Source organism: Homalodisca vitripennis, chromosome 3 (assembly GCF_021130785.1).
Source record: "Homalodisca vitripennis isolate AUS2020 chromosome 3, UT_GWSS_2.1, whole genome shotgun sequence".
Taxonomy (NCBI): Eukaryota; Metazoa; Arthropoda; class Insecta; order Hemiptera; family Cicadellidae; genus Homalodisca; species Homalodisca vitripennis.
The window spans coordinates 155,833,281-155,905,369 of NC_060209.1; the positions used below are offsets into that span (position 1 = coordinate 155,833,281).

At 30.6% G+C, this 72,089-nt stretch overlaps 1 protein-coding gene across 1 annotated transcript; it reads left to right on the forward strand.

The window, feature by feature from the left end:
- Positions 1-17,678: 17,678 nt before the first annotated feature.
- On the forward strand, positions 17,679-41,405 carry LOC124358416 (zinc finger FYVE domain-containing protein 1-like). Its single transcript, XM_046810713.1, has 12 exons — positions 17,679-18,252; positions 19,504-19,788; positions 20,609-20,831; positions 27,794-28,002; positions 29,272-29,438; positions 32,065-32,202; positions 33,074-33,191; positions 33,373-33,543; positions 37,404-37,460; positions 37,663-37,813; positions 39,401-39,538; positions 40,616-41,405. The coding sequence occupies exons 1-12, from the start codon at positions 17,986-17,988 to the stop codon at positions 40,840-40,842; spliced, it is 2,151 nt and encodes a 716-aa protein (XP_046666669.1). The 5' UTR covers positions 17,679-17,985; the 3' UTR covers positions 40,843-41,405.
- Positions 41,406-72,089: the final 30,684 nt, after the last annotated feature.

Consider the following 72,089-nt stretch of genomic DNA (forward strand, 5'->3'; position numbering starts at 1 on the left):
GACAAGGCTGACAGAGGTCACTCCACCGCAAGTGTGACACATGGGATGCAGCAGAAAAATTTGCTTTTATCACTTATTTTTTCCTCCTGGGTTATGTAAAGTAGTAACAAATGTTTGTTTGTTTCTTTCAATATAGACATTTATACACAAATCTCCCCACCCAAGAAAACCATAGAGTTTAAAAGATAACAGAACAAATATTTTAAAAATGTACATAAAATTTAAGAAATAAATCATTAACTCTAAACTAGTTTATCCCACATTTAACAATACTTTAAAAATGTATGATTACCAAGGGGGTTCTACCATATGGGCTACTTTACTCCTTTGCAACAAAAAAGATAAATAACTAACACAATAACTATCACATACTCCCGGCTTCACCTGCAATATTTGTGAAACATGCTATTTATTTTATTGGATAGGTACTACGTGTTTATTAAGACTTGAGCTATTTTTTATCCGTGTGGAGGAGCTCCAAATTCAACGTCCGTGGCTTTTTTAGTCAAAGCACTTATTTTGTAGTACGATGGAGTCCTGTGGTATTTATAAAACGGTCAGCATTATAACATGTACCAGGTAACATTTTTCATTGTTCATATGTTAAAAAAATTAAGAATATTTTTTTAAATTAAGGTGTTGAGCTTGAAGGAGCACTTCTGGTCCGAGTTAATTAGATTTCCTATGCAAAATTTGAGATTAATCTTTTGTCCCAATAAAAAATATATGTCTATTTGAGGTTAGTTTCAAAACAGTGCAGTTTTCTAAATGTTATGGATAAAGATATTTTATTGTTAATAAAAGAAATCTAAACAAAATCAACAAAAAGAATACTAGCATAATGCAAGTTGTCATAAATCCCATAACACGATTGAGTTTTCTTAAATAAAATATTTCAGTATTCATGGTTATGATGAAACAATAACAATAAATAAATACACATCATAAACAAAAAATGTTTCATTACCTGGTGTGTAAAATATTTTAAGTCTTGATAGGGAAATAAAATATATAAAGGAGAAATAGTGGTTCATATTTTATTTAGATCATCTGGTGGCCTATATTTTAAAATAAGATGGTGCACGATTTTAACATTCATAAAATTTATTATATTTACATTTGGTTATTGATGAAATATTCCTTTTAAGTTAAAATAAGTTCAAAATTATTTTGGTTGCATTACATTGCATCTGCAGATAATGATATCTGGAATTTAGGTGAACAATATAAATCAGTTATTGGTCATACTTACTCTCTGAAGAGTAATTGTTTCTCCATATTGTTTTGCGCCAAATTATAAATCTTACAGGCATTACCTCGAAAGCATGACAAACAGTGAAGATATTTAGCAGCAGTATATGTCTATTGAAGTCTAAGGCAGAGCCGTAAGTTAAGATTTTTCATCTACAAGATTTTTCTTTCTGAGTTCAACAATCACACGTAACCTAGAAGACAGAGTTGGATGAAATTGTGTATGTAATTTACTTAGAGGTAGAAATTAAACATAGGATATGTTTTCGAAATACCGCTCATTATTACTTTAAAAAAATTAAAATAACATTTATTTACTGTAAAGTTAGGCAATATTTTTGACAGCTGATAGAGTCACAGTCAAGCAATGTTACAATACTTGGTATTTGCACAAATAAATATCAGCTGTCTGGAGGAATATACAGTGTGAAATCTCATTTACTGTAGAGGATGGAAAACAACACATGCACAAAGGATATAAATACGAATTCCAGGAAGAAATCTTTCGTTGACATCAATTCCATGATAAACGCATTTGTCGCAAGGGATTGCTTTTCTTTTCTTAGTGAAATATCTTCTAACAACGAGCAATTTGCTACATTTAAACTACAGTTAGCCTGTTAAATTTTGGTTTTAAACATAGTTTAATTAGTGTTCTTTGTTAACAAATATCTTTTTTGTGATATCTGTCTTAAGACACTTTCCGAAGATAGTAACTGTGTCTGCTTTATCTAATACCTAATATTTGCTAAAAATGTACAATTAAAAGTATATTTTTTCCAAATTCTATTTTTTCATACTATTTCCTCAGTTTTGTTTTTTTAAGCCTAGGGGTAGGCTTTCTTACTATAAATGGAAACATATTGAAAATAGTATTTCAATTAATAAAATATTTGGATGTCTTGTCATAAAACAATGTTTAAACTTAACAGTTGATTTCATTTCACAGGCCCTTTCAATTTATATTTTGCAACTTATTTTGCAATTGGGCGGGCATACCCGTAAACCAACAGTAATAGTTCGTATAGTACAAAATAAATTTAACTTCATGTAATTTCAGCAATAAAATAGACCAAATTAGGACTAAAGAGTGTTTTCCAAATTTAGTTGCATTTAGAATTTTAAATTTATTAATATCATGATTTTATTTTTACTTCTAAATGTATTATCACTTCAAAATTTGTTTAAAAATGTTGTTCTATTATATTGCCCCTAAAAATTTGGTTTTTATCAAAGAAAGCGTATGAAGAGAACGTTCAATTTAACTTCTGTAGATGAAAGATACCATCGTAAAATAAAGCCTTCGTTTAATTAACAAGTGGACACATTTATTTATAAAGGGTGATTCATAAAAGGTGTGCAATATTTCAGGACTTGATGCAGGTCATCAAAACAAGGAAAAAACTCCATTGCACATGGGTCCGGAAAACGTACAGTTTACTGTCTGTCTGTTTGTGTTTTTGTTACAACAAAACTTGTAAAAACAGCAGATTGCTAAAACAGCTGATTGCTAAAACAGCTGATTACTGAAACAGCAGACCTCTAATTGGCAGCTGATTAAAAACCTAATATTTCTGATCCAGTGTTACAAGAATTTTACAAATATACAGTAAAGTTGTTTTTTATTTGTTATGTTTGTTCAAAACACATTTTTGATTTGTATTCTGAATTTTAGAATGCACTGGCCACTCATAATTACTGCCCAGTCTAGACTCAGCAGCCTTTTTGCAAAAAGACTTGTAATAGGTTTGCAAAAAAAATTCAGTTTTGTTAATAATATGAATATCGGTGCAAAAAAGATATTGTCGTTTTTATAAGACATTAGCGCACATTTTCTTCATTTAAAAGTTTTATTTTAAATAAAAGCCCTACAAGCTATGATTATTTAAAGAATTTATCTGTCCACCATTTTCTAACAAAATGAGCAAAATTAAGCTTATTTTGTTCCATTTTAGAAAAAGATACCTAAAGTAAGTGTACCAAATTTCAACTTTATTGCACCCAAGCAATGTTAACTGAAGAGTTATGGACTTAGACTCGAGTCTTCTTTTAGACTTAGTATTTCTCCACACTGTCGTAAATAGTTTAACAGTTACAGAAATCGTAGGAGGTCTTAAATAAAAGTTTATGAAATAGTGAAGAGTAATTCGAGAAATTTCAGAGGTACTTATAAAAAAACAGGCTCATTCTCCAAACTCAAGGCTCCATCCTTACATTTACATCTATAATTACTTAAGAGATTTTAAAAACTTTCTGTAACTGTCACTTATGTCAGGATAGTTTAGAATGTAATTTAAAAAGAGTATGGTCTTGGTGTCTCTGTTAAAAAAACAAATTGTGTGGAAAACGCGGGTAGTTGGTTCATCGGTGTAATTTATAGCACAGCCATAACTATATTATGTATATTTTGATTTGTTAACTACTTAACCACTTCTTCCTTTGCTTGAGAATTATAAAAACCAAGCATACTTAGTTAAAATAAAATCGTTATATCGATTCCTTTATCTGTGGTACTATTATATTAAATCAAGCGTTATACCTCTATTTTGACAGTTTTCAAACTGCTATTCTTTTGAATATTCTGCCAACTTTAAAGTAATCATTGGACTAAAATTAAAATTTTTGAGTTCTTCTGAATGTTAGATGATACTATTATATAATTTTACGAAAGTAAACATGTACTGAAAGGGAAATAAATTTGAAATAATCAATTTGAATTATAAAATTAAAAAATATCACCGATATAACATTAATGTAAGTAAACAAGTGTTGTATTACAGTAGAATATTTATACGTAAACAAATTTGTACCCTGTAAATGTTTTTAACTTATATATAAAAAACAAGGCCTTTGACTAGTGGACTGCGTGTTCTGCTTTTCACGTATTTGCTGCATGTTTTGATGGAACATTCATTTCAATAAACATGTTAATCCCATAATATATAACGGGTGAAACATTCATGATTACATACTTCAAAGGAAATGCCCGTTGTTTAAAAATAATTTAACCTTAATAGTTCACACAGCAAACAAAATATATTAAGTATCTTTCTAGTTGATCTTACGGGTATTTATGATGACAACGAGACAATATCAGAATAAACTGATTGCAAACAATAATCTTAAACAATTGACATGAATACGTGATTTTACCAATAACAGTTTATAGTGACTTGATGTATTGACTTTAAATATTTAAGCATGTAACATTTAACTTAAACTTAAACTGGTCTAGATAACTTATCTGCTATAAGTTCAGATTTGAACCCTGCAGGTTGATGCAGTGAAAATTCATGTTTTCATAGGAGATACTCTTATGTACCTGTACTTTTAAAGCGCATACACAAAGAATGTTTGTTGTATGTATTAACAGCCTGCATAAAATGGTCAAAGTGACACCCAGTAAAATTTCTAAGTTACTGCCTTGTCGTTGCCTGAACTCTGTGTCGGAAACTTGTACTATAAAAGCAACAAAGTTCTCAGGAAAACCACAGTAGCTACCACAGTAAGACATAGACTTTCATTGTTGTGTGTTGCAGGTCAGAGTTATGTTGAGTTGTTTATAACAAAAATGATTACTCTGTAGTGAAATTACTTTATTTAAAACGGTTGTGCCTATTTTTTTTATTGAACGTAAGATTATTTTACACAATAGTCCTTTGCTAGAATCATAGGTGGTTATCATGTCTTGTTTTTTTTTTTTTTTTTTTTTTTTTTTGGAAATGATTCATCACTAAAACCTTATATAAGTTTGTAGTTTCTTTGAACACAAATTCTATTTCTCCTGCAATAGTACGAAATAAGGAAAATGTTTTATACAAACCAATTTAATAAACAAAAATGTGAATTTATCACGTAGCGTAAAAGATTTCAAACGATTTTAAATTTCGAATGCAATTTCAGCGAAGCCTGTTTTTTGATACTTGGTGTTGTGTTTCTACGTATTTTTGTTATTATCTACCTAAAAATGTCTAACCTGATCTAGTCTATGCGGTTTCTAGTCATTCTTTAATATACGTTAGAATTGTAAATTTGTTGCTTCGAATCCCTTGTTTAAATTTTTTTTAATTGCACTAATGAAAATATAGTGAAACAATTTTGCTAAACATTTAAACCCGATTCTAGAGCAATTGAAGTTGAACATTATAATACATCCAAATTTAATACAAAACTTAATAAAAAAGCAATAAATGTACTGTAGGGATTACAGTCTACTAATCCCTATTTCCTGCTAAAGTATCAAAAATAAAACAAAAAAATAGAGTGTCGACAGAAGTGAACAGCGAAATCTGTTTTAGATGTTTTGATTAAGAGATACGTTGTTAAATGCATGAAATAACTTCAGAATCCATCACACTTCGTAAGTAGGTGACAAGATTGAATAAAACATGGCACTTTGCCTGCAGCCACGAATATTCAACTCTGTTTCTGCAACTCGGATAGTGGAACCGATGGCTCACGTACACTTTACAGTCTTAGTGTATAATTGTATTGTATTTAGAGAAAAAGTCAATTATAAGTTTTACGATTTAGATTTGCAAACAGTGATCTCACAGAAATTTATTAAAAATTACAACAAAAACTATGTGTAATATACTAAAACACCATCATTAACTTTCCCAATACGTCTACTACATTTTTATTTTGCGTGTTTCTCCATGTTAAAATGGTAAGGCATGATACTGGTACCAATGTAACCACAGTTACTTTTAAAGAGACTTTACTATGGATAGGGTTTTACCATTTTCAATAGCGAATTAAAAGTAATACAGGTTACGCACGAAATTTAAACCGTCTAAAGATCTAATATTTATTTCGACTGGCGGGGAAGATTTTGCTAAACTCTTAGCTAAAAAATAACAATAGTAGAATTAAATGGATTAAATTGCATAATTTGGTTACTTTAACAAACATTTACCATTTAATACTGAACTCGTGTGTAAAATGTTAACTTCTATAGCTCCACCTGTTACCAAGAGTCACAAATTACAAAATGATAGATGATATAAATGAAAACTTTAATTTTAAAAATGTATTTTTAAGGCTACCATATCATGAACTCGGATTGAATCCCACTTTGTGTCTTTTAGGTCTAATGAATATATGAATGGCTGTTCTATGAACTAAATATTCTTTATTTTATATATACATTTTTTAAGAATTATATTTTTCTAATGAAGTGTTAAAACACGTAATACACATATGAACTGTGTGAATAGTCCCGTTACAGGGTTCGGTCGTCAATTGTTAAATTTATTTATTTTAATGAACCGTTGAATATTTAGAGACATTGAATAAGTACACCAGCCCAGATATATTATCTCAGTCTGGAGTATTAGGCCTTAAATAAAATCTCACATGAAGTACACGTAAGTGAATGCCCGTTTATTGTTCCTAAGTCGCCCAACTCTTGGAACAAAACCACAGAACGCTCTTGCTCAGAGTTTTGAAACTTTGGAGCTCATAATTTTTCCAAACTTTTCCCTCCTTGGCCATTTACTTGATTGGTTCGCTTGTTCACTAAGAACAGAACCCCCAGATCTCTTCTAAAGAGACGATTTATTTTATGTCTTCAAATTATAAATTGGCTTATTGAAACAAATAACTATAAGTATAGGTATACTCATACTTCTCTTAAAATATGAGCAAACAACTCTAAACACACTCCCAATGGAATTCATGTAACATATAAATTATCTAACTTTAAACGTCTAATTATTTTAGTACCTAATGAATCACTTCCTAATAAGTGCAGGCTGAATACCCGTTTTTTATTTTTAAGGGTATGAAACCAAATACCCTGGGGGAAATATCTTGAAGTTGTGAATAAATAATGTGTATTTTTTGTCACTTAGTTAATAATAGTGTAAAAATAGCTCGAGCGCTCGTTTTTGGGATCGAGGATGCAGTGTTTTATGAGATGACAGTCTATGGATTTGGGCATAAAGATTTTATCACGAACACAACTTAATTCATTTACACGAACATGTTACTTAAAGGCTTATTTATCGGTTAATTAATACTTATGATTTGGAGCTTTTATGTAATAAATATTACAAAAGGAAGTAATTGATTATATATTACTTGCATAAAAGGTATAATTCATTTTAAACGAACAGTAATAGAAGGAAATGAACGTCGTCGCTAAGAAGTAATAATACAGCTGAATTGTCGTTAAATATAATATTTAAAATTAAGCAATTATTTCATTGCCTTTGATAAAAAAAAATATTTAGATTGAAATGTATAGTGGTCTCGTTCGAAAAGTATGTAAGCTGATTCCCAGATTGTCGCAGTTTTACGCAAGTGTCAATACCCAACCAGGCATTACACTAATTACTTAACTATTTAATCAATTATTAATTAATAAGACCAAATATTCTGCGTGTGTCTAGTCCTTATCACGACAAGGCCTCTGTCACCATGAACTGAGTGCACGGTCCCGTCTTATCCTGACAAGCAGGCCATCTCGCGGTAAATAAAATAAAAATTTTAAAATGTGTTGTAATTAGTTAGTGGTATAAACTGAGAACTGGTTATAGTCAAGATTTTAATCTTGACTAGTAAGAGTTTCGCTATGTTCTGTGGATTTATTTTTATATATGTGATTTAAAGTACGATGAAGTTGTAGTCAATGCAAGGGATTTGGCTGAGTGCTATTAAATTTTATAACTCAGTGTAATATCTCGAGAATAATCTGATCTATAAACTTTTAATTTAATATTATTTACTTAACTCACTAAGAGTTATAGAAATTTTCCACGAAGTTTACAAAATAACATCACTATACTATATGTGTTTTAATAAACGTATAGCTTAAGTCATTCATATTTGTTGCCTTGTACGGAATAACGTTTAAAGCCTCTCAACATTGAAGTACACGGAGGCGGTTACGTTGTGTGGTCGGCAAAAGTGAGAGCGGTTCGAACGTGACTTTGTGCGTTTCCCAGTCGCTATGAGAAAACGCTCATGTTAAACCATAGAAGCTGTCACATTGAGCGTTCTTGTCGCTACTAGTCGTTCCCTGAACTCCCCCCCCTCCTCATTCGACAAGGTAGTCAATCTCAATAAGCGGCTGATCTTTTGTTCATCTTTTTCTTTGTGCTGGTTTTCATTTTTGTTGTTGTACTATCCAGATTGTTTGTGCAATGTGAAGTACTCCATTCACGTTATAAAAAATATTTTATGAAAGTAATTCAAATTCGTAAATTCATTCGTTAATAAGGTAATAAACCTTTGTGACATCACCATTAACTCTGTTGTTAAATGTTATGGAATTCATGAATTTATTTTTTAAAGTTTGTATATAGTACAATTCATAGCTGTTTTATTTGTGTATAATACAGATAGTTCAGCCTACTCTCGGATATGAGTTTTCAAGAATACCGTTCCACAAGTGCTGCTAGTATTTTCATTTGAGCATATCCTGGTGATGTAGAAAGTCTAGAAAGACCGCTTTTAAACTTAGTCGTAAACGTTACGCCGCAAGTTGAAGTGAATGTTTCGCAACTCTGTTAACAACTTCTGTTCAGAACACTTTACAAATTTTAGTTTGCTTGCATGGTATTCAATTTCCACATTCAATTTGAGTGCAGTATAATCTGAGTTTCATGAAAGCTGTTTTTAAGTTGTTACTTTGCTGCAAGCTCACTTCAACAATTTATACAAATTAAAAAGCAACAAATATCAACGATTTTTTCAATTTAAAATTAAACTAAATTGAAATGTTTTAAGCAATTCAACGCGTTCAAACTGCCCGAATGGCGGTCGTTAAGTAAAAATCACATCAAATAGCTTAAGAAGAAAAGAAAAAGGTCATATAAATAAGACTTGTTTTAAAATAACTGTTAGAATTAAGACAGCAACAATTTGAATTATAATTAGAATTGCAGTTGCACTTTTAAGATCTTTACATATTTAAAACCCGACAGCTTTCTCTTATATCTGTCTACGCGTCTGTGCATTAACTGTTACATGGAAATTTTTAGAGGTTTTGGGGGTCAATAGGCCAAAAAAAAGTCCGTTCCGTTTTGTCAGTTTGCCAGTCTGCCGTCTATGAGATTACTCTTGATAGAAATATTAAAGAGATTTGTTAATAAAATCAATTATACAAATTAAGTATTGTTAATTTAATTTATACAGAAGGTTTTAATCAGCAAAAACAATAAAACTGTTAATTATGCTATTATTGCAGTTTTCAAATAGACATGTGATATACACTTAAATGAATTTTTTGCATCAATAATTCGAGCTCAGGCGACCGGAATATCTGTAATAACAGTAAACCGATCTGTTACGCTACGGAATGTGTAGGCAGCTATACGGCAACAGTACGTCACGTTACGTCACGTCACGTTCCCTTACAGTAACGTTTGAGAGCTTCTCCCCGTTTCCTTTGACGTGAAAGATTGTGTAGTGACGTGACTTTGACACATAACCACCCCCTTAAAGAAGCATTCTGACCTCAATATTAATTCTGAAGGGGAAGTTAACTTTTGTCGTCCATCAGCCAACAGTAGAGTAGAGCTCGCTAAGAATTATGTCTATGGGCCTTTAGTTATAAAATACTGAAAATTAGAGATGGATTGTTTCTGGTGATCACTAAGTTTCCCATAGCGATGTAAGTAGTAAATTTAGTCAAATAATATGCCGAAATAAGTTAAATAAGCAAGCACAGTGGTGCAGCGTTACTGACATCTTTCAATTCGCAATTCTCTCATACCATATAATATTTTACAACTAATTAAAGGTGTGTTTAATATAAAGTGTTAGGAATTGAACCTGTTTTTAGTAAATAAATAATTTAACCACCACAATAATAGAACTGTCAAATTCAAATTTACAGGAGTATGTAGATGATAATGAATGAAATTTTCTGATGAAGTGTACTGATTGACAGTAGAGTATTTTTTATAGATTCGACTTTGATTTCTTAAATTCTAGAAACGGGTTTTGTAAGGGCCTAAACTGTGACATTCAATGAAAAGTATGTACAGGAGCATTATATTGTTTTTAATCTATTACGTGGATCATGAATTAAAAGTAAATTTGCTGAAATTGACGCCACCAAAATCAATCTTATTTTATTATTACTAAAAATATCTTAATAATATATTATTAATAATTTATTTTATTTTTTAAACAGCCTATGGTTAATCTTTCAATTGTTATAAAATATAAGCTTAATTTTATGGTATAAAACACGCCCTCAACAGATAATTTGCATGCTAATTTTACATTATTTTTTGTAATGTTGGCACTTTTGCTACATCTCAGCCTTCCTCAGTATCAAGTGTGTATGAACATAAACCTTTAGAGGAACAAGTTTATATATCTGACGTAATGGAATACAAGAGTGACTCCGAGGAACCGTTTAAGGTCTACTGTATTTTTTTATTTTGCTGTATTCCCCAGACCAGTTTTGTTTTTTTAAGTATACTAATAGCATGTGAGGATAGGATGAACTGATGATTGAAACTTTTTCATACCACCTAAATGTTCTGTAGTAAGAGTTAAATACATAGAACACAATATAATGATTGTATTATTATTTGTTAATGGTAATGAAACAAATCATTAGATAAAAAATACAATGTTTTGTAATGGTGTAAAAAATAGTTATTGGAAACTCATATGAATAATTCTATAAGGTTATAAAGGTCATGTTTTCCTTAGTCAGCAACTAGCAAGAAAAGTAGTGATTGATAGGCACTTGAAAATAGGGTCAATAAGTTATAAATATAACATTTTTGCTGCTAGTAACGTTAAAAGTTTTTATTATATATATATATATAATATTAAATAGGGTTTTTTGTTTCCTAACTGACATATATTGCTGCAACACTGGGTAACAAAAAGGGAACAATAAATAGAAATATGGTTGGTATTTACATGTAATATACATTCAAGATTAGTATTAAACTAAAAGTAAGGTCGATAATTCAATGATATATATATAAAAGTACTTGTTAGTATAACTTAAGTATTAAATGCATATACTCTTTGTCCTTTCTTCTACGTATTATAGGAGATGGAAAAGCTGCAGTCCTGTTTGTCCCTAGGTTAATGGTATCGGAAAACCTTGTCTACTAAGAACTACCAACATTTTACGCCGTTCTTTATTTTAACGAGAAGGTTTATTCCATGATAATTCAAATTAATCTTAAACAAATCAAGGCTCAAGAATGGGTTATTGGCTTATTTGGCAAAATTCCACTCAGTAAATAATAAGTTGGTGAGAAAACCTCAATTTGAGAAGTTAGCGCTAGGGAAATGAGTATGTTTGACACTATATACATAAGTCTTTTATATATATACATGAGTTATGAATATATTTACATACATACATATATATATATATATATATATATATATATATATATATATATATATAGAGCATACTCAAATGGGCAAAATCATATCTACAAAAGAAAAAAGCTTACAAGAACAGGCGTATGAAAACACATTTTACCAGACCCTAGGCTTATTCTCATATTGATTGGCCATATATACGTTCAGGAGTATTTTAGTCATGTCCTACTGCAGAATAAAGGATTTTTGTTTGATTAAAGAAGTGATTACTAAATCTAAAATATTGCTGTAATATCTGCACTCCCATATTTTGTTATATCACATTTGAACTAAATACATCACACACCAAATATTAATGATAAAGCACGGGGTCTAAACGGCACGGTGGATTACATTTTGAGTAATGATGCCTTACTGAGGTTGGCAACACTGACATGGTAGTCCATATATTGGAGATCGGTATATCACTGATCGTTCAAATAATGTGTTATTATATACTGTTTCTATAACTTGAAGAAATAAAGCCTATTTCTAAACGGTCTGACTAACCAAATTTGTCACTCAAACATTTAATGACACAAAGTATAGAGCACTCTCATTGAGCTAGAAACATAACATTAAATTGTTAGTAGTTTAACATAAAAGGTCACTTTTAATACCTGATTGAAAATTGGACGCAAGGTACCCAAGAAATTGTAACTTTATCATTTGTTCATTTTAACTTCATTTATGTGGACAAAGTGAACATTTGTGTTTCTTACAGGGGACCAACGAATAAAGTATAATTTTAATCCCATTTCATAAAAACGTGGAGACTGAAATAATTGCATGTCGCATACACTATATAGACGGAATCGGGAATTTGGGTTTTTTGTTTCCTAACTGACATATATTGCTGCAACTGGGTAACAAAAAGGGAACAATAAATAGAAATGGTTGGTATTTACATGTAATATACATTCAAGATTAGTATTAAACTAACAGTAAGGTCGAAAAATTCATGATAACAAAGTCTTTCGGCCAGTAGAAAAATTCAAAATGTATTTATTTGAAAAAGTTGAACTTGTAATACAGATATTTCAGGTGTATCTCTAGATTTGTCCTTTCTGAATCTTAAAATGTACCAAAATTTTGAGATGTTTTTGTAATCAAGGAAAATATCTACTAAAGTGTATTTATTTCTTTTAAGTCTACACGTGCTAAACATTCTTTATTATGATATCTATTGGAAAAGTTTTCTTTGGCTTTGTAAATGCATATTTCAAATAAATTTTTTAAGTCCTTCCAATTTCATTTTAAACCAAAAGGTTTTTATTACATTAAAAGTATCGAATTTAACAATAGTGTATCAAAGAGTAATAAAATACCAGTATTTTGAAATAACTGAAATATTTTATAACAATTTTATTTATAACAAGATTTATTGTATTGATAGTTGTTATGTGCATGTGAAAAAAGTTAAATTCTAGTCTAAAAAATAAAACAATTGAAATATTTGAAAATGATAAAACTATAAATCAATAAAATGAGTTTTGGGTGAATATTGTTTTAGCACAAATTTACGCTGGTGCTTTTTTTGTAATCTTTATTTATAATTTAAAATTTTTTTGTTAGTTCTGCATGTGAGCATTCTTATAATGTAAATTAATTTACAACAGTTTATAATTCATAAGCCTTTATTTCATTGAGATTATAAATGTATTTCATGTTGACACTAAGATATTTATAATGAGATTGTATCAATTTGAAATGGAAAACATGTAATTTCACAACATCAAACATTATTTCTCATTACTTATTAGAATTTTGCTGACACAATTAAATAATAAAACAAATGTAATTCAAACTAAAGTAAGATTACAGAAATCGGCGCCTTATGAATTTGCCGTGAAAGTTTCAAACTCATAAATATTTCCTAACCCTCCTCTCCTGTTAACCATTTACCTGATTGCTTCACTTGTTCCCCACGATATTTGCTCATGCACTCCAGATACGCTTGCTGTATGCATTTACAACTCAAATAGTTGGTAATAAGTTGCTCAAAGGTATTTTGAGACATCCTGGTTTGGAGCAATAATATCTCGCTACTAGTATATCTTGAAAATGTTATTTGTTTCATGGTCATAAGATATTACAGAATTGTAAATTGTTGTTTTGAACAGGATTACATTATTTCTCATACTGAAATACATTTTCGAGTTTATTTTCGTAATAATTCAATATCATTGTTCGTAAAAAGGAGTGTATATTATAGTTTGTATAAGATTTATAATAAAAATAAATTACGTAACATTTACTTGCACACTGACAGGAAACACCCCTTTGTGGTTTTGTTTATTCTAAAACAGAAAAGATAGTGGTCAAAAACCTCCTCTCAACGACTTATTATGTTTACAAATTCTATTAAAATGTTTTTTTTATATAATTACAAGATAACATTCTTTAAATTGGTGAGCCTTATAAAAAACTAATTAGGAATAAATATGTTTTTATTCAAAACTAATTTATTGATCAATATAATGTAAATATATTGCAATTTTTAACTACTATGTTTCTGATATATGTGCGTCCGATAAAAAAATTAAAAATTGATTTGTAGATACATGTTTTTAAATGTAAACATTGCATATGTAAAAAAATCCTTTACGAGTCAATAAGGTTTTTTAACTCATCATTAATTGATTTTGTATAATTTTTCGATTCAAATAAAGGCTGAATTTAAATAAAGATATTTACATTTGCACACACACAAAATCATAAGGTCATACAAAAATAATGAGTAATACTCCGGACTGTGTCTTAATTATTTGTATAGGGACAAACATTTCGGTTTCTCTTGGTCAAAAATATAATCCTTGATATCTCCTACACGTTCGACGTTCTGTAAAAGTGATGCTGTGCGTTGATTATGGGTAAGCAGATAGGGGTTAGAATATGAACGATTTCAATAGAATAAAAACACTATAAGGAATATATTTAGGTTATTCCTAATGACATTCTCACGATAACTGAAATGAGGAAGCCCAAAAAAAAAAAATACTATAATATGCGATTAAGGTAGAATATATAAAATGTACGATAATTGAATTTGATTTGCCTGATTCAGTCTATAATTCAACCCATATGGTTTTTAAAATACTTACCTAATTAAAAGAAAAACATAAGTTTTTCTATGATAAAGTCTGAGAGATTATGGAAACAAAAAACAATAATAATAACAAATAGAAATCTATATATTTATTGAATTATTATTTACTATGTTTTTAATGGGATTTCTGGAAGGAGGCCTTTAAGAATAGAAGCCACTCTACCGATAAATGTCACTTTATAAAATAGAAATCAACTTCCTTATTAAAATATGTGGTTCACTTTGAAATTGACAGTTAGGTGAGAGATTTACGTGTGTAATACGTCAGCGACGTACCTGAAGGAAGTATAAACAAGTCAACTTTTTAGAAATTCAAGTCTAAAGCTTATTGTCATTAAAAATATAGAGTTTGATTAAATGTCAGTACGCTGGTACTAAAGCTATACGGCACATCATGTATGTTTATGAACCTACTCCTCAACCATCAAATATATAAACAATGAAAACTTATATTCATCATAATAACTAATGTTGCCGAATCATCGTTCTTTCATACATTTCTATGTAAAGCAAGACAAAAAGGTGTCGCTTAACTCCTTGAAAATTTTACTGAAGTGGAAATTTAAACGAGCAGAAACGGCTTGTTTAAAACTCTCCTGAGCAGCGATCGAGGACCGATAACTACTCTTTCCTCGCTCCAACACTATCGTAAATTCACAGTTTGTAGGTACGTAGATGAATTGAAAGACAAATGGTTAATTTTCTGGAACAGACTACAAATGTTAAAGCAAAGTATTTGTAGGTCACTACATAAACCTAATTAAACTAATAAAAATTATTTTCAGACAGTCTTTTGTTAACATTTTCACCATGTTCATCTTAATATATGCTTATTTTTAGAAAGTAAACATTATACGGTGAAAAAATAAAATGGTGTTGATAAAATGTATACTTTTTAAGTTATTTTAAGTTATTAAATTCAATACTACTTTTTCTTTTATTTACTTAATATTTTTATATTATTTTAGAATATTACAATTTGCAAATATACACCAATATGTCGTTAACCGACTTGCCCAGTGTAGTTTCTGTAGGTAGTGAGATAAACAAAGCGCGTAACAGAATAACATAAATGTTTCTAATTTCCCCCACCCCCCCCCCCCCCCACCCCCCCCCCCCCCCACCCCCCCCCCCCCCCACCCCCCCCCCCCCCCACCCCCCCCCCCCCCCACCCCCCCCCCCCCAAGACCATAATAAGCGGCCTACACTCGTTATTCGATTGCTATTATCAAAACAATTCTATATACCTACTATCTAACTTTTAAATGTAAAAATCATATACAATAAGAGTTATATATAAGCGTAACAAGAAAAATCTCGTACACTGCATTTTTTAAAACATGTTAAATACACGTCAAATACAATAACATTACAAAACAACACAGTAAACCGCTTTTTTGAAATGGAGGAATGAATTATCCGGGAACAAATTCACATGTTGAAGCCACTTAAACAGTCACTTGTGAGAAATATCTCACATATTTTCTTCATATTCATCGCTATTTTTCCAAAGTTTAGAAATATTAGTTACTTCTTGCTGTAATATTGAATTATTCCTTAGGACATAAACAATCAAACCATTTCGATAATAGCAATCGAATAATGAGTGTAGGCCACTTATTAAAGTCTACCCGTTAATGTTTTAGCAAAAACTACTTTATAACAATATTTTGTTGAGACATAATTTTGGCTTATTTATTAAATTGATTTAATAAAATACCATACCTACTTAAAAATAAATATAGATAGTTAAATTCCCTTCATAAAACATTCTTAAATGTTCTGTTTAGTACTGAGCCTTTTGGGACTAACCTAATTCCAATGAGAAGTTTCTTACCTTTAAAGTTAACAAAAAGAAAGGATGAAATATTTTTTTATCTGAATGTTAGAATTGCAACAAAAAGGTTTTACTTAAGTTTTGACTGGCCTTTAACTATGTCAATGTGTAGTCAAATATAAATTTGACAAGCTAGCCTAGAACAGTAAATAGGTTGAGCTAAAAATGTATATTTTCAAATAGACTTACATTATTATTAATTGCCAGTCTACAGTTTAACAGGTCATTGTAGGCCTAATTTTACTTACTTCCAATATAATTGTACTTAAATATTAAATAGGTTGATTATTCGTTAGGACTTCTACTATCCCATAACTAAGGCTTTATAGTAGGATAACTTAATATTATTTAAAGGAATTATTAAGATTAACATAACAGAATTTTGTTACTTAGCTATACTAAAATTTAAAACCAATGATAAAATCACACATCATTATTTTATATTACATTTATTATGAAGTAAACTCAACTCACCATCTTTCTTTACTATCGCAACAAATTGAAAAAAGGAAAGCTCTATTTAGAGAAATGTCACTATTACTAATACACACTATTTCACTTCAAAAATATTCCTCAAGTACTACACTAAATGAACAAGTTTGATATTATTCACTAAAATTAGTACTTTATTAAACTCTATTACACTCACAGTCACTTTATGTCCAAAAATAAACTTTAATATTTGTGTAAAGAACCACAGCCATTACGCTTTGTTACATCCATGTTGTTTAGGGTTATAACGGGACGTGACGACAATCGCTGCCATTTTAAATCTACTGTGTTATACAGAAAGCAGTGATCAAATCAGATGTTTGGGATTCTTACTGCGAAAAACAAAACATATGTTTCAGTGATGTCGGCTGATGGACAGAGATTATAAAATTCTTTGTTTTGGTTTGGTAAAAAAATCGTAAAAATAAATACATTATTCACGTTCAGTCATAATTGGAACGTGCGTTGTGGTGTAGTTATTTACTAAAGAATAGTGTAACTCACTCGTGATTTGGTGTTAGTGTGGTTTAGTTATCCTATTTTGTACATTATTTTGTAGTTTAAATAAGTTTTCAAGTGTCTGTAAAACTACTTTAATTTAATGTACATTGTTAGATACCGTGTAATAAGTTAAAATTGTGAATGACTCATACGAAATTTCAGATAGTTGCTTTTTAGGCCTATAGTATCTGAATGTATTGTGCAAGAAAGCAAGGAACTCACTCTGAAATCAAGTGTTAACAAAATTTTTAAACTTTCTATTATTTCTTAGATATGTAGAATCAGTCAAGTGGTTTAGACTAAGTATTATATTATTTCTCTAATTTAAAAACATTAATATAAAATCACCATAGTAAGAAATTTAAAAATTCCCTCGGTTTTTTAAAAATATAAAAATAAAAGTCTAATAATTTATTATGATTTAAGTTATTATTCAGTAGCATTAATGGATCAGACATCAAGAAAGAAGCCTAGTTCCCCTTGGTCACATCAATCAAAAACAACACCAGCAATAATGCAATCTATTGACAATCCATCATTAATCCTAACAAGTAGAGATGCCCGCCGCAATTCAAACGCATTTAATATTGTTCCTCCAGATGTTACATTGAGTAGTGGTTGTGAGTTCCAATCACTTAAATTAGTACCAAGTCTGGATGAAAACATGATGCTCAATAGTTTCCTGTTACTTGATAAAGATGAGAAATTGCAGGTAAGAATATAGCCTACATTTTGTGTAGTGAAATCTTGGGTAGACTTTAATAAGTAGCCTACACTCGTTATTCAGAAGTTTTTATCAAATGTATTGATTGTTTCTATTAAATTAAGGGTACAGTATAATAAGCGGCCACCAACACAATCGGATTATGACTATTGATTTTAAATATTGATATTATAGAATACAACATTTGACCTATATAGATATTCATAAATAATCATTGCCAGCTTTCTTTATTTAGACTAGTGATGTCATTACCAGCTGTTGTTATTTTGTTTATCTAGGAGAAGACTAGTGACAATGACAAGAACAATGATGATGAATATGCAGATATTGGCCCGTAACATTTTTTAACACTGAGTAATGTTCTAAATGGTTACAAGATAATGACCTTGCTCCTTTAAAGCGGAATTGTCCAGATTTTTATTGATGAGATGAAAACTAGAATTAAAGATAGAAATCAAATAATGTTTCGCTGCAAGAAAAAGTGTTCAGTACTGAAAAATAAATTATTTTCTTCATTTTTACAATAGTTTTTTCCAGATTGCTTATCTTTGCTGTATATTGTGCTAGCAGTTTAATTTGAGACTGATCATGGTCCTCAAAAATATTTTGTAGCTCTACCTGGTGTTGTTTACTTTTCTCTAGCTGTAGAAGTGTGTCTTGTAGTTTATTTTGAAGCGCTTCAATTTTAGTTATATATTTTTCCTCACTTGTTAAAAGTTCTTCCATTTTGGCTTCCATGCTGGCTAAATTGGCTTCTAGGGTTGTCTTATAATTATGTAGTACTAATGGTATTTTGAAGCTGATGAGAAAAAAGGGTCAACTGGATAAGCTTGATTTAATTTGTTCAAGCTTCAATGGCCAAAAATCATTTATTCATTTAAGTGTTATAATAATACTTATTATTAATTTTATATCTGCTGAAACAACAATACTGATATTTATAAATCTGGTTCAATTTCCACATATATATGATCAGTTTTGGTTACACATTAATAATAATTATAATGAATGAGTGAAAGCTCTATTTATTTTAGAGGTGAAATAAAGAATTATAAAGTATTTGCTTCAACTCAATCTCTTTAAAAATAACAGCAATTTTACAAAATTAAAATTAATTTAACTAAGTATTAAAATAATTTATAGTAAAAACATTTGTAACTTAATTTATATTTATAACTATTATTATAGTAAATCTGTTTAATGTATAGCATTGAAACGTGTCATCATGTGTATTCCCAGGTATCATCTGTTGAAGAGTTTTTGAGAGCCTTGCGCTGTCAAGATCCCCTAACACGTGTTAAGGTTGTCTCTATCTTTGGAAACACAGGCGATGGCAAATCCTACACTCTGAATCATACCCTCTTCAATGGTGAAAATGTCTTTCCTACTTCTAATTCACAAGACTCTTGTACCCTGGGGGTGTGGGCTGCTTTTGACCCACAACTTAAAATTATTTGCTTGGACACTGAAGGACTTTTGGGATCAACAAAGCACAGAAACCAGAGGACACGACTCTTACTAAAGGTTTGTAAATAATATTTAAAAATAAAAAACTTCTGGTTATTTTTGGATTATAACAACCCTGGAACTGATATGAATCGTGTATTAAATTTTTGAGTTATAAAGTTTTAAACAAATTGTGAAAATTGCAAGGATTTTTCAGGAAATAAGGAACGTTTTCACCTGATGCTAACACGTGCCAATTGCATTTATATATATATATATATATATATATATATATATATATATGTATGTATGATAAGTCTATACAAACCCTAAGAGTGATAGAACTGATGGGAATGGTAAAACATTGTTTAGGAACTGACACTATATTGGATTATCATTCTGTTTTCTACTTTGGTTTGGAAAAGAGCCTAAAAATAGACATTTTTTCTTCAATTTTGTCAATGTTGGAACAAAATTTCCTTCTGGACACACTATCCAGGTAATCTGACAGAATGAAATCTTGAGAGGAAAGTAGAAGGTTTGGGTAGTGTTGGAGATCTGTTCCTTTGAATTTTGGAGCCATAATGTGGAATGTCTTTTTTTATGAAAAGAAAAACTTTTTCAACCAGTTTTGGTATGGTACCATTAATATGGTACTAACAGAAAATAATCTGAATACGTAATAAGGATCAGGTATGCCAGTCTGATTTGTAGTTTCTAAGGTTATTGAGTAAAAATCTAATTTAATTTTGTACTAACTGGCTGATTGATATGAAATATTTTTATGTGTAGCACAATCTGAGGATGTACTGGCATTTGTATCCAAAACTATTGCATCGTTATATTTCTCTATAAAATATACCATACAAAATACTTTTAAAAAGAGATTAAATTTCAGGTGCTGGCGGTATCAGACATAGTGATCTACAGAACACGGGCAGAGAGATTGCATGAAGACATGTTCACATTCTTAGGATCAGCCTCACGTGCCTACACCCATCACTTCCAGCAAGCCTTACAGGCTGTTGGCAAGAGAGGGGAGTTCGCTGTCCCTCTGTCTGCACTGGGACCGGCCGTCATCATATTCCACGAGACTCGTAACACTTGCACATTGAATACAGGTCATTTTTTACACTATTCTACATGTTTTATCATAGCATAAATGGATTACTTGGTTTTTCATATTTTATGGAAAATTTTATAATTATTTGTATTCTCTACACATTAGGCTTATGGCAGTGAAACTGTACACGTGGCAATAGTGTAAACTGTAAGTGTGGTATTTCTATTGTATATTTCATATAAGTATAAAATTTATGATTTTAAATTTATGACTTCTACTATAACTAAATATTGATTTGATTTAATGCACATAAAATTTTGTTGCTAAAGTAGGAATGACAATTTATTTGACAACTTCCACTCACTTAACAAAGATAATACAAACCAATTAAATAAATTAAATCGATTCAGTTAAACATTACTAGTAAAGCTTGGTAAAACTTAAAAGTGTATTAAAAATGTGTTTAATTAATTTAAAAATTTCTAGAACTCTTATTTTTTAGATGTTTCCAAAATATATAATGAATATGTCAGCCATACTTTAAATCTTTTTATTATAAATAAGATTCACACAAATCACTGACATTTATTCATGTGGCAAAAAAATCTTGTCGCAAATTGAACCATAAAATATAATAAAACTCAAAAGAATATACGTTATGTAATTTTTTATATTTTCAACAGTTATAATTGTGATTCATGTAAATAATTATTGTCTTTAACTTTATTATATATACCATAGTACATTTTTTTAAACAATTATATTATAAGGAATTTTTAAAAAGGCTAAATTTTAAATTTTTGTTTAATAATTCTGTTTTTGTTCTATTTAAAAAAAGTTTATTAAATTAACTCTCTTAAAAAAGCTTTGAAAAGTTTGCATAATGATTTAATATGAAGTTTTTATTATTGGTGAAGATAATAAAATTGTAAGCTACATGATGCTATAAACATTGGCAACATTGGAACATTTTATAAGAATTTAAAATTGGCATCAGATAAAGAAAAGCAGCTTGCCAAGCTTAAAAATTGCCTTGACAATATACCACTGCCTGTTTTATGGTCATCAGTACTGAACTGTTGAGGCTTGTTAGTTCAAATATTGACTAAACACATCCCGTATGACTTATTCCATTGTTTTGTTGTTCTTCATTGAACGTTCAAACATCATTATCAAGGTTGACTATGTTATCATTTAGGCAAGACCAAGACCTCTTTACACTCAAGTTCAAACTTAATAAATTTAATACATTTTCTTGTAGTCTTTGATACATTTGAGTTTCAAAATGTTTATTCCATTTTAAGCATTTCCCATGCTTTTATATATTAAAAATATGATCTGCCTAGAAGTTATTATTACAATTAAATTAAATGTTTTGTCATATAATTTATATTTTAGTTATGTTATGGAAAATAATATTTCATAGGCCCTATTTATTGCATAGGAGAATGACAACATAAAATTGTCGAAAATTATCGTTCTTCTTAGTAAATATATTTTTTTATTTAATTTCATTTTTTTAATTATTCAGCAAATGGAAGAACATTGTGCTTTTCAAATGTATAGCATTGCTTAAAGTAAACTGTATGAAACTGAACAAATATTAAGTAGCACAGGTTTGTTTGTTACTAAAAATAAGGAAATGAAAATACAATTGTATACAGAATGAAATGTTTTTATATTGTAGAAAACATTGTTTATACTAAAAAACATTACAGTGCTGTTAATATTTTTATCCCTAATCGTAAGGGTTGTAAAACTATATGTACAATAAAATTAAATATTACAAATTATCTAAAAATAACAAAATAAAAAAAGAGGATCCAGACTAAATGGAAAAATATGAGATTTGCTTTTAAAATGAAATGTATATTTTTTGTATAAAAGTAGATAATTCAAGTTTATAATTCTTATTTGTAGTTTATAGAATGAAGAGTCATCATTTGAAGGAGTATTTCATGCAAATAGATATACAAAATGTCAATGAAGAAATAAATTTTTTTAATGTAATACAACATTTCATGTATTTCATTAAACAAACAGGTTGTATTTCATACACACACAACAGGTTGTCTTAAACTATGCCCATATCTATGCAGCAGTAAAGTTATTTAATAATTTTTGTACTAAAATATTAATTCAATATTATTACGTAAGGGAGTTTGGAATTAATTTCCCTCAAAATAATAATTCAAGAGGTCATGAATGTAAATTTTTAAAACCAAACAGCAAAAATCTATTTACAACACACTAAATTTAAATACAAACAATAATATTGCAGTGGTAAACTCAGATCCACTCAACAAAGGAGATGAGTGCTCACAATTGCATCAGCAAGTACATGATAACTGTTGTGACGTTTGTTTTGTTGTGAGTGGTTATGATTATTCCGCAGAGTTATTGATATCACAATTAGCTTGGTTTATTATGTAATTCTTATCCTGAACATGATTGTTATTATCTGGCCAGTAGACGAGTTGTTGTATAGTGCTTGAATTTAAAGAATGTTAGATTTGTTAAGAATAAAAGCTCAATGTCAGTTGGTTTTACTCGTCCTTGGTATCTGTAATTAGCCTGCCAAACATCACTCGATAATATTTTAGGTTGAAATAAATAATAAATGTCTTATAATACTCTAGAATTTTAATTGTATAAACACACAACTTTGATTTTTATGAAATCGATACATGAATTTTCTGTAATAAGAAATTTATCATCAGCCATACTAGTTTTGGTGGATGTCAAAATGGAGGTTATATAAAAGGTAAACTACGGAAACAAAGTTAATATTTTCTCAGATCATCTTCTTTTAAGTTGACATACTTTAAACCTACCATCAGTTAAAGAGATTGAAAGGCACCACTTTCAGTCAAATAGTCGGTCTTCATATGGTTCATTGACAATTGATGTCACTTTTATTGACATTTCTGAGGTCAGTGTTAAGTGTATCAAGCTACAACATAAGTTTTAAGAAAACTTTATTGTTTGATTTATTTGTTTTTTCGTACCCTCCCATTTCGTCCTCTACCAAAACTAACAACACTGATGGTCAATATCCTTTTGAGAGAAAATGTCGACTGATTTTGTGAAAAACTATGTAGGTATCTTATATAATACGATTTGGCTCTATGTTCCTGGATTACAAAATATTTTTTCTCGAAAATTGTAGTGTACTTAAAGTGTAAAACTTTTATTGTAAAAATAAAAAAAAAATATTACTGGTTTCACATATGACAACATTTAAAAAAGTCGTGCCAAATTTCACAAAAGATTAAATGTTATACTTAACTTTTTGTGATTGGATTTAATTAAATAACAGGCAAAATGCAATTTCAGAACAATCACTAAATAAACAGAAGTATGCTGATTCCTTCAAAGTAAAAATACACATGAGAAGTAAAAATTTAGAGCCGTTTTTAATAAATTATATTTCAAATCAACCGTGATTGTTTTTATAAAAGTTATAATAATTTTGTTTGGTAACTTACCTTTTGAATACAAATTTTTCAAGAGACACAGTTTGTGTTAGTGCACAAGCATTTTATCCGCTAAAAATATTGAAAGTTTGATCTCTTCATATGGTTACAATTAATAATTATATACAAATTTAATGTATTTTTTTTACTTGTGTACCAAAATTCTATTTTTTTTACCATATCTACTTTCTTGTACACAATGTGTACAATAGGAAGTGAAAAAGAAACCGGTTAACAGTATAAATGAGTCAACATTGCAATCAATTCTATCCATTAACATATTGATTGTGTGGAACCATTAGAAAAAAGTAATTAAATAATGTAGTATTCTGTAATTAATCACATATAATAGCTTGTTGGTGTGTTTAGTTACTTTTCTTGCAAGTTTTAAGAATAATGTTTGAAGGTTAAGATTACAGCTTTATTTATCATTAGTGAAGTTGAAAGGGGCTTGTCTGATAATACTATCAATAAAACAACTTTGAACCTTGGGTCACGTTTTGACCAATTGTGATAACTTTTAAAGATTGCTTATCTGTAAGTTAAAGTTCAACAGTGGCATGCATGACTAATAAGGATGTCAATAGAATGAAGTGACAAAATCTTGTTGTGTTAGTTTTTCACCAAAATCAATTTAAGATCTTAATCTACATGATAACATAATATACAGTGAACTGTTCATTATTTAGAGCCAGATTTAATTAAGTCAATTAAAGTGCTCATATTACTTCAAACAAGCACTGATTTCATCCCTATTTTAGAGTACCTAGCCATTTCTGTTTTGAGAATCTTACAGTAATGTTTGACCCTCCTGGCATCCATTGTATAGATTGTTTCAACAAAATAAATTATGGTCAAAGAAGCTTGCCATTAAAAATAATTTAACATGTACTATTACTGACATGATGGTGTATATATTATATAGATCGAACAATATATACACCCCATTTGTCTGTGGGTTGTTGTTATCCATATTTAGTGAGGTTTGGATTTCTTATTGACTGTTCCAGAGGCAACATTGTTACATTGTTTTCATCAGGTGTTATTTTTTTAGAAGCGTATGTTTTGAAGTGGTTTGCTTAGTGTATAAATATTTTCAATATGTACACACACATTCATCTGGCAAGTGAGATCGGGGTTCGAGTTCCGGCGGAGCAAGTACTTTTTGTGATTCAATGTTTATTGAAATTATAAATATATATATATATATTTATATATATATATATATTTATATATATATATATATATATATATATATATATATATATTTATATATATAAAAGATTAACAAAAGTTGAATGACCTATGAGACATTTCTTAATCAAATCTGTGTTTCTAATTTTGTGATTTTCTATAAAAAGCAATTTTTAAGCAAGCTCCGGATAATGTTTCTAATATTTTTTTTATTATCTTTGATTTTAACCAATGGCACAGTGTAGTGGGTACGGCGGTTATCGCAAGATAACCAGATCAAGCAACGTCGAGCGTGGCTGCTACTTGGATAGGTGACCGCTGAGCGATCCTGTCCTTGCAAGCGGCCCGCCTGCCCGGCCATTGGTGGTGGTTTGGAAGTCACCTTATAAGCCGTTGGTCCCCAGGTTAAGTGTTAGAGAGGGCTTCTTAGCCCTAACTTCGCCTGGTAAAATAAGACATTCTTCACTTTTTTTTTTAAATTTTATTATATACTTATGTGTCTGACTCTTCAATCAGTTATTAGGCCTGTTCATCATTTTCTCATCAATAGGCTTGTGTATAGATGATATCCTCCATTTAAACCATTCAACATTTTAAACGTTATCATGTATTATTCACTATTTTATCACTTTATTCTTTTTTTTTCCTTGTATTTATTTGAACGTATTGGCTATATTGACTTTTATAACAATACATTTGTGAAAGAAACGGGATTTTTCCAGACATTCTTCATTGTTCATCGGTTAAAAAACTATGTTTGTCACAAGGCACTTGTATGATTTGTTTTATTATAACCTATATTGTAGTTATGTGTTAGTTTAGTTATTCATGTGAAGAAGAGAACAAAATGCAAATCTTGTAATGTAGTGTTATTACTGAATAATGGCAAATGTCTGGAAAATCCTGTTTTCTTCTCAATCCTTCTATTGTCAAAAACAAACTTCAAACAAAGAATACATTTATTTAATCTTTCACATATATTAAATAAACCGATATAACAGAAAATTTAACAGCCCAATAGAATATAACGAACAACGGAGTGAATAGACAGAAAGACAAACGAACTAATAGCTATTGACGTAAAATCAATAGCATTTATCCTTAAACCAAGAGGTCTAGTTTTTATAAATCAAGTCTCTAGGATTCTAAGGGTTATTGCATTGATGGATGTTTAATGACATGATTTCAAGAAGGCTCTTTTGATTCCTTAATAATTATTATTTTATTAAGTTCTGTTTATTTACAGGTTGTAAATAATAATACGTAAACATACAGAAAAAGTTATTTAATATACAAAATACCATTAATAAAAACAAAATTGGTGAAATATGTAGGTTGTAACTAAAAAGTTTACATGTTAAAGTTGTTATATCCATCATAAGTACCAAAACATACATCACATTTGTTAGAGGTTGATGTACGTGTGACCTTTACTGTCAGTAATTTTTTGCAATTACCACACTAATGAGGTGGAAATTTGTTTTTCCTCAAGGCATAAAAAATACAATTTTACCCCTTGGACACATAGTAAATATTAATTCGGCCAGGGTAGATTATTTTTCATCTATCTTATGTAACTGTTATACTACCAACACAAAAATCACAATTTTGAAAACTGAATAAGGAAAAACCAAACAAATATATAACAAGATGACTCAATGGAGCTTGTTCTTCGATAACATTTAATAATTGCAACATATTACATGTTTTCCTAATTGAGTCTGTTATGGACTAAAAAGCACTCAAACAGTTATTCTCAATTTTATACAAATTTTTGTTGTGAGGCTGCTTTTGATAGTTGCAATGTGAAAAGAAGCCAGGAAGAAAATTAAGAGAAAAATTACATACAGTAGAACCCTACTAATCTAAACTGGATTGAGAGCGGATCCTGTTTTGAGGACAACATTTTTTTATTGACTGAAGTCATTGCAATAATGTGAAAAAGAATGGAAACTCAGAAAAATCAACACCATTCTAAAGTGAGATAGAGAGTGAGATAGAGTTGTACGTGATAGAGAGTGTATAAATGTTTAAAATAACATAAATTTATAAGAGATTTTTAATATATTTTCCCATGAATTTTAAACATTTTGCCTTTTCTTGCTCAAATAAAGATAGACATGGATTTTTGGCAGTGGTTTCTTGTGAGAATGCTATAAGACCTGTATGTTTACATGTGCTTGGTCTATTGACTGGACATTGCTGGTAGTGCTTGTTCTAATTGCTATAGGTTTCCGACATTGCCTACACTACTCCAAGAGGTGAAATTATTTACATTACATTTACAGATTAGGTTTGTAATTATGAGTTAGTGAGAAGTGATGAGTGAGTTGTTTGATGGCTTGAGCAGGTCGTGAGAGCCCCGAAGATGTGATCCGGGCAAGGTTTGCCCAGTATAACTTAGAGATGGATGCCTTCAGCTCAGTCCGTTATATCGGAACACAGACAGTCAACTTGCCCACCAACTTCAAGGACCTGCGGGCTGCCATCACTAGGGAACTGGAGAACACCACAGTGCGTAGTCCCCGCAACCCACAGCTTGTCTTCTCCACACTCAAGGTCAGACATAGTTTTATATTTGTGTCTATGGTAGTTCAGTTTGTGTAAGGTTGAAATGTGAAAGCAGCAGTCAACTACCTAGTAATGTACAGTGTCCCCAACCACATCACTTCAGCATCCTTCCTAGCATTGATTTAGACCCAGCTGTACCATTTTACATTCATACATCCTGTTTTATTAAAACTTTTCCTTATCATATTTAAGTTGTGTTTTTCAAAGTAATATTTCCTAAAAGGAAACCAACTTAAAATTTCAAACTATAGACTACAAGTATTAATCCTATCATTACCCTTTTTTAAGAGTTTTAAGATAATAATACATACTGTATTAACCTATGGACAGGCTTTTCTGCCCATGTAGGCTCATTTCCTAGGCCACTTACATGTGTACATATTACTTATGTGTGTAATATTTTTATGTAAACATTTAACTAGTATAGTAATGAGATAATGGAAATTTGATAATAAATTTGTACGCATGTAAATATTTTTGAAAATAAGCTATGATTCTATTCAATTCAATTGTATATTTTTAATGCAAAAGCAGATATATAAATTACATCAACTTTGTATTTTTTATTATTATTTAGTAAGTACAAACTTAGCAAATGTTATTACTTCTCATGCGATTTATTAAAATAATAGTAATGAACTAAATTGTTATTTATTTTCTTGAAACTTTTTTAATTTAGTACTTTTCTCACACAATATTTATGGTTTCTTGCATCAACTAGAACTGTCAATTTTATTGTCAACTTAAATTCAATTAAAAACTAATATATTGAAATCTTACAGTTTAAAATTTGTTTGCAACATTTGAAGGTTTGTGGATTAACAGAACATTTCAGACGTCTGCTATTGTTTAATAATAAGAATTATATAAAGCAACACTGTGTTTTAAGATCTGTAATATAACCATATAACTACAGATACAGATTATTAACCTAAATGAAAAGAAACTATATTTATGTAATGTTAAAATAACTTAATAGTTCTCTGAAAGTATTTATAAATTTTCTGTATTGATCAAATTTTCACAGCGCACACACACACGCACACACACACACACACACACACACACACACACATATGTAGACTACATTTTGTAAAAATCATATATTCTACTTGGTTGGTTCCAAAATAGATGTTTCCCCCAATTTCTGGACTGTTACAATGCGTTTTCCGTTTACTTGTAAAGTGGAATGTAGAAAGTTGTAATGGTTATATATAAAGGAATAAAAATGGATATTCTGCTTTTTGTGTTATTCAGGTGTTGAACGAAAAATTCAGTGGACGTATGAGTGATGAGCAGACCTCACTGTTCCCTGACCAGTACTTCACCTGCTCTGTCGTGTGTCTGGCTTGTGACAGGCGCTGCAATGGCAGTATGGGTCATCTCAACGAGAACTTGCCTCACAGCAACTCCTACAAGTGCAGGTCAGCACTATTATTACAGGTTCTCACCGGTAATGGTTATGTAAATAGTTGTTTAAGCTTTATAATCTGGTACCCTTAACAAAATATTTAATGCTGTTATATTTAAATTATGGAGATAATTTAAAAAAAAAAGAAGATTTTTGGGACTATTTTATTTAACACTTTTAAATCAGGTAGGATATTTATTTATAGTCCACTGAAAATTATATGAAATGTATGAGTGGACGAAATAGTCTGCTACTATTTTAAGCCAAAGTATAGGCTTCTAGGCTACCAATTTTTCTTGATTTTTCATTTAAATTTAATTATAACAGAGTTGTTTTTAATCTTTTGGTGGTAGCATAAATATGATTTTGAGTCATTTTAAGGGATGCTTCATTTTTTTTCAATTGCAAATAGTGGAATTATATTGCGACAAAATGAAACAGCTGTGTTTAGTTATTATACTGAATTGTAAAAGGAACATTTTTCAAGTGAGGGCCGTTTTTCTCTATAGTATTATGGTATGCATGATTGTGGCAACAAGTGTGCACGCCACCCAGCATTCCTTGCAAACACACATGTAGCTCATGTCCGGCATTGTTGTAGCTCTGTAGCTAATCTAGAAACATCACTGTGCTTATTTAACATGTTTAAGATTATTGAATCACATGCCTCCTGTTAAATTTGTTTAGTGATTACTTTTTTTTACTGTAAAAAAAAACATGTTGGCTGCTAGCGTTCACCATCAAATTAGTAAAGTGTATGGAGGTACCGTAATGAAGGTAAGGTTCAGAATTGGCTATGTAAACATTCGTGACGAAAAACGTTCAGGTCAACCATCTGTGGTCTCAGAAGACCTGGAATGGCATTTAACACAAAAATTGGTGAGGTCAGATGATTTTCAATATCCATTTTTTCCATCATTCCTAACGAATTCTCGTTGATAGAATGGCAACACACATTCTCTCCTGTCAGGGTGGAGGCCAAACAAACACTGTCACAGCAAAAGATCATGTCAACCAGTTTATGGGATAGGTAAGATGTTCTGCTAGTGAATTTCTTCCCTCGAAGGAATAACAGTTAATGTAGAAGCCTATTGTACAACCATAATCAAGCTCTGCTGAGCGATTCAAAAAGAAAGACGCGGTAGCACTGACTAAATTTCACAGGCAGCAGGTAATTCAATAATACAGCTATGGTAGGAAGGGTTGATTCAGTGTGAATGTTGAGTTTGCTCTAGTTCACCTTCCTCTTAGTGTAGTATCTAGAATCTGACCCAGTCACAGACAAATCCTGGAATCTGAAGTTATGTTCGTTTGAAGAGATCCAAAAAAAGGTGGTGGCAAAGAAGGTCAAAATGAACACTTTACATCATTTTGACATCAAAGACATTCTAGACTACAAAATAAAGTGTAATCTAGGTGAAGAGGTATTATAATTGTCTATAGGGAGAACCAGCACTTACCTTAAAAACGTCCCTTGTATTGTAGTTTTGTAGCTGCTTAACAAAACAAATACATAAACAATCTATAAGGCAATTTAATCTATTTAAAATACAAAGAAGCAAGTCAAAAGTCATTACAGTAGCATAAAGTATATATGACAGCAGAAACCCCTCTGATTGCATTAAGACCTATTTTATAACTCTATGCCAGCAGTAGCTGCTGATTGTACCTTTGTTCCGCTTACCATGCAGCATGATTCATTGTGTGGTTTCATTGATGAAACTTTTGTTATTGCTTAAGAGCCCTTTCTCCTGGTTAAGAGCCCTTATATAGTGACTCTCTTTCTGTATATAGCGTAATCACCTCTGATCACCATTGTAAGAAACCTCATAACTATGGAATCTTCCATTACAATGTACCACATCCAAAAGTTTTTGGTTTTTAACAAAAGTTCAAATTAATCAAAAACATAGTATAGGATTCTGAGATTAATTCCTATATCACTGCAAAATGTTGCCATAATTAGTAAAATGTTTGAGCTATATTTAACTAAATTCAAATTCATATTTCTATATTAATTACTATATGTATACAGAAAAATACAGATTGAATAGAGTAATTGTGTTGGTTTAAAGTAGTACATTTTAAAAGTACCTATCTAAATGTTATTGTTTAACTAATATTTGTAATTAAATAGAAAATTGTAAAACATCAAATTACAATAACAATTAACAATATTTTAAGTTAGAAATGTATATAATTATATCATTTTGTAATTGGGAATGTAAATTTAGCTCATGTTTGCTACTGAAATGTAGTAAGTATGTTATAAAATAAAAATATGATGCATTGTCTTATGTAATGTTCTCTCTTTGGAAAAGAATATAAGTAGAGGGAGAAAAATAGAATGGAATATAAAAATAGAAGAGAGTAAATATAATGATTAATTGTTGCAGATTCCTGCATCAGTTTGGGAACCGAATGTACATCTGTAAGGCCTGTCACGTGAATGGCAAAGAGGTGATCATGGTCCCTGAATATCAGATAGAAGAGATTAAATATAATGTTTGATGGTTGCAGATTCCAGCATCAGTTTGGGAACCGAATGTACATCTGTAAGGCCTGTCACGTGAATGGCAAGGAGGTGATCGTGGTCCTTGAATATAAGATAGAAGAGATATAATGTTTGATGGTTGCAGATTCCAGCATCAGTTTGGGAACCGAATGTACATCTGTAAGGCCTGTCACGTGAATGGCAAGGAGGTGATCGTGGTCCCTGAATACTATTCTTCAAATGATGCGTCTTGGTTCGGCATTGTCAAATACGCTTGGTCAGGGTACGTTGGACTTGCCTTCCCTAAGAGTCAAACTGCTTTCTAAATATTAATTTAAATAACAAAATGCAGTAACTTTAAGTTTTAATCGTGAGGACTTGCGTTATCAAAGAAAACATCTTCAAATGCACATAATATTTTCAAACTGTTTTTTTGTTCTGTTTATCCTTCCGTTGTCAAAATTATTTCATTAACCTTATTTCTCTTTTTAAGAATGCTGTTATGATTGGACTGCTTTTTATCGTACATAGTATTGCTATCTATTAAACATTGAGATTTAACACTATTTATTTTCAATATATCTTTAGTTAACTTAAAATTACTTTAGTATGTTATTCAGTTCACTCATAATGTTTTTGTTATTAGGTTATTGAATAAATTGTATTTGCTTCATTAAAACCATTCATGTGTAATAAATGAATAAAGGTGTTTTTAATTCTCTTCATTTGTCCATAGCATGAACATTTATTTTTCTAAATCTTTATTAATCTTTCTAGCCTTTGAACAATCAGTTGTTTTATATCAAATTTATAAATATTACTTTTTAAAGTAACATCCAATTGAATAAATCTTTTTTCTGTTCTTTGTAGCCACTTTAAAAATTGTATTAATTTTGTTGTGAAATGTAACTGCGAATTTATGCGTTAAATGGTTAAATGTGTTGGTTAAATACGTTAAATGTGTGTGATGGTTAAATTCTCAGTTACATTTAACTTACAAGTTTAGTTACATATATAAAAATATTCTTACTCTTGCCCAATAAAAATGGTATTTCCACTACAATTTAACCATATAACTAACAAAATATTTTTGTCATGATCTGACTACCTCTGCTTTTTATTCTCATTCTTTTGGACTTGGTTTCTGCCTATAGATACGTGATTGAGTGTCCCAACTGTGGAGAGATATACCGCAGCCGTCAATTCTTGTATGGTAACGCCCAGCCAGAGGCGCATGCCGTTCGCACAGAAATACATCATGTTTGGCCTGGGGTAATTTTTATTTGTCTCTGATTATATTCTGATATGTTCATTTAACAATGTAGTGTTACTTTTTATATTCAGTTGATTTTCTCTCAGTGTTTTGTCATTACAGATATTATTAATTACGGATACTCGTAAAACATGTAACGAAAATAAAAGCAAGTTTTTAAGAAGTAAATATTGTCCGTAGAGTAACTGCAGTGGACTGAGCTCCCAGAATTCTGCCCAACGGGTGGTAGATGGCGTCAGTTATCTATATGACGGAGTCGTCACCATCAGCTCTCAGCCAACCAAGGCCTTCACATCATTCTTAGCAGACCAGATCGCTCCAAAGTACTGGAGGCCCAACAGCGAGATACAGGTATTGGCTGATTTCCCCTTTTAGTTTGTATTTTTCTCTCTAAGCAGCAGACTGTTTAAGGGTAATTTATATAGTATTTGTACAAAATCTGTAAAATATATTTTGTTACTGAAGTTGACCTATCTATATATGCTATAATTCTGTTCACAATGAACTTAAGAACACGTTGACATGTATACCTAACAAAATATAAAAAAGTTGAAACAACGCATCAAGTCAAAATTTAAAAATTGTTGTAAAAAAGTGTGGGTCTAGAAAAGATAGTTACACAAACGAATTAAACATTCTAAGATAGCCAAAACATACCAAATTTAATCTAGTATTAGAAAATATATTGTATTGTTTTGGTTGTGTGATAAATACATTTGTTTCAATGCATAAACTCAAAGTTGTACATAAAATAAAATTTTATTAACCAAGGTTAAATTACCTTTTTTTAATTATATAATTATTTATATCGTCTTCAGAGTAAAATTTTTGAAATAGTTATCTGACTTTGTTAGTAGCCTATAAATAGAATTTTGATCAATATTTTACTTATTTATAGCCATAAAATATAAGTATAAACTTTAAATGCGTAATAAATTTCTAATACTGGATCTAGTGTATATATATATATAATTGACTATCCTACAAAAACACTAATAAAAATATGTATCTAACCTGTATTATTGCACAAAACGTCAGAGATCACAACACATTATGTAATAAACACTACACTCATTTCAACATATATAATAATAACTATTTATTTAACTATATTTTTCCTTCAAAATATTGAACAATAACAGAAACAAGAACAAGGTAACTGGCACAAATGGTACTGATGATTCATTTCATCTACGTTTTGCATAGCATTTCTGTGATTTCACAATTGACATAGAGAAATAAAGCATTACAATATTCAGTGTTTCTTCCTGTTTCCAACAGTATATAAATCATATATCGACATTCAAATGTATAAGCACTAGAGCAATTGACGAGAGCTAGTAATGCATAATTATGGGTGTTCCGTTGATTGCCAGTTGAGACAAGAAATAAACAACTGGAAGTCCACTAATTGCTGGTTGCTGGGTTAAAAAAAATCTTCAATAAAATAGTATGTATAAAAATCTGTAGAAAACACATTAAGGCAACCTTTTAAAAATTGTATGAAACATCACAAAATATGTATATTAGTAACAACTATAATTTGGAACAAGTATGGTCAGTTTCACCTGGTATCCTACGACTAAGGGTGGGCTACTAATTTTAACACCGGAATCAAACCTGTTAACTTTACATGCCACTAATAAATTCCATAATTTTCCTTTAACACTAAGACATCTATAAAATATATTTGTCTTTAAGTTTTAAGCTAATTTTTATTATAAGTATATTGAAAAAAAACAAAATAATAAACAGGTCAATTTAGGTAAAATTACCATATTTAACCCTGCAACTGGCTCTAAGTGATTATTGACGCATTAACTACAGTTTAAAAATGGCACATCGACGCATTAACTATGTCGTAATATGATCTCTCACAGCAAGTACTATTTTTTATTTTTTGAAGATAAAACACCTTACTCATCTAAAGATAAAGATCCTAGGTTTCACATTATATCATAAAACTATCTATAGTTACCTTATATCTTTCATTAAAAATACTTTTTAAACTGGGATGTTCACACTTTCCAGATTGCCATCTGTTTGCGTAATTTCCGAACACGCTAAAATTTATGTTTGTCAAAATTCCCTATCGCGAGTTTACATTCTAATATATCGATCATCGTAAGTGTCAACAACAACCTAAAACATTGTATTCTTGACTTTCAGAAACATCTTTTCAATAGCAAGTAGGAAAATAAGTGTTTGAAAAAGCTCGTGTTTTTTAAGATAAGTACAATTCCAAGAATGCCTAAAAGCGTCGAAAATAGCTTCATGAAATTTTAGCTTTTTTTTGCTTTATTCATTGTTTGAAAATATTTCAGTGAAAATCATATCAAAGCAAAGAAGAAGAACTGCTATAAGCAACAGTATCGTCAACAAAGACTATGAACTAGTGTTTTATATTTGTTCTGTTTCCCAGTAGAGAAGAACAGCGCATCGCTTGGTTGCCATGTTGATTTCTCTGTTGTTATTACGCCATTGCCGGTATTAGTGTATTGTTTGATATTTATTTGGATATTTTAGATTTTTCATTATTCAGTGTGTATAAATAAAAGTTTGTTTTGTGTCTTTTTTTTAATTAATGAAGTGAAAAATGTAAAGGTTAGGTTAAGTTTTAGTGAATTGGTCGGATTTTTGTGAAACTGAAAGTAAGCCTATTTTCACGTAGGTTCAGTGTTTTTATTTTTTTGTTGACAAATTATATTAATTTCATAATGAGTGTTAATTTAGTTAGGTTCAGTTTGTGTTTGATTTAAATTAATGCAAAGGTATTTATTATAAAGCATATTCATGTATTTTAGACAATACAAAATCTTTTACTTTTTCTGAAGGTATTAGTGTTTTATTTCTATGACCATCGCTTGTTTTATTTTTTTTTAGCAAAAAAAAATAATAAAGATAAAAATACATTGTTGTAAACTTCTATAAATGTAGTATCCATATAAATAATTTTTATATGAAAAGAAATTGTTACCTAAAAAAAGTTAGACATTTATTTCACAATTTTGACTTGTAAAAATTATAAAAAAGTTTGTTGCCATAGAAAAATAGTTTATATAATGTAAACTTCTATAAATATCATATTTTTCTCTTCTATATATATTTATCTCTTAGAAAAAAATATTTGTTCATCCAATACATTCAAAAATGGCAAAATGGCATACATAATAGTGGGAATTTGAACATTTTTTACAAAAAGAGGTTTGCAGTGTTCATATTTTGTAGTCATAATTATAGATATATTTCTGTAGCACAAGAATGTCAATGACATTAAGAATGACCCCAAATACAAGTAGACCATACAATATGTAATTCAGATATATAAGCAAACGATTGTATATTTTAAATTTATTCAAAAAATTTCATATTACTCTGAGAGGGTTTTGTTACAGACATTTGATAAAAAGTTTAATTCTTTACTACATTAATTTTTATGTTAATCAAATTGATTTCCTGTTTTTAAAAACAACTACATTGAAATGATTCAAGATTTAATAATTTTTTTGTAAACTACGTTTATTTCTAAAGACATTGATGTTTTTAAAATGTTTGTATCTTAAAAAATAGATGAGCTGTGATTAAAAATACAAAACCCTTACAAAATCACAGTGATCAGACATTAAGAATTTTGTTTTTTTTTTTAGTAACAATTTTTACAAGAGGTCCATTTAAGAAAAGAGATTTATAATAAATTGGAACAGTTTGTACAGCAATGAGAGCATCAAAAATACTTAACAATGATTAACCTAAAATTAAAATAAATAAGGATATGGCTAGATTTTACAGGTTAACCAAAACATATTCAAATAGGTAATGTCTAGAAGAAATTAAAAAAAAAATATATATATTATATATATATATATATATATTTACAAGCTTCTAGTACATATAAAGTAACTATAAACACTAACTTTTAACTGTGAGGTATCTGATAGAGCATTTATTCCACAAAATGTCTGTTGACTACACAGAATAAAAACATACAAACATTTTATTAAAACAAGCACTGTGTCCACAATTATGAACAGAAATTATTCAAATTTGGTAAAAATTCAGGGAAAGAGACTATACAGCGTAATTATAAACCCCAACTCTAAACAACTTCCCCTTCCTCTGCCACTGACGCTAGGACCATTGCCGAGTGTGAGGCGAAGTCAATATCTACATAGTCATCTTAATTATAGGACCCAAACTAAGATATGTTACAGGACTGCATAGTCTGTCACAAGGCATTCTCTGCTACTGACACGAAGCACCACTGCCAAGCATATGGCAAATTTCAATATCTACATAGTCATCTCAGTTATAGGACTCAAACTAAGATATGTTACAGGACTGCAGAGTCTGTCACAAGCATTTCTCTACCACTGACACTAAGCACCACTGCCAAGCATATGGCAAATTTAATATCTTCATAGTCATCTCAGTTATAGGACTCAAACTAAGATATGTTACAGGACTGCATAGTCTGTCACAAGGCATTCTCTGCTACTGACACGAAGCACCACTGCCGAGCGTGTGTGTGGTGAAGGAGTATGTGAGGATTGCTCCAACCATAACCGTCCAGTTCCAGAAAAAGGGTGGGAGGTGCCTGTTAAAGTCTGTGACAAGTGTTATAGTAAGTAGACAAGAGTATTACTGGTTATAAAAAATAGATCATATTTTGCTGTCTAGAGTATCAGATTCCATCATTACAGTATTATCAACTACCTTCCACTGTTAAACAGTACTAGAAGTTCAATAATTTTTATTCTTCTTACCTCATTAGTAGAATAATCTGCCTGAATAATTTTAAAATTGTTTAAGGGAATAAAACTAACTATGTAGAAATAGCTGTAAATAAAGGTGGTGGGAAATAAAGTTTGTTATGACTGTATTGAAATTGACATAATCAATGTATAATATAAAACATTTAACGAGAATATTTTTACTCTGTGTAAACTTACTTTTTCTAATATAACACTATAAAACAAACGTTATACTAATTAATTATTTTTTACAATTATAAAAAACTAATGATACTTCTGAAAGTAGAAATGGTGGAATTGTTTTGTGATTTTAACTTGTGTTTTGCACAATCCTGTAATTAATTAATGCTACTGCTTCTTAACATTGAATTCATATGAGAGTGTTCACAGTATTCTGCATGGTGAAAATTCATCTTGAATATGTGTATGCATTGTGTTTTTTGCACATGGTTTCTTTGAACAAAAAAGAAAAGTTAATATCACAACCAATGTAGGTGACAGTTTGTTTTAATAAAATTGTAACAGGAATGATATTTTTGTGTTACCCATAGGTGAAAATGAAATCTGAATGAAAACTAAAAATAAAACCAAAATCCAACAAATAAACAAAGCCATGTCCAAAGGTTGTATTTATGTTTTTGTTATTTTGCAGCTATTTTACAACATAAGAATTTAATAATTGAATTATTTAATTAAATCATAAAATATAATGACATCTTGTTGACTGATTTGTGCTCTATCTCTAATCAACTGAAGACTAATGTGTTAAAAAAATGCAAACTTGTATATAAAGTTGCACACTGTACTTGGCAATCACATGATAATGACTGTGGCTCAGTAGTAGTGGTTTTATCCATGAATGACTGGACTGCGAGAACAGAGCAGTTGATAAAAACTGAAAGGAGATGTTGTAACCTTGATATAGTTGCAAGAAAGGCTATGCACTTAGTTATTAATACTTAGGTAGCATAGTGTTCCTTCACTGGGTGGTTTACAAGTTATGGAGGTGCCCAAGATCAGGATACATTCTGAAGTTTCAGAATAAATGTCTCTTATTACTGTCTCGAAAGATATTGTTGATAAAAACAACATCTTTTCGGTGTGTCTAATCACATAACTTGGTATTAGCTTAGGAATTCTTGGTAAGTTTGGTTTACACACCAGAGGAATCATCACTAGGGTTCTTTGAACTAGTTTGAATACCATAAGAATTTTCCAAGAAGAACGTGATTAGCACTACAGCTATGTGAGCTTTGTGTGGTCAGGTAGTCTGTCCAGTGCCCATCCATCCCATCTGTGAGTACCAGTACTCATCCTTCCATTCAATTCCTCTCTTATACCTTTTATCGTGTGTTACTGGCAATGTTAAATATTACCAACTTTTGTTACAGAATTGGGTAGCGGTCATGACTGTTTTTCAGGAAATCATTTTTCTGTAATGCATGTTCTTTTTGCAGAAGCTGGAGGTGACGCTAGTTCGGAATCCAGTTCCAGTCTTGGTGCGGACGATGCAGAGGTGCGAGCGCGCAAGTACGGTGAGACTGCTGTAAATGCTGTCAGCTCAGTTATACAGTATGTTGTGGAGTACCCTAAAGGTGAGTTGGATCAGTGCGATGTAATTGTTATAAATTATAAAATTATTGGCAAGTAAGGTTCCAATTGGTTGAATTAACATAGCCTAAGTAAATTATATGCTATCTTTTTATCACAACTTGTGTTAACCCATTGACCAACTTTGATGAGACCGTCTTGCCGTTAGCACTATACACTGTGGGAATACTTTGACGAGACCATCTTGACATCAAGTAATTCAGTGTTTTCTCACAAAATATCAGCACTGTTCAGTCTTAATTTCATTTCAGTGTTCTATGGATTAATTGGAATGGAATAATTTTACCCTGCAAACTGGCAGACTGCAGTTGGGAAAGGGGAAAATAAACAGACAATCGGCTCAAGTGACAGCTGACTTAAGTAAACAAATAGTGAATGTGTTAAATGGTACAATATGAAGCAAGTAGTTGTGGTATTGATAATGACAGAGATATTTTTAGGTGACTGACAATGTTTGTGGTGAAGTGGCATCAGTGTATTCAGTTTTTTAATGATGTTGAGGAAGAGTTCAAGCTTCATTTTGAATTTAGTGATGGCAAGTCTGACAATGGCAATGCCCACTCTGTTTGATTTTTATTTTTAAATAAAAATACTATCAAAAATGACATTTACATGCTTTTTTAAATTAATGTCTTGGAAATATTGTAATAAAAAATAAAATGTTATAAAAAACTGTTTATAAACAAAAGATCAACTCTAATTAATAAAATAAATATTAACTTGTCATTTTTGAGTTTGTATTATCTTTATAGTTATACACATTATAGCAAAAATATAATTTCACAAAATGTTTAAAAATCAAAAAACTAACATTAACATTTTAAGTTTTATATGATTTTTATAATAAAACATGTACATTAGGATGGATGTATTACAACTCTAAAATCCGTCTCATTGAAATCTGAAAAGCAGAAGTAAAGAAACAAAATTTGAAGAATAAGTCCATTTCCACTAAATTAATTGGATTTACTGTAAGTTCAGAGGCTGTATAAACTAGTACGCCAATGGGTCAATACAAATTTTTGTAGTAACAAGTAAATTCAGTTGGGTTTGTATTACAGCTGTGATCAAGGATACTGTACGACCTACCTACTGGGTGCCTGACTTGGACATCAAAGAGTGCTGTGTCTGTGGAGTGACGTTCGCCCCACCACGTCTCAAGCACCACCACTGCCGTGACTGTGGAGGTGGAGTATGTTCCAAGTGCTCCCCCACCTTCCGCCCAGTGCCTCATCGTGGCTGGCCCAACCCTGTTCGGGTCTGCAACAACTGTGCCAACAAAGAATAACCCTCCGGCATTCCAAACAGATGGTTCTTCCCTAGTAACTTCTTCGTTTATTCTAGTTTGGGAAATTTTTACTATTAGAACAAATTGAATTGTTTCCTACTATTTTATGTTTATGTAGTGAAATTATAATGTAATTCACGATGTATTCTGTTGTAATATCACGCACAATGTCTTTACTATTATGCGTAGCGGAAACCTCATTATTTAAAAATATTTTTTTAGCAGTGCCCATTCCTACTAACAGAAGTGCCCATGCCTATTTGAATTACTTGTAACTTTAGGGTTGTATACTATTTAAAATTATACTGAGTTGAATTATTAAAAAAATTAAAGGATCTACGGAAGATGATCCGCCAATTGAGAGATAGATGAAAGGTTTCTCGCTGCAAGACATTTTATAATGTAACAATTATTGATTTGTATTATTCTAAGATTTTTAGGTTTAGTAGACAATTCCTTCATGTTTTTATCCTCATCAGTCCAATTACTTATCTTAGTTTATACTCTGTTACATGATGGTGAGCTGAGAAATCCAGTACAGAAATAAATTTGTGAAGGATTAATCATTATGACTACTCATTGCATATCACTTGGCAGTTGTCACATAATTTGCATTGTGGTTAACTCAGTTGTGTGCAATGGGAGTTTGTTGTTTAATGTTAAGTTGGTACTGACAGAGTTTATATAACAATAATACAACCTTATTTGTATGTAAAACACATTGGAACAAAAGGGAATCCCCCAAATAAGAGAAATATAGTAATGTCCATATTTCATTAAACATAAAATTATATTTAAATGACAGAATTGAACTACATTTTAAAATGTTGAGGATTATTTTTTTTACTAAAAAATAATTATTTTTATCCAGCATCTATTATCTTAGCTATAAATAATTAATGTGAAATACTAGTTATTTTACTTTTTCATTGTGTTCTTTGATTTTTTTTATTTATGGTAGAACCAACAATTCAGAATTACTTTTTTAATGCTGTGTGGTGGCATGTGTTTTTAAAGATATTCATCTTCATATGATACAGAGAGATAGATGGCTTTGCAATTACTGCATACCAGGTTTGTATATTTTGTATTGAAATTCTGGATAGCTAAATTTAATTTTAGAATACTGTTGATAAACCATGAAATGAACTGTAATCCTATTTTATAAATCATCATTCTATGAATCAGGATACTGTCAGTGCAGTTGTGTAAGTTATGGAACATTTCTGATTATATTCTATAACAGCAAATAATAATTTTTCAATAATTCAATATTGTATATTGTTTCTTTAAACTCTTTTGTTAAATTTAATGTAAACAAGATTATTTTCTAATCAAGCAAAGCTATCAAAAGTGATATATCTCTTATTATTCCTCATTAGACACATCTGTCTTCTAGTTTTTGAAATTCCTAATTTTGTTTAGTCGTGTTTTAATGTATTAAATTTTTAGTTTAATATTTTTAATTTTCCAATCTTATTAAGATAAACAAAATATAAAAACAGTATTGTTAGCAGTTTGATCTCATTTAAAATGTGTGATGCGGGAAATTAATATAATCATTCTGTCACATACCCAAACTTAAAATAAAACATTTAGTATAAATTAAAGATGTTGATTTTCTCCTAATCCCTTACATTTAGTGTTGACTGCACATGTTTTACATTAACACAAGCAGTTTGAACTACTTTTTAAACAATAATATTGATGGAATTTGTTAAAACTAATTTCATTTCAAGCCGTTAAAAATGAAGGAGGAGGTGTTTTTAGCTTGAACATTTGTGTGGTGTTATCCATTAGTTTATATTAATTTTAGGATAAAGTTATATGTTGTTCAATATATTTACATGTACTGTAAAATGTATGTTTCTTCATCTAAAGAATACTTTTTTCTTCAAATGTTATGTTACTTTTTGTTAACAAGAATTCCAAATTGCATTTTAATCAGTTAAAAAAGCATTTTTTCATAGTAATCAAAACTAGGATTACAATTTAATTATTGCCACCATAAAATTCTAAACATTATGTAATGTAATTTTCTTCGTCCGTGATAGTTGAGAATTTATCACAAGAGTTTGTTATTTCATTACGTATGTAGATATATCATAATATCTGTAATGTAACATGATTTTAAATTGCATATGAGAGTAACTGTGACAAGTTTATTTTAACTACTGAATTTACTTTTCAAATAAAATAAGCTCTTAGTACTTCATTTAAAATCTGTATCTCTGTATTTGTCATTTATTCCATGCCAATGCTCAGAACAACTCATTCTGAGGCAATCAGTAAATTACAGTTTGACTTGACCTATGGATCACATTTTGGCACTTTTCATGTAAAAGATCACAATTTGCTAGAAACATTACTTCCCCAAAATGAGGAGACAATAACCATTAAGTTTGTTTGGTCACTAACACATTTTTGTGATTAAAATGTGTTTTTTTGGCCTCAGAAGTTATTAAAACAGATTTAATAAAACATATTCTTTGTTTGTCCTAATTTTTAAAAAATTTGTACTGCAATTCAGAAGGGCTTACCTAATTAGAATAAATTTCTTAATGTATTTAGAGTTTGTGCTTTCAACACGTTTCCTGGCTTTGATATTATAAAGTTGTAATCAGTTTTAAATTCCTTTTTTATTGAATTATTTTATCTTGAAAGATAGTTGAATAAATTCAATATGTATGGCAAAAGCTTTAATTTTGAGCAAACAAAAAATATCATTTTTAGTTGAAATCGGTAAACCAAAGAAATGCCAAATTTGAAAAGTTCAGTTCAAAAATATGTGATAGAAAATGTTTTTACACTTACGTATACACATATTGTTTTTAAAAACTACTCCAAACATGTTCTAGAGGCTAACATTAATGAATAGTTTATGCTTCCAGGATTAGGTGTTCCTGCACGAGAAATTGGGAATAATTCGATTTTGCATATGGAATTCGTAAATAGGATTAGTTGTGACAAACTCTGCAAATACAAAATGAAAAACTTTCCATAACCAAACAGGTTGAAAGAGATTTTAGTTTATATATTAAAACGTTTCTTTAGAATAGAGTATAACAGTGCTTTGTTGTTCAAAAATCACTTGTGCTCCTTTATACTAACAGCATTACAAAAACAACAACTTTACATCTAAATATTTAAATTAATTTTCTAAAAAAAACTATGAAATATTAAAACCTATTGAGCCCCAAAAATATTCACAAAAATAACTAACATAGAACAGAATAGAGTAATTTTTGTAAGACTTCAATAATATTAATATTATATATGACTTACTTGATATTAATAGTAACCTTTAAGAATATAGATCTTGTGAAAACTTTCTTACTGAATTTTTTTATGTTATGAATTTTTTTTATAAGACTTAACTGCATGGCCTGTTAAACAATACAAAAACACTACCTTATTGTAGTGGCATCAATATAATATACATATTGTTTACTAAAGATTATACATTTATTGTAAATGATTTTACATACAGAATCTTGGTTTGATTTCTCTGTGCTGATGTCCTCTACAGGAAAGTGATGGCTGCCTGTTATTTTTCAAGTTCAGAATCAGGAAAATTCATATTTTAGTATATGTTGTATCTCACTGTATTTGAGGCTGGTAAGGCTTCATTTTTTGAAGTAAACATTACCTTCTAATAAACAACAAATCTTTAGAACTTGTCTTCTCAAAACATAGGAATATTCGATTTTACATTATATTTTTTTAGAATTGTTTTTGTGCATTGTCTCAAGAAATTGTTACCAATAATTATAGCTCAGTATAAAAATAACTTTTAGCACCAAAATTTACAAAATTGTCATTACCCTTGTAGCCCTGTCAGTTTATTCTTAATTTTTTGAAGTGGTACATCAACATGTATACATCTATAGTACTGATCACCAAAGATAATGCAAAACCTAATTGTATATTAATTTAATGATTTCTGATGTTTTATAATAATTATTATTATTAAAATAATATTACTTGTACATTTAATCTTTTAAAATATGTAGCTTAATATTTATATATGGTATATAACCAAAATCTATATTGAGCTTCTGCCTTGTTAATACAAGTTACATATACCTTATTTTGTAATAAAGTTAAGCAACTGTATTTGATTTTGTAATTAATCTGTATTTAGTGTAAATACAAGAATTCAACAATGTACAAATTAGTGAGCGTTTGAACTAACTGCCATCAGTGTTAAAATCAACTTACTACTTTTGAAAAATTCCACTACTGTTACTTACATATTAAATTGGGCTTAAATTAAATAGGCAATCTAGTTTCTTATAAATATGTGTGTGTGTTATTATGAAATGTAAAGTTTACTGTGTGACAATCCGTATTATTTATTGTTTGGTGTGCATTTATTATGAATTTATTACTTTTTTAATTTTAAAGCAAAACCCAATATTTAAGATCAAAGTATGTTCATATTTATGACATCAATTTATGTCAACTGTTATTAGTATAACGTGGTGTACAAATGTTATAAGATTAATTTTAAAGGGCATCGTTATTTATCTACGCGTTACCTTTATATTTGCAATAAACCCAAAGCGTAATTCTGAAATGGAAAAGGTAAAAATACATTTTAAAAACCACATTTATAAGGCAAAACCACTTGTTTACATAAGTATAAAAAGTAAGGAGAAAACCTATCCGTAAATTATAAATGATTTTTTAGACCAGAATCAGAATATCTTTATTGTCATTTGTCAATATTACAATTGCTATAGACAACGTCAATATAACTAATATAATAAATAAAAATGTTATAAGGCTACTTAGTTTATTTGAATGTCATTAACTGATGTAATATATTGAACTAATTCGTACAGCATTTATGGACCATCCATCAAATGCTAATTCCATAAATGTTAATGAAACTTGTCTGCTTTATGGTGAGAGAAATTAATAATTTACAGATATTGGATCACATGCACATAATATTTAAATTGATTGAAAACATTGTGTACTATCAAGTTATATATTCTAACAAAATTCAGAATATATATGGTTGATTCCACCTTACAACGTAATTGGTTCTTCTCATTTTTTTATCACTTCTCAACAGACCAGACAATAGTAATGTTGTTTTTAATTTGTATTTACCATGTGTATACTGTTTTTCATGCTGCTAGTAAAATATTAATTTTATATAATATTTCCATATTGTTTTTTCAAACTGTCAGGTCAATACAGTGTAGCCAACATTGTAAATAGTAATAAAGAGTTGAGCTGTGATAACAATATTTTAAAATGGACTCATACCCAAGCAACCAATGTTTACTTACAACAATATAATTCACTTATTAATATCAGATTTGCTTTGTTATATACAGTCTAGAAATATTAATTGTTAGGCCTTAAGTTGTTTTTTTTATAAGAATAATGGTGGTAGCCAACGTTTAGTGAATACGTTAGATACATGAGCGTTTACTGGAGTACTTTAAATACACAAAATCTCATTTATACATAATTATGAACTTGAGCCATATATTGGTAAACTTTAAATATTTATTTGTAATGCTAATTTTAATCATATACACATTTTTAATTGCACCATGCAGACTCATTAAATTGAATTAAAGATCCTTTTCTTGTGTACAAGTTTAAATACTGCTTAAGAACTTGTACAAAGTTATATGCATAGCTTGCATTTTGTCAAAGATCACAATATTGCAAAGCATATAATGTACAACTAAGTGTTTTTTTTTAATGGCTCACTCATCTGTTTCTGCCCATTCCCTAAATAAAAGTAAAATCAATTCTTTGCAGCCTCCATTAGAAAAATGGCTGTAGTAATGTAATTTTTATGTTGTGTAAGAGATTTGTTTGCTATTTTTGTATAAACATATTATCCAAACTTTAGAATTAGTTTTTGCATTATTAGTAACCTTATTTTATGTAATCGATGAAAAATTTATTCTTACAACTACTGATTTGTAATAGTTTTTGTTGTACAAAGTACTCTATGTATTGTGTTAGGCTGTGATTGGATTGGTAAAAGGAGCTGTGACGCACATACTCTTATATTTGTATGTTGAGAGATGTGCAACTTGGTTTGTAATTGAATAGTTAAATACATGTATACTTTTGAAAAATACTTGTTTTTTTATTAAATTGCTTCCTTAGTACTAAATGTCAGGTGTTTTATGACATATAATGGCAGTAATCAAGTCATAATTCCTTTTCACTGCATGAATAAAGCAACAATAAAAGTTTCAAAATTAATTTGAAAGATTGTTTACTCCTATCCTAATGTTCTACACAATTCTTCATTTCAATTTTATTGCTGGCAATCAATATTTTCAAAGAATAACATGTTTTTGGACATTTTTTCCATCATTATATATTATAAAAATGGAACACTTTGTTACAAAGATCACAATCTTTGATCCCTTCTTCGTCAGAAAAACCATAAGGTTAAGCATATCAATAAAAAGAAACTAATCAATAAGTGGCAATGAACTTCCCCACATCATAGTTGACTACAGAGCAAGTTGTACAATAAAAAAACTGAAACATATAACCTAAGGGTCCAGAGTTAGGAGAACAATTACCAATTCCACTGCACTGACAGCATATACGGAGAGGCAGATCACATGTACAGTGGAGTCCCGCTAATCCGAACACGTGTAATCCGAACGTCGGTTAATCCGAACAGGTCCAGGAGGAATTATTTATAACGATAATGAACAGTTATAGGAACTAATTAATTAAAAAATGAAAATGGGTGCATCATTTCGTACATAAACAAAGAAAACTTTAATTAAATAGTCATACAGTATTTTATTAAGACAAATTGTGTACGATACAGTACAATGAAGTTAAATACAGTACCAAATTGAAACTTATAGGTTAAGTATGAGTTAAATTACTGTATTAAGAAGTGAAATCAAACAAAAATTGGACGTACAGTACTGATATTATTATTGAGTACAATATTAATTGTTAAAAGACATAAATTCAGTTATTGTCTTCTGTCGCATTAAAGAGAGTCTATTGGATGACGTCTAGTTTCTTACAACTATTGAACGCGTGGACCCGTACAATATCCAGTACGCTCACATTGCTTAACAATAGAACTCTCACACTAAATACGGTAAATGTGCTTAGTATTCGCAAACACGTTTATTTGTCAAGAAATACAATGCAACAGTCAGAAAACACGTTTTAATAAACAATGTTGATAATTCTATAACAAAATAGACCCATTCTCAAGTTTAAAACCGTATTTTTCTGTAATTCTGGCTAATCCGAACAATCACATAATCCGAATAGGGCTCGGTCCCAATTAGGTCGGATTAACGGGACTCTACTGTATGTAGAAGTTTAGTGTATGTCTGTTTTTGTTTTTGTCTATTTTTCTTAACCCCTTCATGGTTTTTTACATAATATTACATTATAGTGCGTAAACGTGCACTACTGGCATAACATTACCCAGCATGTGGCGTAATGATGGCATGTCAACCGTCCTGGAGTATTTTAAGGTTTTATTTCTAGTGTTTATTGCACCATGAAATATCCTACGTACAAATAGCCAAATTAGCCTTGTTGCGTGATGATGACAGACATGGATAGAGAAAAAAAGGCTTAGTGGAAGATATTATAAAAAATAACAAAACTTTTAAATAAGACACAAAAATAACTTTTTTGTAAATAAAAGTAGATATCTAAACTCTACAAACCTGTCTTTAAAGAACGGGAACAAAATTCAATAAAACTATAATTTTAGGTAAAAAAATAAAACTGTTGAGAGGTTAAAAATACTTTATTTTAAAGTATTTATTATTCTGTTGCCATAAAGGTAACTCATAAAATGTAATATTTTATTATTATATGCATTTGTAAATAAAAATTACAAAATGAAATTTTAGGTAATGCACCACTTAAGATCTTTATATTGAAACTCAAGCATTACATTTGTTTAAGAATTTATAAGATTTCAAGTCTTACTAATAACTTACTTTCCATTATATGTTTACCGACATAAAGTTTGGATAAGAAGAAATAGAAATCTGGTAACCTTACCAAATTGGAAGGACATTTTGTGCTGACTGTCAACCACTGTGAGATTCAATTTCAAGTTTCCAGTGTTACCAAATTTCATAAAAGAAGAGATTGCACTTTATTAGTTCGTTAGACGTTAATAAATCTCCCATAGTCATTAATTTCCAAATAGCTAATTTATTTAATGATTTTTTATTAATGTAAGGAAGTGTTTCACATTCAACATTTCAAATCATGTGGATGGGATGAAGTTCTAAGTCACATGTTAAAAGTATCATCCTCACTTATATCAAAGTGTTTAGCTCTTTTCATGAATAATTGCTTTTAAAATGGTATTTTTCCTGAAAAACTAAAATATTAATTAAACCTATCCATAATAAAATGACAAAACTGATGTGTCAAACTACCTTCCTATAGCCCTTCTTCCAGTGATTTCCAAAATTTTGAAAAAAGTAATAACAGTCAGAATTTTTAAACATTTTACTAAATATAACATTTTGTATAAAAATTAATTTGGTTTTAAACCTAACTCATGACAGCCTCTGCAGTATTTGAACTAATTTACACAATTTTCAATTGACAAAAAACATCATACTACATCTCTTTACTGTGACCTTTCAAAAGCTTTTGACTGTGTTGAACACAGTATATTGTTCAAGAAATTAGAATTTTATGGTTTAAGAGGCTCAGTTCACAGTTTATTATCTTCATATTTATCAAATAGGAAACAAAAGGTTACAATTAAAAATAGGTCTTCGGTCAAGCTTTCTTCTCACTGACAACTCGATGATCATTGAGTTCTCCTGGGCTCAGTGCTAGGTACACTACTATTTCTAATCTATGTGAACTATTTTCCACATATCCTAACTATATCATCTGTAGTTCTATTTGCTGATGACACCACTCTTACTATAAAAACAGAATCTCTTGATGATTTAGAGAATAAAATTAATCAAGCAATTGACGAAGCATGACAGTGGTTTTCAGCAAATGGGCTATTGCTTAATGAAAATAAAAGCCAATTAATATTCTTATCACACCAATCGGCAAACACATATATCAATTTTAACCTAACTAATATTAAAGTAATATCGTCAGGTAAATTTAAAAAATGCAATATCACTGAAAGAACACACAGCCTTTACAGAAAAGAAGTTATATTCAGCCTCCTTCGCATTGAGAAATATCTCACAATTAAAGCAGTTTACTATGGTTATGATTACTCGCATCTAAGATATGGGGTGGTATTTTGGGGAAATTCTGTGTTATCAAAACAAATTTTAAAAACTCAGAAATATATAATTAGAATCATGTTGAAACTTAAAAAGGGACAATCCTGCAAACCACTTCTTAAAAACCATAACATTCTCACTTTACCATTTCTATATATTCTTGAAACCCTATTACTATTTAAAACTCATAACAACTCTGTTTAAAAAAATTAAGTATTGCACCATTATAACATCAGAAATCAACCCTTACAATACCCCATACACTGATTAAAACTATTCGAGCATGGTTCTTATTATTCAACTCTCAAAATTTATAATAAATTGCCTCCAAATCTAAAGAGAGAGAATTCCATAAATGCATTTAAAATTTCCCTAAAATGCTACCTCATTAACCGAGCATACTACTTAGTTGATAAATACTTAAATAAATCACAGTTTTTTACGAGTACTTATTATTGCATTTTTAGACTAAGCTCACTAAGTTTATTTAAAAAAATTGACAATTCACATGTTTATCTTTAGCTATGCTGAAAATTATAAACCTATGCGAGTCTTATAATAAATAAATGACGTGACCAGTGCCGAATTTTGTGAACTACCCAGTTAAAAATAAAAGATAAGATGGTAATTCAATAATAACTTTATTTTCATATTATGATAAATTCTAAAATTACATATTCAACTATATATCTAATTATACACACTTGTATATATCCTTTATAAACATTTGGTATTAATCAGATCAGAAGCTTCAGAATACTTTTTATTTTTAAAGTTGCAGTTTGGTTTAAAAGCACCAAAACCGGTATATTTTCGTTGTTATAGATAAAAAGCTGGAAGTTACTTTTGGTGAACAGTTTTGTATGTAGAAACACAGAAATAAAGGAACTAAATTTTAAAATAACTCCCGTTATTGTAGCCTATCAGGTAGTTTGTGGTCAACTTTCAATATCAGGTAGCTAAGCTTTCCGATCCGAGAGTAGACAACAAAATTAAGCTTTGGTCTTGATTTGTGATTTAAAATTAACTATTTTGTTAATGTTACATTTAAATTTTGTTTTAGTTAAATACGCTTCATATAAACTGTATTTGTATCAGAATATTTTAATTATCCCTGTATAAATTTCCTGGTGATTGGTGGTAGAATGGGTTTACTGTAAACTATACACGGTGACCTGGTCTTTCCCCTCCTTTTATTAGTTCAGAAGTACTATAAAAGATCGCTTCTAAAACTTAGTATTTCAAATTTTTCCACGAACTCCCCTATTGATATCGGGGGTTTTCATGCTCTCCACTCCCCTGTGTTTCGGACACCCCCCCCCTCCTGGTTCCTGGGTGCACCACTGCTATGTGTAGATCCATTATCAGTCAACAACTGGTGGGACCAGGAATACACCTTTGCAAGTGAGTGAAGGCGCATAGCTTTTCTTGATTTCTTGAAGCTTAACCAATTGTCGATCATCTGACGATTAACGATCAATATCGCTTTTTTTATCACAGATCACTTTTCGATAATCTGACGCTATCTTCTTTGCTAAAGTTATTTCAACTCTAACCTATGGCTCTCCACAGCGAGACCGCAAATATTTATATTGTAATGTCTTTTTTCATCAAGGATGATAAAATACACTAGCTTCGATCAAATACGGTACGGTAACCATGGTAACTTGGAAGATGTCACGCTCAGCATTCACGTCGCTACATGCTGACTCCCTACCCCCTTCATTTGACACTAATTAAGGAGATGAAATACATTTTTTCTAAGAACATATTTATTTGTTTATTTTTAAACAAAATTTGGATTACAACTTTTTAAAATGCGGTACCTTTTTTAAGACAAAATGGAACACTTCTTACTATTCTTTAAAACTTGGTAGGGATTTGATTGGAGAGTTTATTTTATAATCAGGCCTTATTTTAAGATAACAACGTGAACAATGGTATGTACATGAAAGATGACAGTATGAAATTATATGATTTTAATTTCGAAATATTAATTTCCTTTAGAAAGAATTATTAAAAAGCGCATGTCATTTTCCTACGCTATATTTTCAGAAATATAAATATATATTGTAATTTATTAAAAAACATGTAACCATTAGTACTTTACGTAGTTTTTGTTTAAAAATTTTTACGAAATTCCATAATATAAATGCCTTTAATTCAGTGTAGAGCGATAAAAAATATTTTTTCTGCATTTAGGAAAGTTGCCTAAAAGGGTTATAACATTTAAATAACCATAAATCAGACAAGAAGTACTTTTGGCCACGTTTAAGTGTGTTAACTCCACTTTGTGGCGCAGCAATTGAACATAGTAAACATTTGATCATAATTCGGTAACATACTACACCTTGTAGTAGGACCATAGAGACATTCCTTACTTTTGTCAAAATTCTTAGCTAGTTAGCTTAATTAGTTCACTTATTATTATTATTCGTATTTTGTTATTTACTGTTTATTTATCCTTCTATAACACCTGTACTCATCTGTTATATTATTAGTCTAGTAATTGGTTATAATTTCTTATTGTTGAATACACAGTATGTTTCGTTAAATTGCCTATGTCTATTGTAAAATATAATCAAAACAGTTGTAACTAAAGGCATTTAATCCCATGAACAATTAATTGACGAAGAATGTTTGGCTCAGATAGGAGTTCCATCTTACTTTTATTTGTGAAGCTGAGAAATAACAAAATTGCAAAAATTACAATTGGCTAACAGTATTTCTCTGCCAATGAAAGAAAAATATGAAACCTGAATTTTGAAGATTTAGTAAAATGAAGGCAGTTATTACGATTATTGAAGCAAACTTATGAGAAAGCAAAAGTTGTTTGCTGATTACATGAAGATTTTTCTCAAGAGTTGACTTCGCCCATACGCAAGGAGAACTTCAGAATACACTTTAAAATGTCTTCATTTGGTGTACGTACAAACAATATTACGCATTTCACTACCAGCGTTTTAGGTTCATACTTAATGTTACCAATTGTATAATGTTCACCATGTCTGCCAAACGGGGTAAATCTCACTTCTCTTCGTCTATCAAATTAAGGATTCTGTCATTACAATAATTAGTTGCAAGATTTAGGCGTATTTATTATGTACCCTACACTCACAATATTTATCCCATGGTTCAGTGGGAGCTTCCTTTACCAAGGGTACTAGCTCCTGTAATTCTTTCTAAGAAATCTGTTCAAAATTTGGTTACCAATTATATGATTCTGATTCGGCCTCTAATAGTATATGAGTATGTATGCCCATTAAGGAGATTTTTCAACAAATGTTGAATATATTCATTTATTTATTTAAATATCTATATGAATTCTCTTCATGAAAAAATAAAAAACCAAAATATTGGTAGACTTTTTATAAATTTTCGTACGTCTCAGCGTACTTCTTCAGACGTAACATTGAATATAGTATAAATATTTACAAAATTTAATTACCAAACTAACTAGAAATATATTTTTTATCCAAATGCCTTACGGCTGACTTGGAATTACACCCTGAAGTCAATTTTCACTAAAAATACTTTTGCACTGATTTCATCTGCGATTGCCTTCAATTATTATTCCTAGAATAGGCTATATGTTTCTTTTCATGGTTATCAGAAATCGACTTATTCCTTATACAATGTTGCGTCAAAACTGAATAAAATTTTCAGTTTTTCTGGGTATCGTCATCCGGTATTCTTCTAATTTGTTGGAAACATGAGTTCCTTGCATAGCCAAATTGTGGACATTTCATTAGTAGATGATCCGCAGTCTCATTCACTCCTGCAGTACAATTTAAGCACAGAGGAGTGAAATAAAGTTTCATTAGATGAAGAGTCTTGTTCACTGTGACATGTCCTATTCTTTAGTCTGATTATATTTACTATTTCCCTACTGCTAAGTCTCATATCTTGGTACCATGGCAGTAGATAGGTTGTATACTCATATACCATCTGGCCTTTTTTGTTGTATTCAGTAACAAGTTATTTTTTTTCTTCAAGTATCTTCCTCTTTTCGAACGATTTGAGGCCAGATAATGGAAGGGCCATGTCTTGAACAGACATTCCATCCACCACTGACTCTTTTGCGAGCTTGCCAACCATTTGCTACTACAGGTATCTACTGAAAGGTTATTCTGTTCTTGGAGTCTACACAGTTTTTTATCATTTCTAGGGACATGTTATCTTCTATTATGCCATCACATGTACTTTGTAGCGATTTAATGGCAGAAAGAAAATCAGTGCAGATTAACATCTCACAGTTGGGGAGATTATTCATAAGCGAGAGCACATGTACAGAGCATAAAGCTCAGCTGTATAAATCAATGCATTTAGTAAAAGTTTATATTTCTTTTCCACATACATTTGTAGTATCAAAATTGCTGCTCCTGCGTGAAAAAAATAACTGAAATAGAGTAATAAACACTGGAAAATACCTCACAGCTGATGTTTCATCAGAAATACCAAAGAGTATACATATATGTTTTTAGAAATTAACGAATGTTCAAATCTTAAAAAAATTTATTTAAAAACAAGTTGATGATAAGTTTCGCTCCTTCTCAAATTAAATCTATTTATATTTTCATTGGTATGCAATGCAACATTATTCATACCTTTTAATTTATAACAGTTTTCAATTTTGTCCTGATTATATCCCATGGAATGTACAGCGCGGGGCTTGTTATCTCCATGAATAATACTATAACGATGACCTGTCATTCTGATACGAAGGGGGTTAGAGGTTTGGCCAATATATTGTTTATTACACAAATTACAATTTAGATGATATATTGTGTTGGTTTGATTACAATCAATAGTTCCTTTAATGGGATACGTTTTATTGGTTATGTCACTGCTAAAATTTGAGTAGAAGACATAATTTTGCACGTACCACAACGTGGTTTTGTGACAGGGTTTACAACCGTTAAATTTCCCCCCGATTTTTGTTTTGAAAATTGGTTTGGACTAACATATCTGTGTGTATGTGCGTATGTGTTTTTGTGTATGTATATACATACATACATATGATAATAGGACTAGGACTAAATTTCGCTTGGGGCAATTAATTGAACAATAATCTAATCAAAAGATGACTAAAATAAAAATTTTGGACTTTTGGAGAAACATGTTTGAAGTTTGATATCTTGGGAACTACTGGACCTGCAGAGTTGCAGTTGATCTAAATTTATTGCATATTTTATCTACTTAAAAAAAGCACAAGTAATTTTTTAATCCAATTTTTTACGAGTTATAAACCAAAAACAGAAAAAAAGTTCTGAAAAGTATGAGGGTTTTTGACTCTCAAAAGTTAAGCTAAAGGATTTAAAAGATGCTCGTTTGGTGTAATACTACTCTAATATATCCTAACAACATACCAAAAATTTAGCTTCATGCAATATTTTTCACTTTCACGTACCTGACGACTTGTCTATAGGACTAAGGTTTGGTTATGGCTACCTGGACGGATCTGATTTATTTAAGTCACGGTTTCGACTTTTGAAACTAAGAAGACGGAATTATCTAGATCTGCATTACTTGTTTTGCCTTGTAATTGGTTAATAATCCTCCCCTTCTGAGTGATGTTGACTTTATGGTACGTAGTGCCACCCATTCCATTGCCACATATTATGTATTAATAATATGTGTTTATATATATATATATATATATATATATATATATATATATATAAACACATATTATTAATACATGTGTTAATAATACTAGACGTTACCATCAGTACTAGGCAACAAATTACGCCCCACACCTGGCATTCCAAGATTACGCACAGCGGGAGGAGATGCTGCTGTGGTAGAATTTTTCGATTCCTTATTGGCTGGTCTTAAGATTAATGTTCTGAACTATCTTGTTAATCTAAAAGTACACAATGCTGTTCAATTTTACCTTACTCGATCCGAACAGACTCAGATTTGAATAATATGCATATCCTAGTCACATTTACTAAAATGCTCTACTTCATATATTTGCTGTGCTGATTGTGTTCAAGATTATTGATTTCTTCTGCAGTTATTACGTTATGTATAATATTGCAAGCTTATTGTTGGTCATGTGTTTATTACATCGTCAATTGGTGTTTCGTTTACCCAACAAATAACTTATGTTTTATAGCCTTACACATTGTTAATGTACACTTGCTTGTTATGAAACTGATTGTTTGATTTTTTTATTGCTTGTTGCATGTGTTGGTTGGTTATGTTGTCTCAAATATTATATGTTGTTGGGCAATTTTCTGTCAGCATTAATATGTTTATATTTTCTGAAAAAAAAAATATATAAAACCTTTGAGCAAATATATACATATATATGCCGGCTAAGCATATTTCAATTTTACAAGAAGTGTACAAGCTTTACTTATAATAAATGTATTGTATTATTCCGAGAAAATATTTTTATAATAATATGTACGGTATTACATATTATGATCTACTGTATATAGTGCATAGATCTTTCTATAAAAATGATAATGCATTATCAAGGTGTTGCTTTAAAAGGGTTTGCTCAGAATTGTTTACAAGAATATAATTTTATCACAATCATATGTGGACAAAACAGCTGGTAAGCTTTCTGCTACGACGTGAAGTAGTCAGTTGAGCTCTTTTTGAATTTTATATTATTTGAAAAACTGTTATATTCTATTTTATATATAATTCAGAGGATTGTTTACAAATTAATGATGTATTTAGCTTATTATTTTATTAATTTTTTATTTAAGAAAATACAATAACATGTTTTTTAACTGTTTGGAAGTATATATATAACTTGAACTTTGTAGTATACAGTGAAAATATTCCAGACTTTATTTTATTTGTTTATGTGTTCGGGGTGCTTGTGGCATGTGTTGTGGTTGTTATTCAATTTTAAAATATAGGATTTAACACTAATCAAGGTAATAATACGCACTTTTATTTCGTCATTTACTTAGATTAACTATTGGTTTTTACGCTAGTACATATCTATAATAATGTACCTCTGTTAAAGTGACTTTCATAAGCATGGAATCTGACCTACATTTCCAACTCTTTAGTCTTGATTACTATACATACATACATAAAAAAAATTGTCATTTGCTACATTAATTTAAAATAACAGTTAATTTAACCTAGTACTAAAATATTATATTAGTTGAAAATTTTGAAACCAGAAGATATCCCAAACAAGTGATTAGTATGTAGGTAGGTTAATAAATTTAAAAATGTTTACTGAATGATTTGAAACAATAATTTTCCAAAAATACCATTTATACATTCTTGTAATTAAATATGTATTTTTTTATTGGTAAACTGGTATCTACAAAATAATTTTAACCCTCAAAGCATCCTTCATAATGTTTTATGACTAACCAGGTCATTTCCATGCCACTGACATAAAAATTATTTTGACTTTCAATCACCAGATGTTCTATTACCTGGAACTCATGTTTTAGTGGCACCTGAATTAATTATAGTCTCTTTCCAGATTGCAATTGAAATTGTTTTCTAAATGTTATTTCTATTTATTAATCAAATGTCAAGTTTGATTCAGGAGTATGGTTTTGACTGTAATCATGTGCTTTGATGTGTTTACATTGTGTTACAGAATAATTTTCTGTTATTGTGCAACTATTTATACCATATCATGGCAAGCAAAATAATAGCCAATAATATTAATTTTTTATTTATCTAGCAGCAACAGCAAGTAATCTAGCTAAACATTTTAACTGCATTTTTCGACTAATAACCTAATAGCCTAAACATTATAAAATAACTTCAAAACCCCTCAATATTACAATTTTCGCTGGTTTCCAATAGTTCTAAACTTTTGTGTAGGTCTATTATAGCTCTAATAAGATGTAGGTATTTTTGATGTACATGTAACTTACTGTATTTTTTAAAATTTTATTTCAAAGTCAAATTTTAGTAACCACTGTGAAATTTTTTCTAGTAAAGGATATCTTTGACTTTGGTACCACTAGTAACATATTTTTGAAAACCTAATCTAATCCTGCTTATATTGTGTAATAACAAGAAGTAAATAAGGATAGATTTGCTTACTTCTCATCAACATTGCTTCCTTTTGGGAAGGAGAAAACAAGAATAGATCGTCATAATGACATGTAATTTTCACAATAAGTCAAATAAAGTTGTTTGTTTCTAATATTGAAATCTGTGGCCTCTGGATAATACCAAAGTACCATAAATTTAAGGTTACACAAGATCTGATCTCTCAGTCTACTGTTAGCTGAGAACAGTGTCAGTGATGGTGTTGTGTAGACTGTAATGCTGGACAGTGAGATTCGTCATCAAACTTTTTGGAATACCAACCATTTACCATTCATGATGTATACTATTTCAAAGAATACTTTTCATTTTGAGATACTGCATATTCATGATGAGACCTTCTGGAATATTTATGTTGTACAAAAGATATTGTAGATCACGAATTCCTCCGGACAACAGTGAGGGCTGCAGAGTAACTTAAAATGAAAAGCCACTGACAATATGCACTGCTGGCAACTAACAAACATAATCCTCAAGATAATATCCATCAGATGTGACTGTTGAGTTTAATATTTGAAATATTATTAACCAATCCTCCCCATCATTGCTGTGTTATCTATTAGATAATTGATAATAATTTTAGAGGGTATGATCAAGAATGTACATATTCATGTATTCATTAGTACTCTTCCTGTTTTAATTAAGGCCAGTAATTCTCTATTATTAGTCTAATGTATCAACTTAAATATTTTCACTACTTATTGGAATACATGTAAAAGAGATTGTCTTAGTACAATAATTAGAAATGAGTAAAGATGTTGGAAAAATCAAATAAACTGAAAATAGTGATTAAAAAAAATCAAATACAGCAAACTATTCCTCAGTCCCTATCTACCATTCATATTATGACATGACATGGAACTCTTGAACCTTAATGCAGGTAGGTATGTGTTATAGATTGATAAAAGTGTAAATTTAATTTTAATTTACTTATTTAATAAACTGATGTGATATCCATCAAATTCGAGTGCTTAATTGACCAGAGCTTGAATTTAGGTATCTTCTCAAGGAATGTTTATTTTTTTTAGTGGGAATTGAATGTGTAGCACTGAAGGTATCATTGAAACTTGAATTGATAGCCATAAGCATTTGTGATACTTTCCCAAGCTTTACTTTGAAAGAGAAAATAGCGACAAAATATTTTGTAGGCCTGTACATACATTTTTATTGTTTTGTTTATTTCTCCTTTGTGAAGATTTAAACAAGGAAAAACGTATGCCAGACTTTGACTCAGCATGAGAGGCTTTGCATTTACATCATAGCGGACAATGTTGTGGCTTGGATAATCAAAAATATTTAAAAGTTCTATTAAGCTTGAAGCAAATGATAGAGTAATTTCTAAAGCTGCAAATAAATGTAAAGCGTCCTGGAACACAATGAACCGCACCGCTAGAGCTGGCAGATTGTTTCTTTCTTCCATTGCACTTCAATGCCCTACCAACAAGTCTCAAGAATAGTCTACCAACGACTCTAAAAAAGAAGCTGAAAGACTTGTTCATAGACAAATCTTTTTACTCCATTGATGAATTTTTATACATAAATTGTAAAACTATGTAAATATTTAACATTGTATGTTTTTGTTTAAATATTACTTTAAGTTACATGTAATATGACACACTTTCTAAACTTGATGTTTATGAAGAGATTCTGATTCTAACTTAAATGACATTAGTGTATATAAAAACGTACATATTTGCTGATGGTGTGTATCTAAAACAAGTACGGAAACAGTTTTAGAATGTAAAGACTTCATTAACTCATAGACATCTATAGTGCATGAGTGATGTGATGCTAACATAAATTGTATGTTAATGACAGCAAAATTCAAAATCAAGATTAGAATCTAATGATAACCAAAATTCAAGTTTAAAGTTTCTGCAAAGTTTTATCCAGTCAGACCTTAAGTGACTTTTTCATGTAGACCGTGTAGCATGTCTGGAGAAATTTTTAAATTAAAGTCTTTAAATAGTGCCTCAATTGATAATTTATTGCGAACCTACTATGTCTACATTCATAGTTATTTAATATAGAACTTGCACAAAAATGGTTAATATTTCAGACGAGCACTATTAGAATAATTGTAAAAATTCCCAATTGAGATCATGTAAACTTTCTTTTTAAAGTTAGGTATTTTAACGTTGCCATTTATATATGCATTAATGTTTTTTTTTATATGGAAAAGATAATTTATATATTTGATACAACTAATAACAATTACGCAATTTTCCAATATTAATTTGCATTAGAAAATTGAGAGATCATTATTAGTGGAATCAAATTTAAAATTTTCCAGTTACACCAAGAATCTTCACAATTTATACTTGATTGTCTTATGGTTATAAGTGAAATCCATAACTATGGCACCAGAAGTAGAAATAACTTTGTAAGAAGTAGGTAATTATAGTTGTTCCAGTACCCAAGCTTGTTTGAGATATCAGGGAATCAAAATTTGTAATATATTATCCAAACGTGATATAAATTTGTCAAGAAATAGCTTTAAGTTAAGTCTTATGAAGAAAATAAGGTATGTAAATTACTTACATATTTTTGATATTATCAAAAATATGTTTATGTAACAAATTTATTTTACACCAGAAGTTCTTACACACTTATGTGTCCTGACAATAAACATTGTTTTTTGATGAACTAACTTTATGTTACCCAAGACATTTAAAATGAATTGTGTTAGTAACAGCCTCTTAACTGTCTGGAGAATCTGATAGAGTACATCACAGTGTCGTATGGATTAATATGAATAACTTTAAATTTGAATAAATGAGATAAAGTGAATTAAAATTTAAACTACTGTATTTTGAACAAGTTCGATGGCTGTTATATGGATATTTAGTTTTTATTTTTGAAGTTTTTGGGAGGGGGGTCCTATCCCTGTCATACCCCCCTTAGCTATGCTGCTGCAGCTATCAAGATATAATTATGTTAATTAATTTTGTTTTAAACACATTTAGGACATAAGTAGGGACCAAAGTTGTGGTTTGTATTGAAATGGAAATGCAGTGCCTACAAATAATTTTGTTGGGTAACACAGTAAGCAATATTATATGATAATATTTTAATATTTTAATAATAGACGTAGACATAAAATCTTTCAAACTGATCTTTTTAATTTTTTTCCTACAGATTACAACATAAATAATCTGTGAATGGAATTGCAGGGCAATTGGACATTTTTTATGAAAGTTATGGATTAAAATATTTGTAAGTTATGAAGAAACTGGAATTTCTTTAAACTTAGGTTCACATGGAAATGAATTCACCAATTTTGCTTTTTTATAAATTTCCATGTTAAATTTGAATTTCATTCTGTATTTTTTTAAATGCATACATAAATAATATACATGCGTTTGCTCACCAGGAATAAATTGCCTCTACATTATTAACTTTTGAATAGACGAAACTTCAAATCTCCTTTGTAAGTTTGTAATAACCACATTAGATTTTCAAAATGTTTCACTACACTCCAAAATGGGGATGGGTGGTTAGGAGCAGCAACTCAAATATCATACTTCACTACTGTGGTGAATAATAACCCAACTGTCTGTATCCTGATATGGTCTGTAAAAGAGAAGGCAACTGTGTGTTATTGGCTCTCCAGTTGTGAGTGGTGTGGAGATTTGAATAGTTCTCTGATTTCCCAGTTGTGTTCTAACCTTCATGTCAACTTCTCTGGTAGATCCAAATATTTTCTATAAAACTTTATTTTCGAAAGTTACTAATATTCTTTGTGCTTTTTTTGTCATATCTCAAGTCTGCTTCATAAAAAGAATTGGTATTTCTCTTTTATTATTATACTGTTTATCCTGCTGGCAACATCAGGAAAAAATCTGAGCCAAAATATTTTGTCAATGTGAATGTGTTGACTAAATGATTTATAATTAGAGAGATATTGTAGAGGAGATTAAATCAGCAGGTGCTGTTGACTGTGATGGACTCCACCCAGTTGCTATTCCAGTGCCTGTAAAATAGGTGTAGGTATTTCCACATGTTAAGTAACTCTTGAAATGAAATAACTCGATGAAAAAAAAACCTGATATCAATGAACCCAATTTCTGACAGAGTTTTAGCCATTTCATTCTGCCATACCTTCCAACATATTGTCTAATTTGTAACCCAATATTTTTTAAGTTACATTTTTAAAGTAAGCTACTGACTTAAGTTTTAGTTTAGTGCTTTGCGGGAGGTCTGTTGTTAATAAAAACTCCTGGGAATTGAAATACTTTGAGTTTGAGTTTTACTTGTATTTTTGTCCCTGAATGGTTTGAAACACTGAGTACTAGAATATTTTACCTGATGTTTGAAGAGGGTTTATAAATGTATTCATTTATATGGGTTTAAACTTCGATCTTGAATATTTTGAAAGCATATAAATATAAAGATCTTACATTAATGCCTAATATTTAAAACAATTAAGATGGACACATTCTCTTTATGTGGCAATCTTCCAAACTCTTGAACTTACCAAAGAGTAGGTCCTGTTTATGTAGAAACATTCTCCTAGTTTCATTTCATCTCCTCAGTAGAAGTCGGCTGAAAGTAGATCAAACTTTCTGATAACTCTTTGTAATAAACAGCAAAATTGTCATGTAATGGTAGAAAGTTTCTTGGAAAAAGAAGTATAGCTCCTAAATTCCAAAGTCATGATAAAAATAATCTGAGGAAATTCCTGATGCAAGGAAAGGCTTGCTATTCAGTGGCTTTTTCTCTTCTGTAAAACGAGAAAAATTTTAAAGCAATTACTGTGATCACTTTTTATAGGAATTGTGATATTAGTTTGTTTGCTTGTATGCAAAAGACCCTTGTTAAGTTTAATGTTAATTTTTTTAGAATTATCTCAGTCAAATGTGTTTGTATCTATGAATTAAGAACAGAGAGGGCACAAAGCACTTTGCAGGTTTAGGAGAAAGTGACTTATTGCGTATGTGCTGTAGAAGATTTTGAGGTGTCTATATAATCCACCATTATCATTATTATTATTGCATTTATATGATTATAATCTTGATACAAGTGTTTTTGGAACTGAAAATACAAAACAACACAGTGTTCAGGAGTGGCAGAAGACCCTGTGTTGTTGTTAGCTTCACTATTCAGAAACTAATTCTGTTCAAATTGGTAAAACAATATTCCATTTGATGAATGATATTAATACAGTCTTGTGTTTGTGTAAAAGGTAATGATAAATTCATCTCCGGCTGATTTTATTCAATTGAAGATAGGAAAGAAAACTTCAGATAATGTTTCTAGATTCAGTTGTCAATTTTTTTGTAACCTATTTTGGGGATTGTCTGCAAAGAGGGAAGAACTCAGAATAATAAGACACTCACTATTGCCATATATTATTCATAATAAAAGGCACACAACCAAGGATTATTTTGGATATTGAGGCTTATATACTTTTCAATATATTTGAGGTTAGGGTTGGTTAGTTAGATTTAAATAATTATAAGTCGTATTCAACTCAATGGGTTTACAGATGACACCTCATGTTTATTTGCATCCTGTTAGGTCTTGACATCATCAGATGTTTTTCAGAGGATTCAAAGATGATTGCATAACTTTCAGGGTTATTAAAACTAATATCAAGGCAATATTAAATATAGTAAAAATGCAAGACAAACTTTGAACAAATATGAAAGACATTTGTTATCCTCAACAAATATGTCAAACACTGGGATCTTGAACAGTCTCCTTACATTTTCTTAGAATTTATCAAAACTCCACAAAAATCCATCTTAAGTCAAATTAAAATTTACATATCACAATTTTTAATTTCTGATCATATAATATGATGTATTGGTTACATTTTAGATGTTTAATTAGGATTATGAATGTTTTAATTGAGTCTACTTGAAACTTAGACCTTAAATATTTCAAAAAGTGAAGATACATATTGAAATAAAATTCATCATACTAAAATTAAAATCCTATTATACCATGGAATTTCCAACAATGTTTTCCAATAACAAAATTTCTGTTTAAAACTTCCTTTGCCTAAGCTAGGGGGATTTGATTGCCTGAAACGATGAGAAAGAAATTTTGCTCCTTACCTAGTGTATGACTTTATATTTTGTACATTTCTGTCAATTGATTAAAATAAAATAATAATAATAATAAGTGGTTACTTAAATAGTAGTGTGTGTGTTGAATAGCTTTTAATACTTCCAAGTGTGTTGTAGATAAGAATTCACTTCGTTATAAAAAACTATCACAATCAAAATACTAGAAGAGTAGTTATGGCAATTTAACGCCTTGAAGTTTTTATTTTAAAATGTCTTGTTAAACTCCAAATGGGCGTTTTTTAAAGTACTGTTGCACCAGAGAACATATTAAGAGATCACAATGAGCGGCTGTTGTAGCTGTATTGTATTGAGTGACGAGTGTGGAGTGTGGGACTCCGAGCGGAGCTGTGAGCGTACTGTCGCCATGACAACCACGTCTCATCACCCGCCACTTATTAATGGTTTATACACAGATTTCTTTGCTACTCCAGCACTCTTCTCTGATTCAATCTTCATATTACCGACTACGCTACTGCCTCCACTTACAGCTCAGAGGTTACCCATACAGTAACGGTTAAATATTTGACGTAACTCTGTACACTGTGTATATACAGAGTCTAAATGTCACTATCTGACTCGGTGACTCAGCATTGCATCATAACACTTTGGGACTTGAAACCAGAACACTGTCCTGCCGTCACTCTATCAATAGTTTTCCTCACGACTGCCCAGGAAATTGAAAACGTAATATTTACAACCTATTTAAACATGTATTCAGGGCACGTTTACTACAAGCAATCGTGTTATCTGGGAAACTTTTGTGGTTGTTAAAGGTGTATTAAATTCGCATTAGAACTGGGTTCCGATAGTTCTAAAACTGTAATATAAGAACTTAAAACTGTTTAGTATACATTCAAAATTCCAGTCTTATGCTCGTGTCCTTGTACTGTACAAAATGAAAAATTGCGTAATATTCCAAGTCTGTCTATATTACTATATTAAAAATTATATATAACAAATTTTAGAGGGTAATTTTAACGTTTTCTAATAAAAATGTTCATCTTAGGTCGGTCGGATTTGGTTTTATTATCAAAGAGTTTTGTGCAGTAAGAGACAACCTCGCACCGAAGCCAATGGCTGTTACTCATAACAGTCACACAATCCTAGTTACAAAGTCCTGTTTATGCCAATTTATGAGCCATGGATAAGTGCAATTCCTTAGATAAAACTGCAGTTTCCGCTTCATTTAAAGCTCTTGTGGAAAGATTTACAACCCTATTGCTTGAATCTACGGTTTATATTGCGCCAGTCGTCGTCTATGGATTTGAGTTTTCACGTTTATATCATTTTTATAAGCTTCTAAAACTTGTTATAAATAACATTTTGTAAAAATATTGTTGCACCCATTGCGAATTAAATCTGTAACGGATGTAATTTAAGGGCGAACATAATTTGGTCAACTATCCCATATAATTGCTTTTAATTATATGAACTATAAGAATGATGTTGAACTTAGAACTATTGAAGTTATCTGATACTAAAGTGGATTATTAGTTTTGTGCAACTAACAAGATTTTGAGAATTTACATCCATTGCATTTCAAATAATTTGAAACTGTTTTATGTTAATATAAGCAGTGTTTTCTACACATACCTCAGGTTATGAAGATATTTTTATGGTGCTGGTGTTTTTTTTAATTTGTTGTACGTTTACTTATGTAAGTGGAAGACAGAGCAGCCTACACATGTATATTTACACATTTTATAGTTGCTTTATGGTTTATGTACATTCAAATTCAGTAAATTCTATAAATATAAATAAAAAAGTTTGTTCAGTAACTTAATTACTAAGTTATACTAAAAACACACACTGGACTAAATATCGAGTTGCCAAAGCTGGGACCATCAAGACCGGTGATTAATCTAACAGATGTAACAAAATCCAAGATTTAATGTTGAAAAAGGTAGTTAAATTAGCTTTATAGATTTGGAATTTTCCTGAGTACACGTAGTGAGTGTACGTAGTAACGTTGTGTATGAGATGTATGAGAGCCCCGCCCATCCTTGTACACTGACTGACCTCACTCGGGTAGGGTTGATCCTAACTAGAGTAATGTGAGTACCTTGTACCATTAATCTTGGAATGGTAGAAGATGTCTTGAGCAACGTTTCTTTCTAAACATTCTCTGTTATAACTTTATGTATTTTATAATTCAATTTATTTTATTACCGTATACAGTAGATACAAGGGTGAAAGAAAAACAACGGACAACATTTAAGAAGAGCGCTGGCGTTATTTATTTTTGTCGTTGTCTTAAGTGAGCATACATTCGCATGTTGGGTCAATTATTTTCTTCAGTTCATTCTGGAAATGTATACATCATGTATCACCTTGAAGGTTAACCTCTACCGTGTATCATCTGAAAATCATAACCTCTGCCGTGTATCATCTGAAATATTATACCCTCTACCGTGTATACTTTCTGTTTTGTATTAATTTGAATGTTCTCTGCCGTGTATCAACTGGAAAATCGTACCCTCTACCGTGTATACTTTCTGTTTTGTATTAATTTGAATGTTCTCTGCCGTGTATCAACTGGAAAATCGTACCCTCTACCGCGTATACTTTCTGTTTTGTATTAATTTGAATGTTATACCCTCTGCTGTGTATCATCTGGAAAATCATACCCTCTACCGCGTATACTTTCTGTTTTGTATTAATTTGAATGTTCTCTGCCGTGTATCAACTGGAAAATCGTACCCTCTACCGCGTATACTTTCTGTTTTGTATTAATTTGAATGTTCTCTGCCGTGTATCAACTGGAAAATCGTACCCTCTACCGCGTATACTTTCTGTTTTGTATTAATTTGAATGTTCTCTGCCGTGTATCAACTGGAAAATCGTACCCTCTACCGCGTATACTTTCTGTATTAATTTGAATGTTATACCCTCTGCCGTGTATCAACTGGAAAATCATACCCTCTACCGCGTATACTTTCTGTTTTGTATTAATTTGAATGTTATACCCTCTGCCGTGTATCAACTGGAAAATCTTACCCTCTACCGTGTATACTTTCTGTTTTGTATTAATTTGAATGTTATACCCTCTGCCGTGTATCAACTGGAAAATCGTACCCTCTACCGCGTATACTTTCTGTTTTGTATTAATTTGAATGTTCTCTGCCGTGTATCAACTGGAAAATCGTACCCTCTACCGCGTATACTTTCTGTATTAATTTGAATGTTATACCCTCTGCCGTGTATCAACTGGAAAATCATACCCTCTACCGCGTATACTTTCTGTTTTGTATTAATTTGAATATTATACCCTCTGCCGTGTATCAACTGGAAAATCTTACCCTCTACCGCGTATACTTTCTGTTTTGTATTAATTTGAATGTTATACCCTCTGCCGTGTATCAACTGGAAAATCGTACCCTCTACCGCGTATACTTTCTGTTTTGTATTAATTTGAATGTTATACCCTCTGCCGTGTATCAACTGGAAAATCATACCCTCTACCGCGTATACTTTCTGTTTTGTATTAATTTGAATGTTATACCCTCTGCCGTGTATCAACCGGAAAATCATATCCTCTACCGCGTATACTTTCTGTTTTGTATTAATTTGAATGTTATACCCTCTGCCGTGTATCATCTGGATAATCATACACTTATGAGACAGGTCACTCCTACTTTCGCGTCATGCGTCGCCAAGCGATCTGTACTAGCGATTGGTGATGTCAATATCCGGTCCTGTATCTGATAAGAATATTCAGCCATTGTTTCCCAGTGGCCAGTGCTGACTGTATTAGGTGGCCGAGTGGCCGCCTGTGCCCGACCACGCCACGAGGCTAGCGATTGCGTACCTCACGACCCACTTCGTCGACCCACTTATACGCTCAGGCGGTATACCATCAATGTCGGTGCCACACGCTAGTCCACTACTGGATACTGACAATGTGTTCAAATAAAAATGTAACAGACTTGAGACTACCGAAGAGGGAATTAATTCCTCTCAGTTAACTTCTTGCTTCAAAATATTATTTGTGAAATTAGTACGCACTGTGATAATTCGAATACACGTACCTATAACTGTATAATTTTTATTAAGGACCCGACAGGTTCATCTGAAAATCGTGTCCTTATCTGTTCGTCCGTTCCTTGTGAAATAAGTCTTGATAGAAAGATCCTAGATACATGAAACTTGTTATGTAGGTTCCACTTGGTCTAAGTAAGAATGCTATAGATTTGGGATTAAAATAAAGGTAAAAATAAAATTTCAAAATTTTGACATAATTTTGTCTTACGGGTAATCAAGATGGCAACGATAAATTTACAGGATACAAATTTGTAAACAAACTAAGTAAAATCATGTGACATTTTACAATCATGTGCCTTAGTACTACGTGTTATGAAGTTACTTTGTGGGATTGGTTGGCAAGACTATAGTTACATTCACTCTGGTCCTTCGATACTCCGCCGTATCGGTTTATTCTTGCCAGGCATTGATCCAGTTTCACTAACTTTGTATGCCAACTCCAAGGTGCTGTTTTTTACAACAAATTTAATCGCATCGATTAACTAACAACAGTCTTTTTTATTTATACGTCTCAAGTAAAGAAATATGTATAGCGTCCAATTTAATGATAATAGTAAATATCCTTAGTAATTACACATTTTATACACGCTATACATTTTCTACTACAATTTTACAAATGTCGAGCTACTTTAATTGACTGAGCGTCAGCGAAGCCTATCACTCAAGGGGCTGGAAAATTCCTATTTCTGTATGTCCGCACCTTATCTCGAGAACGAACTGACTTTATGTTGCGTGGAGCTGTATTTACATATAGTTAACACAGGTTTCGATGATTGCACGTGCCACTCCGTGGGACTTGGCTGAGCGTTAGCGAAGCCTATCACTCAAGGGGCTGGAAAATTCCTATTTCTGTATGTCCGCACCTTATCTCGAGAACGAACTGACTTTATGTTGCGTGAAGCTGTATTTACATGTAGTTAACACAGGTTTTGATGATTGCACGTGCCACTCCGTGGGACTTGGCTGAGCGTTAGCGAATATTCTTTCATTGGTATTATGGGTAACCTTGATTGCGACGCAAGCATCTCAGAATAAATAAATAAGTAGACAAGCTGAGTACAACATATAGGATTTTCCCAACGTGTAGCCTAACTAACACAACAAGTGCATTGTCCTTTGGTGACTTGCTGTGCAAAATGCTATGAAACTCAACTTAATGAACAAAAATGTGAATGTATGATGGGACTAGATATTTCGAGAATGTTTCATCTGTAGGCTTTACACTTTTCATGAAACTTCTTTCTATATAGCCTGAATGAGTTCTATGATGGTGTTCAAGTATGGAATTTGGTGTCATTGAAGTTTCACTCAGAATGCGGACATAAATTATCCTTTGGGGGAGGTGTAAAACTTCTTTTCTGTATGATTGTCTGTCTGTCTGTCCGCAGGACATCTCGAGAATGAAATGAGCTTTAGTGTTGAAATTTTGAATGCTATCTGAAGGAAGCCTGTTACGCGACTGTGGTGTAGCGTACTCCTAGCTTGTACTTGCGTGTTTATTACGACAATTTCAATATAGTGAAAGTTCGTGTATTGTTTTGATTAGTATGAAATTTTATCAGAGACTATATCTCTTAAATTTAAAATTTATACAAACTAAAACTTAACAAATCGTTCAAATCACTTGTGTAGCAGTATTTTGGTTTTTATCGATTTAGATTACTAGAATAGGCTTGTATCTTTATTTCTTTAATAAAAGGAGGAAATAATGTAGTAAAATTTAATACTTTTAAATGTGCTAGTCCATGTACACATACTTCGGTCGTTTTCACTAAATAAAGTAGGCAAATGAAACATTCACTTAAGTTGACTTTGGGCGCAAATATCTTCTTTCCTTACAATGACTATGTACAAGACGTTGATAACGTTCAGGGAAATATTACAAAGGAAAAAAAGAGTATCTCGGGTTAGACGGAAGTTGGGTCGTAAACGCCGGTAAGGTGGGTGTTCAGAGTGTCTTGTCACTATATATGTAGACTTTTTTTACATGTCTTTACTTTGTCCTCCTGATGGTAAAAGTGAATATTCAAAGAATAACATATATGTGTTGTAAATGTACAGTGCCTACGTCATGGTCTTGCCGTCGGTTTTTAGTTCATTTATAAACTGTCTACATAATTTAAATGAAGCGTTCGGGTATGCACAATGAAATTGTATACTTAAAATTAATCAACTACATGTAAACAAACAGTTGTCCACTTCGTGTTACGTAAGTCACATTAAACTAATCATATCCTCCGTACAGAGAAGGCTCCTATTTGCAGTGAAACACGAAAGTCAGGTTAGAGTACCCTTGAATATGCTAGCAATTGTACATCAGTGACTGACCTCTGCACGAAATACCGACGTTGGAGTGTCCGAACGTGAGTCGTGAGACACGAGTTTCTCGGTAGCCTGTGCGCGTGTACCACTCATCACTCGCCGACATGTAAATACTAGATACAAGCATGTCTCAGGTATAAATCTGTTCCTCAGAAGAATCCAAAAACAACAAATAGAAATATTTACACTCAGATCTTATACATAAAAATAGGTTATAACAAATATTATGTTGAACAAATAACGGTAACAATATGTATAAAGTAACAGCTATGGAGTCCCTCAGGGTTCAATACTCTTTTCCCAATTTTTTTCTTTTATGTTTTTTTTCTGGCAAATCATCCGTTCAAGATGTATAGCGGCTGAACCGAGAAATCTATCTTCTTCGTTTTAATGAAACCCCCTATATTTCGACCCCAAAGAATTTGGGAAAATAATTTTTACACTAAAAAATATCCCTAAAATCAACAGTAAAAAAGAAACTGTGAAACCTTACAACTTTGAAATTTTAGATCACCCTGTATAAAAGAAGCGAAATATATTACAACTTTTCATCAAAATGATCAGAGAATCAACCATTAAAATTGAGGTACGGTTCGACAGGACATTAAAAAAATGTCCCCTTCTCCTCAAAAGTGATATTTTGGGTGTTCAAATTATTTTTCCACATTCTTTGGGGACGAAATATGGTAGTTATCGTTAAAACGAAAGAATGTAGCTTCCTCGGTTCAGCGGCTATACTCCGCGGACGGGTGGTCTGCTCCACGATGTGTACCAATAACATTCGATTATAACGACTGCACGGAAGGTTTATGCAATACGCCAATGACACAGTTCTGGCAATAGAGGAAGCTCAAAACAAAGTCTGAAGTTACAGACATTTTTGTAGATCTTAAAAAATGCCCAAGATTTCAACACATTTATTTAAATAAACTTTTCACAATCAAATGTCTTGAAATGCTCACTGCGTTCTATAGACATTGAGAGTGATCCTGCCGTTATGGTGTTAGATACATTATGGAAGGAGTCTACGATTAAAAGTTCCGTGGAATACACCTTGATCGAGGGTTGACATGAAATACATTGACCATGTTTGTGCCAAATTATCTTTTAGAATTTATGTTTTAAGGTCTCTGGCAACATACTGCCCGAGTCACGTACTGATACGACGCATTATGGTTTAATTTATCCCCATCTTTCATATGGAATCGTATTGAGGGAAACTTATGCTAACAACCATTTTATGATAGTTTTTAAACTACAAAAAAGCAATTCGCATTATTGCAAACTTAAAGTTTAGAGAGTTGTGCTGGAAAGTTTAAACAGATGGGCAACTGTTGTTGATTGCTATATCTTTACATCTTAGAAACAACATTTTTGCGTTTGTCTAAATATGCCTGAACCAGAGGACAAGACATACAAGAATATGAAACAAGAGGCATAAATAACTACCGGACTGGGGACACAGAAATGAGTTTGCCTACAAAGACAGATGGTCGTTTTCAAACAG

Coding starts and splice junctions, on each gene's coding strand:
- LOC124358416 (XM_046810713.1), top strand. CDS start 17,986: ATGGATCAGACATCAAGAAAGAAGCCTAGTTCCCCTTGGTCACATCAA. Junction 19,789..20,608: donor GGACACGACTCTTACTAAAG/GTTTGTAAATAA, acceptor ATTAAATTTCAG/GTGCTGGCGGTATCAGACAT. Junction 37,461..37,662: donor ACACGAAGCACCACTGCCAA/GCATATGGCAAA, acceptor AGGACTGCATAG/TCTGTCACAAGGCATTCTCT.